Here is a 72,089-nt window from a genome sequence, read left to right as displayed (position 1 = left end):
CACTTTATTTGTTAAGTGATAACAAAACCCTTCACTAAATCCTAATCTAATCTTAATCCTTTACTTCATAATGCTCCTTTTTTGCACCCATTTTCATCTCATCTCAATTCCCTCTCATCCATGTACAAGATCTAGGTTAAGATCTTTGGTATTTAAGGAGTTTTGTAAAGATTTTTCTAGATTCTTCCATAATGGCCTCTCCATTTGAATAGTTGATCACACAATATAGGCATATTTAATCCACATCATTTACACATAGAATAACCTTTAAATGTTCTATAAAAACATCTACATGTATTAAATATTTTGTCCAATTCAACTTGAAAAATGTTTTATTTGAAATTTTGTTCCGTCTATGAATTTTATGTAAACTCTATATTTCTTGGTCTTTACTATTTTGTGATGCTTGACATTACTTTTTCTCAGTTTGTATTATGCTTGGAACACACTATGTAGCTGAAGACTTGTATTTTTGAAACTTTCTCAGTCACTGTTGAGCTTGGCTCAGTATAAAATACTTGGTGACCATAAACTTACTTAGATCCTATAGATTTTGGTACATAATTGCTTATGTACATGACTCAACTTGTATAGAGAATCTCAGTTGTAGTGATGAGCATCTAACTCTACCTTGTAAAAGACTAAGTGGTTGAAACTAATAGACAATAATGGTTATAGATATTGATACTCTCCCTCTTTCATATTAGTGAAAAGAACACTCCTTCATATTTACATCTTTGTAATACAATACGATAATGATTTCTCTCCTAAAGTCTTATGACTTATGCCAATGAATAATGAATAAGAAATGTAAAAATAAATAAAAAATTAATTTCCCATTATTCAAATATCTTTCTCGCTTGTTTCCACAAACAAATCCAATTTCTATTTTCCAAATCTATTTTCCCCTTTTTTTTTAATACTATATTCATTGTTATTGGGGTTGAATTGGTGGAAGTAATTTTTATTTCTTAATGAATTCCTTATGAAATATGGTAATCATTGAAAATGCATGATCTCATGTGGTTCTTACTTCTTCCAAAATATAATTCTATAATTGAAGTCTTGTAGCTAAATAAACTAAACTATTAGCCAACCAAAGATTATGATCTCCTATGATATGATCCTAGGGTATTCTTATTTCTCTCTGTATGACATCAAAATGGGGTATCATCATTCCTTCGATAGAGATCTATTTGGATCTCATATTTTTGTTAACTACTTGAAGCTTGATCAATGTGCCTTGAGAATTTAGTATATTATTGAAATGATCAATGCTTGATCATGTTGACTATAGAATAATGCTAATAGATCTCTTCATCTCATCTTGCATTTTATTTATTTCTACCTAAATGTTGTTTTAAAATCTTGGCTCATTAGATAGAATGTTGTACAAATATTGTACCTTCTATATTAGTTCTAGCATAACCTATTTTTTCTCTTGTAATTTCTCTTTCTTCTCAGAAATAGTTATGGAAACTTTTTCCACAACCTTAGTTTCTCATTTGACTCCATATTACCAAATTTCACTTGATCAACTATATTTACAAGATGGTTGATTATTGGTGCATCTTCATAAAAATTTTGAATATCAAAAGAATAAAAAAATTCTTTACATCATGCAGTACCTTCTTTTGATTAAGTTCTCTTCTTAGCTCTTCTTGTTTCTTCTTCTTTGCCAAAACTTCTTGCACCAAAATTATTTTCTCCAAGGTGAGATTTATCAGGCCTAACTGTGGCACCTCAATAATTTCATCTAGACTAACTTTAATATATGTGAAATATCTTTTATTGTTCTCTTCTTTCTTGGTTAAGGAGTGCTTCTACATAGAATTTCTTTAAGAGTTGGCGGAGGAGTTTCACCACTTGGTCATGCTTGTACATATGTACTTGAGACAAGAATAGTCCACTTTGTTCATATTTATTTGACTCTTTTCTTACCTTAGTATGAGGTGTTGAAACAATCTTATTATCTACATTTGTTTCCTTCTCTTCACCTTCTACCTCTATAATTGTGAGCCTTGACTACTTGACCTCTAGAGTGTTAGGGGTCTCGACATGTATTGGTGACATGTTGCCTTGTGGACTTGGCACACTTGAAGTTTCTCCACTATTGTAATAATCTTTGATGCTTTCATTTGAAAGAATTGGTATAGATTGTGGAAATCTAATAGATCTCATCATCTTTGATGTTTATAGTGTCTTTCTTTTCTCTCTTTGTAGATAATCCAAAAATTCTTTTCCAAAAAAATAGTCTTTTTGTTGTACAAATTCCTCTTTATTCTATAGTATCAAAACTATTATTTACTTAGGAACAAATTTTCTCATATACTGCTCCAAAAATGTGTCTTGTTGATCCTATGATATAGGTATGTGCAAGATCATGGTCTACATTACAAAATCTATTCAAACCTTTTTCCCACCCATCATGATACAAAACCAAAAAATTGATACCTTTATAAAGGCATGGTATATCTTTGGATACCAACCCTATGTGGTCAACTTTAAGAATGTCTCAAATTTGTGTTTTTGGCATTTTCTTGTATTTTTTTACTTTAAACATGTATCTAACAACCATTTTTCCACCCAAATATGATGAAATGAAAAGAGTTTCTTAAGAATTGTCACAACTTTCCATAAATTTAATGTCTATCACATTACAAGTTCAATAAGTAATTATTACTTATTTTCTAATGGAGTTAAGTATAAAGTGTTGATTGACACATTGATTGAAAAAAATATAACTTGCAAATGGTACAATATCTTTCAAATCCAAAAGATGTGTCATATTCTATTCTTCTTCTACTATAAGGATAAAGAAAAGAAAAATTAAATTTTATAGACTTTTGAATTAGTCAAGGTTGTAAAATATGAGAGTTTTTTTAATTCTAAAAATACTATACTAAAAATTCATAATTAATTATTTATTTAGATAAAAAAATACCCAAAAATATGTATTACATCTAGGCATGAGTCTACTTCTTATATCTAGAATCTTATTAAAAAATAATATCATTTCATTTTGATTAAGGTGGTTAGAAATATGTCTACTTATTTTTTCCTGAACATTTTGTACTATTGCATTAAAATTAATTGTTTTGATGAATCAATTTTTTATTTTTTTTTCCAGATAAGAGTTAGTAGTTTAGAAACTAAATTCAATTTCTTAGAATTATTTTCTCTCAAATTTTTGATAGAAATTTCATAAAAAGTTGAAAATTGTACATCAAGTTGACATAACCCTAATTTTCTAATTTTTCATTGCCACTTAGGGTATAGTTGGGTTGACTATGATTGATGAAGGGTGCTCCCCTTAATACCATAAACTATAATAGAAACAAAGAAAGAACAACACATGTAAAAAAAAAAATGGACTTCTTATTATCGCCGCAAATGTGGAATTACATAATTTACAAATACAATATGCTAACTCACATGGGCACCTTAATTACTATAATCTGCAAGACTAAGTTGTGAACTACAGCAAGAGTTGTCCTAGACAGTGTTTGGACCTTTCTTAAATAGGCAATTTTATGCCACCTAGGGAGGTTTTAGATATTGAAACTTAATGCCTAGGGCCGACAGACTCTAACAATACATATAGAGTTGGCAAAATACATCTTTCACAATTATTTTAGAAATTTTGGGTAGCCCAAATTTGGAAGGCCATAACTCTCAAACCATTGTTCTAATTGGCTATTATAACCACTTTTTGGAAACACTAGCTTATTTATAGGCTCAAAACCATGCAAGCACCCTTCTATCAAAATTTTGAACCTCATCTAGGCACTGTAAGGCCTCCAACAGTGAGACTAAAGATTTTTCTACAAATTTTTCCACTAAAAATTTGTAATAATTTCTCTAGTACTTAAGTTGGAGAAATGAGATTTTTATGGTAGGCATATAATTGTAAAATGAATTTTCATGTAGAAAATGAGAACATTTTGAGTTCATATGTCAAACTTACTAAAAATAACTAGTTCCCATAAATAGTAACCACCCTATCTACTAGTCCTTATTAAAGTAGAAAAGATTGTGAATAAAAATATTTTTGGGTGATGCAAGATTGCTCTTATAGCTAGTATGCTCCTACATCAATTATCCTACACATACCCATAGAATAGGCATAAATTTGACTAATGTGTTGGTTCTTATCTTTTTCTCAACTTCTTCTTCTTGTTGTCATTATATCTTCAATCTATCATATAGATATTGAGGTATCTTCTTCTCTATTTCACTAGGAGCCAGTTTATGATTTGCAAGCATGTCTACCATAGCCTCTTCAATCTTATTTCTATCAATATTATCTAGTGTATCATACTTTATAAATTTAAAGCTAGATAATGCTAGTGATCTCATATTTGTACATACTTCTTCAATTGAATTATATTTCCTTGTAGGTGGTCCTCTGAACAATCTCCTTCTTCTAGTTCTGGGGGCAATGGGATCTATAGACTTTTCTACCTTCTACTTTGTAGTCTACTTGGCACTAGAAAATGTCTTAGTCCTTGCTTTCTTTGGTGGTAGAGGAGAGAGGGGTGTCACTATCAACTTCTTTGGTGTTCCCTTATCCATCTTGCTTGGTTGAGTGATGACAACTAGGACTTTTTTGTTGTCATGACCTTCTTCCTCTTCAGTATCACCACTATATTTTTCCTCATCTTCACCAAGACATTGTGTCAACTATACTGATTCTTCACCTTTTACTAAGGTGCCCAATTTTTCTTCTAGGTCTTCAATCATTTTCTTTCTCTTCTTTTCATTAGAAACTGTCCTAATATTTATATTTATTATTTCTTTAACTTCTTCATATCTACCAACAGGTTCAACCTCAACATCTATCTCTTCTTTCAATAGTGCTTCAATGTTTTCACTTACTACATCACTATTTATTTCATAATCAAAACTTTGTAACCAAACCTTCATTGACTTTACTATCTATAATAAAGTGTTGTCCATATACACAAGAAAATATATGTCACTATAATACTTTGTGACCAGTTCTTTAGGTACCCTCATCCTCCTTTTCATCCTTTGTTTAAATTCATCAAAATAAATATCCATTACATTCTCAAAAAAAATTTCCAATTGAGTAATGTACTAATTAATCTGTCTTTTTGCCAATCTTGTTCCCATACAACATTACCAACACTAGAAAAATACTTCTAGATATCAATGAAAATAAACACAATGAGGGATCTAACTTACACATTGAATCTTAGGTTTTCTTATGGACAAAATATTCTTTATAAGTTGTATTCTTTGTAGCTTGGAAAGATCATACTTAAGATATTTTATGCTTGATCCATAGTCATACAAGGCACACTATTCAATCTAGTTGATTGGTAGAAATTGTGAGCTATGATTGCCACTATAAGTTTGATTAGTGGATTAAAAAATATTTGTGATGGATGAACCACATCCATTCTGATTAGTTCCTATGTTTTCCTCAATTTCCTCTTGACTTAGGCATCACATGGTTTTCTTCTTATGTATGTAGGAAAACTCAGGTGCATAAATAACTTCCTACACTAATCCCTTAAGGAAAGTATTGTGAAAATTCCTATTAAATCATTACAATTTCAGATTTGATATTATGTAAACAATAATATTGCAATCAACTATGGATACTAAAAAGAAATAGAGAAATAAAACACATAAACACAAAGATATTTTGATGGGGAAAAACGTTTTGGTAAAACAACCCCACCCCTCCACTACATGCAAAATGTATTAGCTTTAACATAGAAGGTTAAAACACACTTTCAATGCAAGTTCTTTTAGGAGAACAATGATATAGAAGACCAATCTATTAGTAGCATACCATACTAACAATACACTTTCTCACTCTCCTATTTGCAACCCTAAAAATACTTATATTACTCATTTTCCCTTCTAGGAAACTTGTAAAGAACAACCGTATGTGCATGAGTTGGAGACTCAAGTGTATAGTACTCAATGATTCATTTCCACATGTTTTCATGTCTTCACCCATCATCAAATCTTCTAGAGATAGCTCTTACATGTCATAGGAATCTATCATAACCATTTCAGCCATGATCTCCTTATACACAATTCAAGATGCCGAAACATACAAGTGGAGTTACACATCAACATGCCAACTAGACATGTACACTCACACTTAACTAAATTATTTTCAAAAATAACATTTTCAAAAGAAATAATAAGAATAGGAATTATCCAAGGTTGAGACACTGTATTCCTAATAGTATAGGATTGGATAGCCTATAACTCTATGAATAATTTTCTTTGTAATCTCCATGGGTCCATTCTATAGAAAGTACTTGATGCCATGAACTATACTCAAAACAACTTTAACCCATTCAATCTTGAAATTTCTTGGGAATTTTAGGGCATGAGCTAACCCTTTCCTTTCAAAAACTATGAATTTGTCCTTCAAGATTCCTCCATTGCACAACTTCTCATATGCTTCTTTGATCTTATAGTCTTGTTCTTCTCCAATTTTACACATTTAATATTTTACACATTTAATAATTTATAACATCATGGATCATAATAACTTTAGGTGGTATCAAGGATGATGCACCCATTAAATCTCCTTTCATCAAAATTTCTAGAATAGCACAAAACTTTGGTGGAGAAAAAGTGTCACTCTTCACTAACTGGATTTTACTAACCTCTTTACTCATTATAGTGGTAGATGAATATTCCATGCTCATTATTAGGGTTTGAATTTCTTTCCTTTATAAATTAATTAGTACAGGTCAGATCTCCACTTGTTCAAACTTCTAGTCCAAATCACTCTTGATATATTTTACTCATTACTCAAATTGCCAAATCACTCTATGTTCTTAAAAAGATTATGCAAGATATGAGATAATGTCTTCAAAATTCAATATATACCTTCTTTTGATTGATTTAGGGTCTCCATTAATATTCTATATATAGATAAGTGGAAGCCAATTGTCTTGGTTGATGTTGATTCTTTTTAGCTAGGTCTTTAATTTACAATTAAATCTCTTCCATATTACTTTCTCTCTATCATTCCTCTTTTGAAGTGATTGATCTATTTTTCAATTCTTAGTCAACATAAAAAAAAATTGACACTTCAAAACTTTCAAGAATTTATTATATTCATCTTTATATTTAAAATATGAACTTTTTGCACGTTTTCATGTAACAAATTGATGTATGATATATCAATTAAGTATACAATTCCATACATACCTATCTTTCTTAGTTTGAGATGACATGATCACCTTTTCCATTGGATTGGGTGACATCATCTCCATTTGCTCCACTAGTTCTATCTTCTACTTTCTTTTTCCATTTTTTACTGATTTCCTTCCTCACTTGCTCAATGTCTACTTTTCCTTTTCCTTTTCCTTTTTTATTATTTGTTGAATGTATTTAAGTCTTGCAATTCTTGCTTAGATGTCGAAACTTGTGAAATTTGGAAAATGCACTGTTAGGTGCCTAATTATTCCTCTACTTTATCCAATAGGGTTTTTTTTGTGATCTAAATTCATGTTCTCTATGCCCATACTTATAACAGTTATAAAATATCATTCAAATTTTGGTGTAGTAGTTGTATTCATCAGTCTTGACATATACTCATGTATTCGATGTCCTTTTTTCTTGTAGGAAAATTAGTAACTAGTAAACTTAGGCTTAGAATTTTGCATACCATGTTTTCATTGATAAATATTTGTAGTCTCAATTCCTAATTTGCAAGAATTAGTTGATTCATCATGTCTAGTTGGGTTTTTATGAGCTTCTACACATCTCATATTATTTCTTCAAGTCTAGTAACCATTACCATTTTTCCTTCTTCTTCCATAGTTCTATCTTCCTCATCTTTCTTCTTTTGTTCAGTCACTTTAAATAGTCTTACTTGTTGTGTTTTATGTTCTCTTTTCAATCCTCTTATTTATTCATTCAAGAGTTTGTTCTTTTAAAGTAGATCTATATATTCTTTGTCATTTAGATTTATTGATTCAAATGGTCCTTTAATCTCAATGTCTACATAGGAATTTTTTTATCTAGATGGAAATTTCATTTCTTCTTTTTAGGGAGTCCTTCAGATCTTGTCTTGATTTCTAATGTTTCTATAGTATCATTTAGCTATCAATCACCTCATTATCAATAACTTTGTGAAGCTTGAAAGCCTCCATCTCCAAGATCTAATCTTTAAGTTATTAAGCTTATCTTAGAGAACCAATGCTTTGATACTAGTTTTTGACTGATGGAGGTATAAATATGATAAATAAGATACTAAGAGGGAAGGGTAAATTAGAATCATAAGAACTTTAAATTTTTACTAATTTATTCCCATCTATCAATATGCTTGTGCATGTAAAACTTGTTGTAACATATAAATATAATCTATCACATGCATGAAAATAAATACATAACACAATATTTTTTACTTAGAAACCCTTCAAGGTGAAGGTAAAACTGGGGTGGGTATGATACCCACAAATCTTCACTACTGCAATAATAAAGTTGATCTATGATGATTATAATGTTTGATCATAATATATGATCTACCTTATGAGGGGTCTACCTTACTAAAATCTTAATATACTGGTAAGTCTCACCTTGTTAGAGGATTTAACAATTACAAAAAATTAAGGACTCTGTTAAGAGATTTACAAAGATCTATTAAGAATATTCTATTAAGAGATTTACCCTTATTCAAGCCAGTTATAATTGATTTAGTACCCGACTCTAGGTATTCTTTGTAAGATGATTTCTAGTCTTCTCCTTGCTAACTAATCCTCTCCTATGATATGAAATTACTTGTCTTTTCCTTTTACTTCACTACTATAAATAGGTCACTTGCTTTGTTAAGTAATAACATAACTCTTCACTAACTTGTGATTTATTCTGAATCCTTTGCTTCACAATGCTCCTTGTTTGCACAAATTTTCATCTCATATAATCTCCCTCTCATCCATCTACAAGATCTAGGTTAAGATATTATCTATTTAAAGATTTTATGAAGAGTTTTATAGATTATTCCATAATAGCCTCTCCATATGAATCATTGATTGTACAACATAGGTATATGTAATCTACATAAAACAAACTTTACATGTTTTGTAACAACCTTTGCATGTATTAATGTTAGAATATATAGTCCACTAATATAACTAAGAGGGGGTGTGAATCAATTATCCAATTAATATCATAATTATCAACATTATTAAAATTTAACCATATGAGCAATATAATTAGAAACCAAAACAAGATACTCATGCACAATAACACCAGATATGTTAACTAGGGAAACACTTAATTAGAGAGAAAACCTTTCTGGGGATGGTACCCACAAGATAATGTACTAATATAAATATTCCTTACTAAAGGATGGACCTTGTTAAGAGTTTATAACAACATTTAGTACATATTAGTCCTTGTTAGGAGACTTTGAATCCCTATTAATAGATTCCAACCTTGTTAGGAGTTGTGCCAACCTTGTTAGGAGTTAAAGAAGACTTATGGACCCATTGTCCAAAAATCTTTAAGGGAAAGACCAATGAACCCAGTTTCTAGTGGATCATTGTATTATTCCTTGTAGAATAATATAAATCAATAGTATTACTCCTTCCTCTTTATTTTTCCTATCAATTGGACTTCTTCTCCAGATCTTACAACCACATAAAAAATCTCACATCTAATAATCCCTTGGACCACTTACTCACATTCACAAAACACTCTACTGCTTTTCACACTTTGCATTCAATTCAATGTATACTTCACATTACAAACAAGGAAAACACCTTTCCTTTATACCATAACTTCAAAATAATTCTTTGAGTTAGCCTTGAAGATTTCCAAATTAATTAATTTACAATTGCAATAGCATTGTCGACTCATAGTCTATATAACTTCTCAAACATGTGATTATAGGGATTGTGCATTTTATGACATCATCATTAGATTGACTTAAGTCATTGGCTAACCATGCATTACCTAATTATATCTCTATTAAAAGATATATTATAAACATTAGAAACCACCTCTCAGGTACTCTATCTCTATACCTCTTTCTATAAATTAGGTATATGTTTCATACATCTATGACTCATTGTGTATTGAACTATATCATTAGGATCGAGTATAGAACATGTCCATGATTGTGCATCACTAGACACTCAAAATATTTCTCGTACAACTAAGATCATTATCTCCTACTCTATCAGTATTCACAAACTTATTGCTATGTTGATATTAATGATTAAAAAAATCATGAATGAAACATGTCAATACTCTTTAATGCTTAGGATACTCTCCCATAGGAATATCATTAGCATTCATGGTAATAATCTGCCCCTTTGGTGTTGATAGAAACATAGATGAAAAACATCTAAGTTCCAACAATACAAATAGTACTCTATCATTGTTGTTGTTTTTCTCATCTTTTCAAATCCTCTTCATCAATAAAATCTAAAAAACTTTGGAATAATTCTTTGTCCTACATCTTCTTAGCATCAACACTAGTTTTTCACCTAAAAAAAACCTCAGCTTCTCCCTCATTCGTGTATATATCTCCTCAATTCATAATTAGGAGATTTTTTTCATGCATTCTCTACCCCATTGACATCAATTACAAAGGCCTCATTATGTCAATTTATTATAGTTTATCACCAGATCGAGTGTCCAAAGACACTATTAAAAGTAAAACACCAAGAGTCCTCAATAACTTAGCTCATCATGGATACTCTTGTTGCAATATTGTTGGAAGCTTGAATGCTGATGATATTATTATGGGGGAGTATTGTAGATATGTTACTATGATGATATGTTTCATTCATGAATGAGTTTTTCATTGATGTCAACATGGTAGTTTTCTCTGATATTTGATAGAAGAACAATAGAAAGATCAAGCTAGTATAGATAGCTAACTAAGTATTATAACTATTTGAGGTTATGAGAGATATTTCTAAGTATCTATTATATGTAGTTAATGTTGGATGAAGAAATGATAAGCCTAGAAGAAGTTATGTAAGTTTTGGTGATGTCTATTCTAAGATAGAGTTTATAGAGGCATGTTTTGGTAAACTTGTTATATCTCTTAGCAGAATTATTATTCTAAGAATCAAGGTTGAGAATGTGTAGAAGACATGTTGTTGATAAAGTGGCTAAGTTTTCTAGTCATAATATTATGTTTAAAAAAAGTTATTGAAGTTTCAAGGAAAAATATTAATGTTATTACTAAGTGTAACATATTCTTAATGTGGTCCTATAATGATTAATTAAGAAGGTCTAATAGCCAAATTAGAGAATTTTTTATGAACTCGATATAAAGGAAGGAAATTTTGCTTTATTTAGCATTAATGGTATGGTATAGATTGTATTGATACAAAGTAATTTTGAGTAGCAAAGAGAGCAGAATGTGAAGTTGAGTAGAGTAGAGAGGAAGTGAAGGAAAATTCATTGCTAAGGTTTTCCTAAGTATTTCAAGGTTTGATATTTGGATTTGAGGTTCATGAATTGGTCTACAAGGTCTAACAGTGATTGGCTCCATTGATAGAACAAAGGAAAGAAGAACATAATAGTAAATTGCATGTTTGAGCAATGAGCTCTTCTTGTAGTTGAAATTGCATGTTTGGGTATTGGGATCTTCTTGCATACATTGTACCACAACTCCTAATAGGGATTCAAAGTATCCTAAGAGGGATTCTATGTACTAAATGTTTTAATAGACTCCTAAAAAGGTCCATCCTCTAACAAGAAATATTTATATTAGTAAATCATGTTGTCAACATCATTCCCACTGGGGTTTTCCCTCTGATCAAGGGTTTCCCTAGTTAACATATCTAGTGTAATTGTCTATGTGAATCTTATTATGGTTGATGATTACTTTGGTTGAATGGTTAAGTTTTTTTAAAGAAGATAAATATTTTAATTGTTGAATAACTGATTCACCCCCCTCCAACCCCCACTTCCTTAGTTATCTTGGTGGACTATTGTTTCTAACAATTGGAATTAGGTCCTTGAAGATAAAGTTTAATAACTTTGGAAGATCCATGGAAAGCATGTTTAGGAAAGATAGTCCTACATCTAACAGAGGAAATTTTGACACTTGGAAGGTGGAAATTCTTGGTGAGTTATTAGATTTGTGTAAAGAGAAAAGTATTGAGTTCTTAGATCTAGAATCCTTCTATTGTATACAGAAGAACAAAAGCCTAAGCAAAGATAGATGTATATCCAAAGAAGACATAAAGATAGAGGAAGGTATTGATCTACTTACAAAGAGAACCAAAAGGTATGAAAATTTTTGTTGGTTGGAAATGCAAAGAATTTGGTCATTTTTCATCTAGATGTCCTAAGAGACTAAGGAAAAATAGAAAGAGTTCACTTTATTATGAAGATGAAGAATTTAAAACAAGTATGGAAAGATTCTTGAATGATTGTGATAAAGATAATGAGCTTAAATTGGTTAAAGAAAAGGAAGTAGTAGAAGAGATATATTTTGTAATTATTGTTGATCCTAAGGCTAACCATTAAAGTGTCAAAGTCATCATTAATGATTTTCAAAATGGGAATCAAATTGAAGAACTAGGATCTAATCCTAGAGCAAAAGAAAGAATTGATTTGAGAACCCCTGAATAGAATGGCATTACAGAGAGAAGGAATAGGTCAGTAATAAAATTTGCAAGAGCTATATTAGCTGAAAATGATGTATCCAATATATTTTGGAGAGAATTTGTGAATAAATAGTCTACATTATGAATAGATTACAAGTCAAGAAAGACACCAAAAAACCCCCTTATGAAATGTGGTTTGGTCACTCACCTATAGCTAAGTATTTTAGAATTTTTGGGAGTAAATGTTATATCAAAAGAGATGATGATATTTGTAAGTTTGATGCTAGAAGTGATGAGGGTATGTTTCTTGGTTAGTCATTGAGAAAAAAGGCTTATAGATGTTATAATTAGAGAACTAAGACTATTATGGAAAGTGCAAATTTGAGAATTGATGATAAATTTAGGATACTAGAAAGAATAGTTGATTACAATTCAAAAGATAATGTTGTTACTAAGCCAAGGAATGATAAAATATTTCTTGAGACTAACAATGATTTTTAGAATGAAGGAGAGCCAAGGTAGGACTGTAGCTTGAAAACTTCAGTAAAGCCAAGAGTTGAGCTAGCAACTCCTACTTAAGGAAAGAATATGATAAAGAATCACCCATCTAAGTAGATCATTGGAAGGAGAGATAAAGATGTGACGACAAGAAGAAGAGTCAATGAAGAATTGTGTTTGATATTTCAAGTTGAACCTAAGAATGGAGATGAAGCATGTAAAGATGATTATTGGAAACAAGCTATGAAAGAGGAAGTGGATTAGATAGTAAAGAATGAGACATGGGAATTGGTTTTGAGACCAATAGATAAGAATGTGATAGGAACTAAATCAATATTTAGAAAGAAGATGAATGAACAATGTGAAGTTGTACGGAAAAAGGAAAGATTAGTATGTAAAGGTTACTTACAAAGAGAAGGAATAGACTATGATCGAACCTATGCTCTAGTGGCTAGAATAGTAGTAAGATTATTCTTAGCCTATGTATCACAAAAGAAATTAAAAGCATATTAAATGGATGTCAAGTCAACATTTCTAGATGGAGAACTTCAAGAAAATGTATACATTAAATAACCTAAAGGATTTCCTTTGATAGATGAAAATGACATAATATGCAAACTAAAGAAAACATTGTATGGCTTGAAACAAGCATTGAAAACTTGCTATACGAGGTTGAAAAGCATTTCACAAAGCTTGGATATAGAAAAGGAATGATAGATAGTCATCTATATTGGAAAGAAATTGATGATGGTTTGATAATTTTGATAATATTTGTTGATGATATCATATTTGGAGGAAATGATGAGGAAAGTGAGAAATTTGTAGAAGAGATGGAGAAAGAATTTGAGATGAGCATGATAAGAGAAATGTAATATTTTCTAGGATTGTAGATTGTACAAAATACAAAAAGAACTTTTATTTATTAGATTAAGTACTTGAAGGATTTACTGAAAAGGTTTGGTTTGGAAACATGCAAACCCATTGGAACACCTATAGTAATTGGACATAAGCTATCTACAAAGGATGAGACACCTACTATTGAGAAGAAGAAGTATAGATCTATGATTGGATGTTTGCAATATTTGACTCACACAAGGCTATATATAGAAACTGTAGTTGGAATTGTTGCAGGATTCTAGGATGATCCCGAAGAAGCACATTATGTAGTAGTTAAAAGGATATTTGGATATCTAAAAGGAACATCAAAGTTTAGATTATTATATGAAAAATATAATGATTTTACTCTAAGTGCTTATATTGATTCTGATTGGGAAAGCAATATGGATGACAAAAAGAGCACCAATGGTGGAGCCTTCTTTCTTGGAGGAAGATTAGTTTATTGGTTGAGCAAGAAATAGCATTGTACATCACAAAGTACAATGGAAGTAGAATATGTTACAGTAGAAAATAATTACAATCAAGTTGTTTCAATGAAGCAGATGTTGAAGGATATAAGGATAGAAATTAGTGAACCTATTGTTATACATTGTGATAGCACAAGCATGGTAAATATGTCTAAGAATCTAGTGTTGTATTCAAAGACTAAGAACATTTCTATTAAGTACCACATGTTGAGAGAGAAAGTTGTAGATAAGTAAAATAGATTTGAGTATGTGAGCACTATGAGTAGATTGCAAATATATTCACTAAGCCTCTTCTCAAAGAGACTTTTAAGTATTTGTGAGGTATGATAGGGGTTATGCCCCTTCCTACATTAGAGTAGAAGATACAAGATTGCATTAGTTCAGTTTAACAAACCACCATTTTTTTTTGGACTAAATCCTAATGCTTCCTATATGGGGGAGTATCTATGATGGATAGAGTCATCTAGGGAGCTTTTTTTATGTTGTTGTTAAACAATGTGTTTGGAAACTTGAGCTAGTAAGAATGAACTGTTGTAGAGTTTGATGTAGTGAAGTTGATTGCTGAAACCTTTGATATTGATGTTAATGGGGGAGAAGTTTAGCATGAAAAAATTTATAAGAAGAAGCATGCAAGATCAAGTACATCTTTTCTCATAGAAAAAAATAATTGGGAAGAATGATTGATGAATAGTCTTTTGTTGGTATTCTTGGAACTAGATGTTTTTCATCTATGTTTCCATCAATGCCAAAGGGGATATTATTGGAAGCATAAATGCTGATGATATTCCTATGGGGGAGTATTATAGATATGTTAATATGATGATATGTTACATTCATAAATTATTTTGTCATTGATGTTAACATAGCAATTTTCTATGGTATTTGATGGAAGAATAGCATAAAGATCAAGTTGGTATGGATGACTAGTTGAGTATTCTAACTATCCAAGGTTATGGGAGATATGTCTAAGTATCTAGTATATGAAGTTAACATCACAAGAAGAAATGATAATTCTAAAAGAAATTATGTAAGTTTTGGTGATGTTTTTTTTAAGATAGAGTTTACAGAGGCATGTTCTAGTAAACTTGTTATATCTCTTAATAGAATTGTTATTTTGAGAATCAAGGTTGAGGATGTGCATAAGAAATTTGTTGATGACATGGCTAAGTTTTCTCATCATAATTTTACATATACAAAAATTTATTCAAGTTGCAAGGTGGAAGATTAATATTATTGCTAAGTGTAATGTGTTCTTAATGTGGTCCTACAATGATTAATTAAGTAGGTCTAATAACTAACTCAAGGAATTGTTTTATGGTCTTGGCATAAAGGAAGGAAATTTTCCTTTATCTATCATGAATGAGATGATACAAATTTGTATTGATGCAAAGTAATTATAAGTAGTAGAGAGTGTGGAATGCCAAGTTGAGCAAAGAAAAGTGGAAGTGAAAGAATCTTCATTGCCAAGGTTTCTTGAGTGATCTAAGGTTTGATATTTGGATATGAGGTTTGTGACCTATTATAAAAGGTTTGATAGTGATTGGTTTGGTTGACAAAAAAAAGAAAACAAGAACATGACAATAAATTGCATGCTTGAGAAGTGAGCTCTTCTTGTAGTTGAAATTGGATGTTTGGGCTATGGGCTCTTCTTGCATACATTTTACCACAACTCCTAAAATGGTTGGAATCTCCTAAGAGGGACTCTATGTACTGAATGTTATAATAGACTCCTAATAGGGCCCATCCTTTAACAAGAAATATTTATATTAGTACATAATCTCATGGGCATCATTCCCATTGGGGCTTTCCTTTCGATCAAGGATTTCCCTAGTTAACATATTTAGTGTAATTGTCTATGTCCATCTTATTATGGTTACTGATTAATTTGGTTGAATGGTTAAGTTTGTTTGAATAAGATAAATGTGTTAATTTTTGGATAACTAATTCACCCCTTCCCCCCTAGTTATCTTGGTGAACTATTATTTCTAACAACTCCCCTATAAGGGAACCATCAACATTTAGTCCAATCTAACAATATTTCTTTGCACCACTAGACTAGTGTACTCTCTACATCATCTACTTAGAAGTAGGAAGGGGCATAACCTCACACATACCTTTTGAGTACTCAAATGTCTTATTAGGGAAGGGTTTCATAAAGATATCTATATTTTGATCTTTAGTACTCACATATTCCAATCTAATATCTTTTTCTATTGCCTTCACTCTCAAAATGTGATACTAAATAGATATATGCTTAGTATTAGAATGCAATTTAGGATTTTGAGACATACTTACAATAATTGTGTTATCATAGTATATGATAACAAGTTCCAAAAAATCAATCACAACATCCTTCAACATCTATTTCATCCACATAACCTAATTATAGTTATTTTTTGTTCCTACATACTCTACCTCAACTATACTCTTTGAAATCTAATCTTGTTTCTTTCTCAACCAAGAAACCACTCTTCCTCTAAAAAATAATGCTTCACCAGTAGTGCTCTTTCTATAATCTATACTGCCTACCCAATCCATATTAATATAAGTATATATAGTGAGATCACTTGATCTATCATACTATTTTTCATAATCAAATGTTCCCTTCAAATAAATGATTATTTTTTTTATTGCATAATGACACTCCTTAGGATTAGCTTGAAATCTAGCTACAATCCTAGCTACATTTCCTATATCTAGTTGGGTGTGATTTAGATACTACAAACCTCTAATCATGCATATGGACTTCTTCTACCAAACTATAGCTCTCTCATCCTTGGCATATAACTTGTGACTAGTTATCATAGGTATAACAATAGGATTATAAATTTTCCATCCAAATCTCTTCAAAAATTATTTGAAGTACTTAGCTTGTGAAATGAAAATATCATCACTATTTTTCACATTCTACAATCCAAGGAAAAACTTCATTTCTCCTATCATGCTCATCTCAAACTCATTTTTCATTTCTTTAGAAATTTTTTCACTTGCTTGATCATTTCCTCCAAATATTATGTCATCAAAAAATATTAATATTATCAACAAACCATTTTTAATTTATGTCAAATACAAGTTAATATATATTGTACCTTTAACAAATCTAAGTTTTTTTGATGTAAAAGTATCCTAGGTTGCCTTGTTATCCTGTTCATTTTTGTTCATTCTACATGTTGATGTTGAGTTATTGTAGCTCTAGTGGGTGCTGAGTTATTGAAGCTCTAATGGATACTGAGTTACTATAGCTCTAATGGGTGTTAAGTTACTATAGCTCTAGTGGATGTTGAGTTACTATAACTCTAATGGATGCCAAGTTACTATAGCTCTAATGGATTCCAAGTTACTCTAGCTCTAGTGTATGCCATGTTACTATAGCTCTAGTGGATGTTGAGTTATTGTAGCTCTAATGGATGTTGAGTTACCGTACCTCTAGTGGATGCTAAGTTGTTGTAGGAATCTAGTATTGACTAAGTGTTCCTCTATGTGCCAAGTTACGTAGTGTATGTTGAGTGACCCTTCATGTGCCAAGTTTTCCTATTTATGCTAATTGTTAGCATTTGGATGTGATTTCAATTAGCCAACTTGTGGGATTTATTTCAATCATGAAATTTATATTAAAATCTTTGTTTGGGATGTGTCTAGACCATTTTTAGGTTGGCATTCCTCTTATGTAATGTTCTAGAATGATCTATAAGCCATTTTTGCAAGTATATAGAGTGTTTAGGCTTAGAGTTTGGGGCAATTTTTGAGGGATTATGGAGTAGAACATGAAAGTTTAGAAATTTTTTTGCATATGTATCTAGAGCTACAAATTTGATGTTGGATCTTTGATCTTGAATATATATTTTGTATCTAGTCATAACCTAGAAGGCCTTATAGTTGGGCATCTATGCTGATTATTTGATGAATGAATAAGTGTTCTCTCTTCTTCCTCCTTTGGTTTTTATTCTCTGTGTTGTGTTTTTGTTGTGTTAACTCTTGTAGGGTGGTTTAGATAGTTGGGTGTGCCTTTGGCCTTAGTTATTTACCCCTCCCTATGTTAGGTGGTATTAAAGCTTGAGGTTCATCCTTGTGGAGATTGGATTGTGTAGAATCCTATTTTGGATTTGGTTGTAGGGTTGCAGATCTATGAATTTGGCCTATAACATGCAGAGGGTTATGATCTTACAAGAACCTAATTTGTAAAGATGGTTTGTGGTAGAGGAAATGCTAATAATCCTATATTGGATCAATTGAGACAAATTGTAGCCAAATTATATGCTATAGAGATAACCCAAAGGAGAGGAGTGCATTTTGATGATGTAAGTGATGATGAATTAGTAGTACCAAACCATAATCCAAAACTTAAAGAAGATCAATATGAGAAAAGATTGTTGAGAGCATTATCTAGGGCGCATTCAAAGTTTGTTGTAGAAGTTGTTTCTTATGATGGAAAATTGGATACCAATGCTATGTTAGATTGGATCTCTAAAATGGAGAAGTTCTTTGAGTATGAAAACACTCCTACTAATAAGAAAGTGAAGTTGTGTTGGTGTTTGAAAATGCTGGAGGGTTTTCAATTATCCCAATGAGAATATGACATATCTAGGGGCAACTAACTGCCATCTTTAACATGCCATTTTAGACACTAGGCCAACTATAAGGCATGAGCCTTCTTCACTTTAGGCTCTATAAGACCTAGGTGGGTAGGCCTCTAATTCAATCAATATCATACCAGTGCAAAACATATCCTTGAATCTATTTACTACAGATGAAAACCCCTTATATCTCCTAATAACTCATGAAATGACATAGATCCATAGTAGCTAAATGCAAATCTATGAATATCATAAGTTGAGTGTGGGTTAGACTATTATAACTCTTCAACATGATAGGGAAAAGACTTTTGATTAATAATATTGATTTCAACAGACCCCTCATATGCAGCAATAAGACCTAATGATCCTATAACTAATTAGTGCCTTAACCATTGGTAAAATCCATGAATCACAAACATACATATGAATATGTGATACATATGTGTATCTTTAGATATCTAATCTATCTATTCAATTGGTAAATAGACATCAATGTTCAATTTAAACCTCATTCTTACATGATATCCCTATCAGTAACCTCACAACCTTGTTGATTTCCCTGAAGCATTTACATAACCCATTGAGTTATAGGCAACAACGAAACCACATACAACCTTAAGGAACTACAACTACAACCTGAGCTCTATGTCAAAGATTATAAAACATTGAAGATCAATAATAAAGGAGACAAGATTCAAGATGAAACTCAACCATCTGCTATTCTTTGTATTAATTTCCTTGAAATTATACATTCATATGCATGAAATGAAAATACAAAAAAAACCTAACAAATCTGAACTATTTGTATTATCCTTCCTAATGTTTTTCATACAAGAGAGAATATGCTAAATAAAATGGTTTCATAGTAAAATACTGGAACCCTACTGGTATTACCTAGAGAAAACTGCCAACCTCTACAAAGAAAGAAAGAAAGAAAGAAAGATATAGAAGAAGATGAATTCTTGGATCTAATCTATGTTTGACATGTGTCCACTTGGAATTCCATTTCTTGCAACTAAAAACCTCTTTCCTCTTTCTCCCCTTTTGATCTAATTTGGTTTCATCATTTCTTTGTAATTGAATTGAAAATATCTTCTGTTTAATGATGAAAACCCTTTTGTTTCACCAAAATATCTGATCTGCCTCATAAAATGTTGGTGAAATCTCAGTTTAACTGACTTAAACATGACCCCAACTACACTTTCATTATATTTTGACCACATTTAGGTCATTACCATGTCAAAAAATAGTTTTGAACTTCCTCACCTGAATACAGTTATAAATTGGAAACCTGATAGAAAACCTCTTATAGCTCGAATAGACTAATTCCTATGCAAAAACTAACTACATAATCAAAAAATTAAGATTCTTTTGATTTTGGCAATATATAATATCACATATTTAGCCTACCAAAAATTCCTAGGAAGTCAGTTTGAAAATCACTCCCCTAGTAAAAGGTTCAGGTCTGCAACCTTTTTCTATTTTTTAAATTTTGAAAAATTTAAAATGTTCCAATGTTTGAACTTTAGAAAGAGGCCTTTTTGATTTAAAATGATTTGACATGCACTTTTCTAGGAAATATATTTAAAAATATGATCTCCTCAAACACTATATTTTTCCCTTGCCTTTAATTTTGGGGTCAACCTTCCATTGACTAGACACCACGTGGCACATCCTAATTGGCTTTCTTGATTTGCATCATCTACCACATGAACGCCATCAGTTTTGGGCCTGATGTCACATGTCACACACCTACTTACCTGCATGACTTAACTAGTACACATTTTGATTTTGCAAAAATGTGCAAGCCGTTAGATTATGACACATGTCATGATCCTATACTTTGTGTTTGTACCTGCATGTCCCTACCACATCACTGCCAACTGGTACCTACTTACATGTGTTAGCTTCCTACATTTTTGCAATTTTTAATAGTGTGCATCTCCATCTTGTAGGTATGCGTTGATCATCCATCTCATCATGTGTCCAAATCTCATGCAATGCTACCACATCATCATGCTTACTGGTTCATTCAAAATTCTACTTACCTCACCCTCCAACTAGCATCACCGTAGTTGGGTTCCACCACACAAGCATTGCCTTCTAAAAAACCACTGCCTATTAAGCAAATAACACCTTGTGTGTTGGTGTATTTAAACTTTGAGAGCTCCCCCAATGAATAACTACTCTAGCCATTAAAACCCCAGCTCTTTCTCATTTTCACAAGCCACTTCTTCCCCTTTTTATGTGTACGCTATGTTTTTTGCATGTCTCTTACTTCAACTAGTGGATTACCTACCTTAACATGGTGGCTTCTATTTTAGACATGGCAGGTTTGATCTACTTCCTATGACTATGGATTCCATGCTATTTGCATGCATGTGGGATGTTCTCTAAAAATGTGGGGCCTCTGCTCAATGTACCTTGGCTGCTCCTGCTTAGTGTTGGTGTGGATTTTCTTTGACAGGCATTGTTTTCATGGTGCCCCTACTTCAAATTTTTTGGCTTCCTTTTCTTACAATGCTAACTCTTCCTTGGGTAAGCATATTAGAGTTTTTCTTGGGCAGCTTTGAAAATATCCACACTGATCCTTTTATTTAAACATGATCTTCTTATATGCTTGCGACTCCAAAGTGTGAATTCTCTATTTCCTAGCTGTCATGGGTTTGATTTTACCCTTTTGCTGGCTCTTTGTTGGGCATCATTTCTTGGGGTTTGTGGCTTTGGACATTCATTTAGCTACTTCTACTAGTTGCACGAGTTCCTTTTTTTTAATGCCTAAATGTACTGCTCTTTTACATGCTTCCCCTACTCATCTTCAAACATAAGAATAAGACACAAGGAAAACCTCCTTCTAGTGTTGTCACTCTCTACCTATACATGTATGCTTCTTCATTTTGCATAAGGCTTAATGTTTCTACCTATGATTGAACTTTGATTGTGTGAGGCTAGGTGGCTCTTTTATATGTGTGAGTGCTCTCACTATGCCATAACATGTGGATTCTCTCATTTACCTATTGTGAAATACATCTTCTTCAACTGATGTTAGCTTACTCTGCATTTGGAGGTTCATTCTCAATGTGTGGGTTGTCTTTTGATAAGACTTTTATCTCCTTTTTATTCTTGGCTGTCCTCTATTGCCAGGTATCAGTTGTTTTTAATGCCGCTACCTTTTTCCTTCATGTGGCTTGTCTTAGCCTTTGACCATGCACATGCATCTTTATAAGAATCTACATGAGCTTCTTTACTTTGTTGATGGTGTAAATATCCCTCCTCATGCATTGGAAGCTTCCCCTTTAACTACCTGCAACTTCATTGATATGTCATTGACCGCCCTTTTCTATTGCTCATGGCTTGACTTCTTGGGGTCTGCTCTTGTTCATGCAATGGATTTGTTGCTATGCATAGGCATGGGTTCTTTTTGACTATGGCTACTTATTTAGCATGGGATCCTTGACATTTTGTGCTACTTGTTCTTTTGAAGTGGCCTCCTACTCCATGTCTTTGTCATAGGCTCTACCTTTTGACTGTGTGAGCTTAATCTCCAACCAACTTTTCTTCATTCCTAAACTATGTGCTACTTGTTTTTTTGAAGTGGCCTCCTACTCCATGTCTCTGTCATAGGCTCTAACTTTTGACTATGTGAGCTGAATCTCCAACCAGCTTTTCTTCATTCCTAAACCGTGGGGCTATGTCAATCTGACTACTTTGCACATGTAAAGCTTTTGTTTCCTATGTCATGGCTCTTTTAAGGTACTAAAATTTTTGATCCTTTGATGATGTATGTGCGTGCTCCTGTAGACTTATTCGTATCTTTGAGTGCTATAACTCCTTTGATCCCACTCAACTCTGATATGCAAGAGTATGATCATTAGTAGTGTCTTGTGCCTTGAGATCATTCAGAAGATTGTGATACTCACATAAACATATTTCCATCACATTTTTTCATCTTCTTTTGCATAGTTCTTCACCTTAAACCTTGTCCTTCATCTTGTATTAATACTTTCAAAATCTTCAAAGTAGCCTCAACATCATTAAGAATTTAATCATCTCAACTTATATTTTTCTTCCTTGTGAAACTCTTAAGAGACACATCTATCATCTTGTAGTGTAATAAGATTCTTTTTGGCTTGATGGTGGTAGATTCCCATGGTCTTTTCGAGGAAAAGGATTTAACTAATGTTCTCCATTGCTCATGATTCTTTAGATATAAGCATATCAAGATGTTTAACAAATGCAAACATTAGGGCCAGTAACATAACCTTGATATCCATGGCATTAAAAAATAAATAAATTCAAACAACTAGACCTTCAAATTGTCTATTTATCATCCCAAACTAATTAGAATCAAGTTTGACCACTGAACCATAATTAAAACCTCATTTTTACCCTTTACTGTAAATTTTCAAGTTTGCATTAGGAGGTCCTTTGACTAGCCTTAAAAATTGATCCAAACATCTAACTAGGCTTTGAAAACTAGCAAACTAATTCTCTATTCCACACAGTTGCATCTGGTTGAATCTCATCTCATGATGAATTTAGGGTCAAAAGATATTCACTATCAAAGTTGACCTCTCAAAAATACCTGCAAGAAAACATGTTAGAAAACAATAAATTGGGTTTGAATTTGGCTTCAAAAACTCGGCAAATGGACACTTGGGAAAATGAAAATTGGGGCATTAGTTCTTTGTCATGAGAAGAATATAAGTCTATGATCTAGGCTCATGAAAAATAATAGGGCACAAATGGAAAGAGGCCAAAGTAGGCTACTCAAAATTTGACAACTGGAAACACTAACAGAAAATATTTTTTTGCAAATGGAATTGACTTAGAAAAGTGTACTAACGGATTCATCAAGATTTGAAACTTGGCACGCTTAAAGTATTTTTGGAGGAAAAGACAATGGTACAATCCATTTTATATCACTAATTATGGATTTCAAGATATAATGTCATGAATAGGGGTTCCAACAAATCTGCAAATGTTGACACCAGTAAAAAGATAAAAATTCCATTTGGAATCGTGTTTTCCAACTGATCAAATGAATTTTTCATGAGCTAAAACTTGAAACATAACAAGTCTCTAATGTCTAAAATACAACACAAAAATAATTTCAACATTTTGGTCAACTGGTCAAAATTTATTATAGGTCAAACAAGGCTTCCTAGAATTTAGAACATAGTATATTAGTAGGACATTGATAACTAACTAACTTTGAGGGATTCAAAACCTAGTCAAACGGACTCAAAATGACTCAAAATCTAAAACATAGTCTCTCAGGTATGGACACTAGATATTACCAAAGTGGAAAGTCATGACACATTTTTTGGGTGTGAGATATTCAAATGCAAACACAACCTCCTATCATTGTTTGACAATTAGGGTAAAATGTAGAATTGAAATTTGCTCAAAATGAGATTTCACGAAATAGATCAAAATCTCAATTTATCATTATGGAACACATAGACAGGCTGAATGGAAGGTGTTAGAAGCATTAAACACCTCATGGGACTCAAGGGTAGAACCAGGTATATGTGCAACAAAAGTTTTTATAGGGCTCAATTTTCTCAATGGTACTCAAAATTGACCATGCAATTTTGAGTCCCAACAAATTATAGTTAGTAGGTTGAAAGCTCATGCTTCACTATGGTTGGATCATTTGCAAACTAATAGAAAAAGGAGAGGAAAGGGAAAGATTATATTTTGGCTAAAGATTGTGAAAAAGGAAAAGAAAAAATTCCTTCCTACTGATTACCAAGTTATCTTGTTGAGAAAGATGCAAAATTTGAGACAAAAGGACATAAATGTGAAAGAGTATACTAAGGAATTCTATAGATTGGACATTAGATCTGGATATGTGGTGTTGGAAATATTCAATATTGATAAGTTACTAAGAGAGGAGGGGTGAATTAGTAACTTTAAATTCCTCCTTCTAAATTTTCCACAAAACAATCTATGCTACTGCATGCATTAATACTGAAAATTAAAACATTCATCACATAAAAGAACACAATATTTTGGTGACCTAGAAACCTTCCAAATAGAATGTAAAACTAGGGTGGGGATGATACCCAAAAAACTTCAATACTGTAGCATAAAGTTGGCCTATTAAGGCCTACATTGACCACTTCTAGTGATTTGCCTTGTTAGGGGCACAAAGGACTACTAGGTCCACCTTGTTAGAGGATTTACAAACATACAATGAAGTATGCACTCAGTTAAGAGATTTGTACAAAGACTATCAAGTCTACCTTGTTAGAGGATTTAGAAACTGATTCACCTATTAAGATTAAGCAATGGATCTACTTACAACTGATTTCTAATAAGATCATTTATGCACTGATCACCTCATGTGATGGATATAACATTTCTACCTCTGTAATGACCATGATATATTCCTTGAACTACTATTGATAATTTTTGACATGTACTTCTCAAAAATATTTCATATTACTTCTTTGTTACTTCGTACATGTGATATCTTACAATACACCTTACATATATACCTTTCAAATTTACAAAACTACATAGTTGGACAAAACACAAGTGAAAAAATACATTACGAAATCACCCCAATAGTAAATAACTTGGGTTCACTGAACTGACTCAGTGACCTTTTCATACAAAGTGTTCACTACATTACTCGACATCATCATTCACTTGGTAGAAGTGAAGGCTCGATCCATACTAATCACTTGATGTAGTTCTGAACCCGATGACCACTGGTGACGTGATAGATGTGGTGTCACTCAGTAGATATAGTACACTAAGTTTACCTTGCTTCACTTGGTAAACACTACTTCTTCCAATGCTTAGTTTACACTAAATCTGCATAACACAAGCTTATTGCCCAATAGTCACTATGAAGCTCGGTGGACACTATTGATCTTCACATTGCCTATATTTTCTTGGTAGCCACTGTCTGCTCAGTGTAAATTGCTAAACTCTTCAAAGCTTGGTTAACATTGGAATTCTTGGTGAGAGTAAAGAATTAAGTGTTGAGCTTGGTAGCTATACTGATATGGATAAGTGTTGTCACTAACAGAAATACTAACTTAATGCCAACAATCGCCCCCTTTGGAATTAGTGAAAAAACACTTATAAGCCAAAAAATATGTACATAAATTGACTCATTGATTTTCTAAATTTTGGTTTTTCAAAATTGATCTTTGTAAAGCTATTGCATATACATTTCTACATATATCTCCTTAATGACACATAATCTATATACAAAAATACTTATGTACATAGGTATACACATATACATGCTAACTCTATTGAGTGCTATCTCCCCCTTTCACTTATACTGCTATCTCTCTTTATATAAAAAATTTCCCTTTTTACTTATACTAATATCTCTCCCCCTTTTTAATAGTAATGCCAAAGGGCTACATATACTATCTATATAGTTACACCAAAATGAGAGATAAATTATTGATGTACCTTAAGAATGAGGGAAAATGAGGTATCCCAATTCTCTTGAAAAATTTTGCAAGTGGAGAGAGCAATCTAAACTTCTATTGATAATTTGATCATGTGATCAGCCATTGAGAAGTCCTGATCTTGGACCAATGTCTTGCAATGAGCAATATGTTTCTGCATTGTATCCATTATTGGCTAGATCATGTTCTAAATATCAATCAAGGTTTCTCTTATTCTTTCTTCTTCTCATAAAAATTCTACCTACACTTTTGCTATATATTTCACCTTGGTGTGATGAGAGAAGCTGAAAGTGGGATCAGCCTAAAACTTTGATGCACTAGATTTCATGTTAGCATCAATCTTATTTATCTTCTCCTTTATTTCATTGGTAAAATTGGACACATCATAAAGTTTGGCAAAAATTGATGCTACATTATTAAAGGAATTTTCAAAATTACCCAAAAATGTGGACAACTCCACTTGTTTGATTGCTATCTATGAAGCAATATGCTCCAACACCTTGTTATCAAACTTTCTTTTAGCCTTTTCAATTAGCTTCTCTTTTCCAAAGGAGTCCTCATTATATTTCTATATAGCCTCTTCTAATTAAATCAAAATATGTTGAGTGGAATACACTTCAATACCTATAGCATTTGTAATTATATTTGTGGCATTTTCAATTATTCTATACTCATTATCCCTTTCAAACCTTAGTTGCTTCTATGTAGCTTTCTTCTCTATGAGTTGACTGGCTAACCTCATTTCTTCAATAGTAGTAGTATCATAGTCAATCTTAGGTATTATTATCTCTATGTCTAATTCAATGTCTTCTTTAATTTCTTTCCCAGTAATCAAAAGTTTTAATGGTTGCCTTTGTTTGACTTTAGTGATTACTAGTTTGACCTTTGGAATAGACACAATAGTAGAGATAGAAGGGCTAGAAGTAAAAAAATGGAATAGGGCTTAAGGATTGAATGCCAATAGAAGTACTAACTAGACCAAAAATTGAAACACTTCCCAAAAAATGCTGCCACACTCAGTGGAATAACCATAGAAGTGTTTGAACTAATTAGAATCGAAGTAGATGCAGACAATGTAGATGAAAACAAAACTGTAGAGCTTACTAGAATTGATGAAGAAAAAATTATAGAACATACTAATGCACTAACTAAAGATGTAAAAGTAGAGGGAGCTAACTCAATAGCTAAGCAAGTAATAGTCAATTTAGTAGATGAAGTGCTTGAAACTGCCATTGCAGACACTTGGAGCTAGGAGGTGGTTGGTGAAGATTGAGCAATTGATGTTGTTTTTGTGCTCACAATATCATTAGTATAAGCTAACTCCATAGATGTGAAATTATGTGGTGGAGTGTGAGGAAGAGATGCAATTTCTTCTACTACAATTCAGACTAGATCATCTTCATCCTTTTCTTCCTCTTCTACTTCTTCCTCCTTTCCTTCTTCATCCATTTCTTCTACTTCCTCCTCCTCTTCTTCCTTCTCTTCTTCTTCCTTCTCTTCCATTAGAGCATGTAGTTCACCTTTAGTAACTATGAATGAAGGAGTTTTTTCATCATCATCATCACTACCATCATCTTTAATTATAACAATTTCATCTAATGGCTTGTTGAGATGATATACATCTCTCTAGACATCTGAGGCATGCTTAACCACTAATTCTATGTTATTCATTAATATAAAACATGAGTTAAGCTTTAGAATCATTCTATCTTTGTGCTCTTTTATTGACTTATTTACTTCTGCATTAGTTAGATTAGGTACTAACTATCTCAATTGTTGTTCAAAGATGTCTTTTATAGTTTGCACCGTGTTCTCCCATTTGACTTTTATTTTGGCACAAATATCTACATGGATTTGAGGTTGAATTTGAGTAGGGGAGTATTTCCAAATACCCATCTTCTCCATGACTAAGTCCTCAATCTCTTTATGCTTAGCTAGAGTCTGAGTCTCATATTTTAGAGCTTTGAAGTTGCATATTCCTACTCCAAGTCTTAGCTATTTCATCCTTTCCTCAAATGTAGGTGGAGAGTGAATGAATATAGGTTCAATTTTACCTTTCCTACGTCTCTTGGAGAACACTACAATTGGTTTCTTCTATGGTTTAGTGATAATCACTCTACCTTTCTTCTTCACTAGTTCCTCTTTCTCTAATTCTTCTTCTTCATCATAATCCTCCTCTTCATCCTCACCCTTGCCCTCAATGAGCATTAGAGGACCTTCAACTATCTTCAATTTTTGTAATCCTCTTCTTGCCTCTACTAAGAGCTTAAGGAATCTTGATACTGAGCTCTATCCTCTTATTAGCTTCCTCATAAGTGCCAAATGTAGGAAGATTTGGATTGGCTAGCTCATTTACTAAAGCCTTAATAATTTCTCTAGCTTCATCGATGTTAATTTCATAAGGCAATGGTTTTACCCATGCCACTCTTGGTATGACTGCTTGAATGTACACTCTATCATAGTCCACCATGAAGCATATGTTATCCTTGTAGTCTTTCACAAGCTTGGGTGGGATTTAGAATTTGTTGTTCATTTTTTCCTTGAATGCCTCAAAATAATTATCCAACATCCTTTCAAAGCTTTCATCCATTTCTTCAATAAATTCATTTATCTGATAAAGAATAGGGATGTCTTTCCTTGATATGACTATGCCCTTAGATAGAAAGAATTTTTGAACATTAAAGAATAAATAGGTAAGCAATGAAGTGAACTTGAAGGAATCATTCTTGGAAGTCTTCACACTTTCATTATTTTTGTTCAATTTCTTCAGTAATACATCTAAGAAATCAAATTCAAGGTTTTTCTTTATAACGTTGTATGCTAGGTCAACTACCTCATAAGGAACATTTTTTAACTAAATCGAGCTATAGATCTTATGTGCAATGATATTGATACCAAACCTAAGCTCTATGTTAGTGACATTATTTAGTTTCAAACCTTTACCATCTAACTCAACTAGGGTTTTCTTTTGTAGTTCCTCCCAACCTAGGGTTTTGGTTGACTTGGCTTTGCTTAGTATTGGTAGACCTGTAACCTTGTGTATCATCTTCTTTGTAATTAGAATGATTTGCTCCAACCATAATTGATCATTGTGAAACCAACTCAATATGTATCTTATCCATTTTACTTAGAAATTTTGAGTCATGTGAGGGATATGAGTTAATCCTTTAACTTCCAAATGTTTATGCTCAGGTTTCAAAACTCCATCAACACACATTGCAACTATGGAAGTATCCATTTCTAATTTCCCTAATTCTTGAACAAAAGATTTAAAGTGAGTTTGAATGTCATTAATTATGAGCACCTTAGGTGGGATTTGTGACTGAGCTCCATAAGGATCAAGTGATTCAGCAATGGTTGAAACAATCTTGAAATTAGGTGCTTTCCATTTGACACCCTTAACCATCATTTCAAAACCCTTCTTTAGTTTAGTGCTGCTTCTATTGGTAGATGCCATCGCTGCTTGGTAGATGATAAAATTCATGAAGATCTTGTTGCTAAATCACTTGAAGACACTATAATGCTCTTTGAAATCACTTTACTCTTTGAATGCTATGGATGTGATGAAAAATGAAGTTGAAATTGGCCTTTTTGTTGAGAAAATTTCATAAATTATTTGTGCCATTATGACAAAGTGCATGATAGACTATTATCCACTAACCTAACTCAACAAGAGTATCAACTTGGTGAATAGACCAAATTACCTTTACTCTCGACCTCGCTTGGTAAGGTCTACAACCAACTTTCCTTGGTGAAGTTTGATGCAACTCGGTGAAAGATGACCTTTCTATGATCCTAGTGTATCTAGAATACTGATTAGATCATTTGCATTCCTCATATTTCTCGTAACTGCTTATAATTTTCTTGCTAAGTACAACTCTAATACATTCTTAGGAATTTAGTTTGAGGGGATGGAGTGACCCACTTCTTGAGTGACTTCCCTACCATGATTTGAGCTTGTATCCTAAATAGATTTAGGAATCAATTCTTGTCTCATTTGTTTCCTTATATTGTCAACCCTTACTTTTTTTTCATCTTCAACTTTTCCTATATTCATGTGGTTTTTAGCTATATGACCAAGTTCAGTGCATGTGTAACACCTTATAGTAGTATCTTTCTTTCTTAGGTGATGCCTTGCACAATTTATGCCAGTGTGTCCATATTCTCCACAATAATGACATCTACACTAGGTATTGTAGACCCATCCAAATATTTCCTTTAAAAATAGTTCAGCTAGATTGAACTATTTGGATCTACATTGAGATGCCTTGTGACCATACTTTTTGCATTTGTGACATTTACCTTCAAATTTTGATTTCTCCTTGCATTCATTGGCTTTGTGACCATGCTAATTATAGTTTTAGCACTTCCCATTGAATTTTTCTTTTCCATTACTCCAGCATTTGTTTGATATATGACCAATTTTCCAGCAATGATTACATGAGGGTTTTTATTCCTTTTTGCACCTTACTTGGAAGATTCACCTTATTCTTCATTATATCCCAATCCTACTTCACCTTTTTGCCTATGAAGATTCTAATCATTTTGTTGATTCAATTGATTCATGTCTTTTTGTGATTTCAACATTCTCTCATTGATTTATTTTTCAGTATTTTGGTAATTCTTCAATTTTTCAATGATTTTCTTTTCACATCTTAGTTCTCTCATTATTCTTTCATTGATTTCCCTTTCATAATTTAGATCACTTCTTATTATTTTATTCTATTCTTTGAGAATTCTAATTTCTTCATTTTCTCTAGTGATTTGATAAATTAGGTCTTCGTGTTGATTGGATTGATTCTGTTCTTCATTGTTTCTTGCCTCCAAGTCTTCATTTTCCTTATTTCTTTGTTCCAAAATTTCACATAGCTTGATTGATTGGATTTCTTGTTCTGTTTTGAGTTTCCTTATTTCTTCTTACAGAGAGCCATTTTTTGCTAGGAGTTCCTTGATTGCCTCATTAGCTTCATTTGAGTTTCTTGATGAGAAAAAGTCTTCAATCTTTTCTTCAACATACTAATGCTCATCCATTTTTCTTGTAAGTTCCTTCCTTCTTTTCAAGGATTGGGAAAGATGCTCCTTTTCTTCTTTGAGTTGAGCTATAGCCATCTCTAGATCTAACTTTTCATTTTCAATTGCCTTGTCAAGTCTGAATATCTCCATTTGTCCTTAGACCTTTTCTCAAGCTATCGGGCTTCTATCCTAAGAACCACAAAGCTCTGATACCAATTGTTGGAAATATTCAATATATGATAAGTTACTAAGAGGGGAGGGGCGAACCAATAACTTTAAATTCTTCCTTCTAAATTTACCACTAAATAATATATCCTAGTACATGTATTGATATTGAAAGTTAAAACATTCATCACAGAAAAGAACAAAATATTTTGGTGACCCAGAAACCTTCCAAATAGAAAGTAAAACTAGGGTGGGGATGATACCCACAAAACTTCAATACTATAGCATAAATTTGGCTTGTTAAGGCTTACATTGACCACTTCTAGTCATCTTCCCTATTAGGAGCATAAAGGACTACAAGGTCCACCTTGTTAGAGGATTTACAAACATACAATGAAGTATGCACTTGGTTAAGAGATTTGTACAAAGACTGTTAAGTGTACCTTGTTATAGGATTTAGAAACTAATTCACCTATTAAGATGAAGTAGTAGATCTACTTATAATGGATTGCTAATAAGATCCTTTATGCACTAATCACCTTATGTGATGGATATAACCTTTCTGCATCTATAATGACCTTGCTGTATTCCTTGAACTTCTGTTGATAATCTTTTGCATGTACTTCTCAAAAATATTTCATATTACTTTGTTATTACTTCATACATGGGATATCTTACAATGCTCCTTACATATATAACTTTCAAATTTGCAAAACTACAAGGTCGACCAAAACACAAGTGAACAAATATATTACAAAGTCAAAATATATTACAAAGTCAACCTGATAGTAAATAACTCATGTTCACAGAACTAACTCGGTGACCTTCTGATACATGGCATTCACTACATCACTCAACATCATCATGCACTCAGTAGAAGTGAAGGCTTGGTCCATACTAATCACTTGATGTAGTTTTGAACTTGGTGACCACTGGTGACTCAATAGATGTAGTGTCACTTGGTAGATACTATACACTGAGTTTACCTTGCTTCACTTGATAAACACTACTTCATCTAATGCTTGGTTTACATTGAATCTGCATGACACAAGCTTACTACTCAATAGTCACTGTGAAGCCTGGTAGACACTGTTGATGTTCACATTGAAATATTTTTTCTTAGTAGCCATTGTCTTCTCAGTGTAAACTATTGAACTCATCAAAGCTTGGTTAACACTAGAATGCTCAGTGAGAGTAGAGAATAAAGTGTTGAGCTCAGTAGCTATACGGATATGGATAAGTATTGTCACTAATGGGAATACTAACTTAATGCCAACACGTGGATGATGATGTTGAGAAAATTGCAAGGTACATAACTGGATCAAGATCTAGAATTAAAGATGAAATAAAATTTGTGAAGTTGGAAAGTGTGGAAGAAGCATATCAATATGCCTTGAAAGCTAAATAAATCTTAACAAAGAAGCATGAACAAAGAAAAATAGGTAAAGATGGTAGATTCCAAAGAGGCAGAGGTAGATCTTATGGAGAAGGAGGCAGATCTAATAATTTTGTGCAAGATAAAGGAAAATATAAATGGAAGAATGATGAAAAAGACAAGATTGAGTAGAAAGGTGCTAGTTCTTACCAAGGAGGTACTGGATCTTACTAAGGAAGATGTAATTATTATCCTAGAGGTGGTTTCCATGGTAATTGTTTTAGATGTGGTAAATAAGGACCAAGATCTTTTGAATGTAGATCTTCTAAAAGTGGGAAAAATAATAGAAACATTGTGATTCAAGGAGACATTGAGAGTTCACCAAGTGGACCAAGGCTGGAGAAAATTTGATGGTGAGAAGAACCTTATGTAATAAGGGAAGTGATGAGTAACCTATCCTTAGAAGAAGTCTTTTCAAGACCATATGTAAGATGGCTAGAAAATGTTGCAAGGTGATCATTGATAGTGAAAGTTCAACAAATTTGGCATCAAAAGAGTTGGTTACAAAGTTGCAATTGTCGAGGCTGAAGCATCCTAAACCCTATCATGTTTCATGGATCAAAGATGAGCATAAGATATTGGGAAGTGAGCAATGCCTTGTGGAGTTCAAGATTGGACATTACTTTGATGAAGTTTTTTGTGATATTATGCCTATAGATTGTTGTCATATTTTATTGGGTAGACCTTGGCAATATGATAGATATCCTATGCAAGATGGAATATTGAATCAATATACTTTTTGGGTGAATGGGAAGAAACAAATATTACTACATTTAATTGAAATTCCATATAATATTAATTGTACTATTGTAAAAATTTCCATGGTTAATGGGAAATAATTTGAAAAGGAAATGAAAAAGAGTCAAATTTGTTTTGCTATAATTCTAAAGAAAATGAGTTATGTCAATAGTAACCAAGCCATAAAATAGTGTTAACCGAGTGCTAGTTAGTGGTGACCAAGTGAAAGCTAGTAGTATTGACTGAGTACCAAAAGAAATTGTAGAATTGCTTAATGAGTATAAAGATATTTTTGCAAAGGATATACCTAATGGTTTACCTCTATTGAGAAGTATAATTCATTGTATGGATAAGATTCTTGGAGCTATTTTTCCAAACAAAGCACATTATAGATTGACAACTATAGAGAATGAAGAACTTAATAAATAAATGCATGAATTGTTGCAAAAAGGATTGATCAGAGAAAGCTTGATTCCATGTGTTGTAACTACTATATTATCACCTAAAAAGAATGGAGAATGGATAATGTTTACTTATTCTATAGTTAATAGTTAAAATCACAGTGAAATATAGGTTTCCTATGCTAAGGATGGATGATATAATTGATTGTTTGAGTGGAGCAAAGTACTTTACCAAGATTGATTTGAAGAGTGGCTATCATTAGTGTTGGAGTCTTAAAACTACTAGCCATAGAGTGCTTCAATACCAAATTGATAGTACTTATACAATCTAAGGATTAGTCATTTCCTATTTTAAATTACATATGGAAACCATTTGGACCCAACATCAACAAAACAAAGAATGGTTTCCTTCACTTTAGGCTCTACAAAACCATGGTGGGTATACCTAGGGATAATTCAATTTGACTAATGTTGTGCAAGAACTACATTAGTTTCGTTATTATTCTCATCTTGAATTCTCAAACACATATCTATTTGTGACATATTGAAAAGAATACATCCCATATAGTAGATCTGGTCATGAATTCTTCCATAAATTTGCAAGTGGTTTTAGCAATAATGGCTAACTAATGCTAAAATATCCCATGCAAATAAGTATTGACCAACTTTGTAGATTTTCAAGAAATAAAAGTAAAATTGATTATAATTTTGCATTTGATACCCATTTAAGATCTATTTCTCTTCTAGCTAAATCAATTTGACCAGTGCCTAATCTATTAGGGTTTAGAGTCTACTACAAATCTATAGATCTGATTTGTTGCCTTACAACAAATATCATTAGCAATTCTTACTAGAATTTATCATTCAAAACATCCTTCCTATTATTATAGAAGCCTTATCAAATTCATCAAAGATTTTACCTTATCCATTGAACTAATAGCAGTGATGAATAGATATACAACCTAAATGGATTGCATTCAATTACACAAGCTTTTACTCATACAACATCAAGATAATTAAGTAACCAAAAGGAGACAAAATTTAGAAAGAACTGATATAAGGACAGCTCATAATTTGTATTCATTTTCTTTGAAAATTGTATACACTTGCAATAACCTCAGAATGACTTTTGGAAGAAACAAAAAGATCATTCTATATTAATGTATTTTTAGAAACTTGCAGAGAAAATGCATCTTAAAACTTGCTCAAATTATTGCACCGAAAAAAAACTAAGTATATGACTAAAAACATTAGAAATTAGGCCATCACATTGCCTTGAAAACTCATTTATATAGGCATGAGTTTCAACAAGAAAAGGGCAAATGTGATTGATAGGTGTCCTTCAAAAAGATTCTTGCATACACTTATCACAAGAAAAGAAAATTGTGAATAATAGAAGGATTGATACATTAAACATTCTTTTGTGGGTCCCTTTTTGTTACTCCACTTGGAAATACAAAGGCACTATGATTGGATTCTTTTATCATTTTGATTCCTCAGAGTAAGTGGTCATCAAGCTTGAAAGTGGCGAGTCATCTCCAGTTACTTGAGGATTATCCTTGTCTTTATCATTAACTACATGGGTGACTTTTACTATTACAACTTCTTCTTCCTCATCATCTTTTGCCTTATCATCTCCTATGATCTTCTCTATAGACATATATTTATCTTTCCATTCATTATAGGCAGTGTCATCTTGCCAATCAAAACTTAGGACCTCCCTTTGTACAATTATTAAAGAATTTGCAATTGCCTCTATATCCACAAGATATTTTCTGATGGTATTATAAAACAACTATACCTTTACCAGCTCTTCATTTGTCATTACCCATAATACATGGCCTATTTCATTTATAACTTTGTTCATTCTTTCACAACAAATCTCATCTAGCTCCTTCTTCTATTCTTCCTTTTCCTTCACTTTCTCAATTGTCTTTAAAGCACAAGGGAATAAATCAATTTTTTCTACAAAATACTTGGAAAAAAAAATAGTTAATTTTGTTTGAAAAGAATCTTGGTTATCTTCAAAACCTTTTAATTTATTTAACAAATCAAAAATCTTTCTATTTGATGGCAGGGTAGCTGGATGATAGATATACACATAGTAGTGATATCTTCATTTCTTTCTATCCACTTTTGCACAAGGGGTCTAAATACAACTTCATCTCTCTTTAGTTCATCCTTGATAGCTGCAATCCCTACTAGTAAGTCAAAAAATGATGGCCAATCAATTCTGTCTACTGAATACATGATACCCTGCCTCAATGTTTCTTCATATTGATTATTAAGTTCTACATGCAATGCATATAACTTATTCTTCTCCTCTTCAAAATCCTTTGTAGTATAGAATTGAGGCCTTTCTAAGGTATCTGGTATCTCAATAATTGGTGTTTATTTAGAAGGTTCAATAGGTGGTTGTGGGGGGTATGCAATCTTGGGTCTATTGGACTCTCCTATTTTTCTTTTTCCAATAATCTTCTCCATTTGAGTCACTTTATTTTCCAATGAATGTATTTGCATACCCCTCTCCTCGTATTCTTTCAAGACTTCTTCAAATCTAGCATTGAGTTGTGCAAGCTTATATTCTTCTTGGCCAGACACCACACTACCAAATTTTAACATTTATGAGGCCATCCCCATTATCTTCTTGCTGCCAACCTCACCAACCTTAAATATGATTAAGGCACCAATATGCTATGTAGTAGAAATTTCCTACATTCTGGTTTTATCACTTTTCTCAATAGACCAAATAGCTAGGGTTTGGTGGTCATCACCAAACTTGACTCCCCTATGAGCTTATAACACCTCTTTTTTAGTCTTAAATTGGACATGCTTTTGTTTCCTGACTGAATCAAAAACCATGGCATTCACTATGTCCCATTCTGGCAAAATGAGGACTCCTAATTGTCTAACTATTTGCCTTCTAACCTCAAAGGTAAATTGAGCAAAATCATTCAAAAATTTAGATTTTACCTCCTCCTTTATAATAGAGTCTGATTTGTTAGGTTGCTCTACCTTTATCTTTTCACAAGTCTTTTCAAAATTTCCTATGTTTAACCTCCATAAAAATTGTGCAAAGGCTCTAGACTTTATAAAATTTTCATCATTAATAAACCTCTTAGAGGCTTAGGAAACTATAGGATCTATTTCCTTACCATGATATTCAGGAATAGTTAGGTCCAAGGAAGGTGTAGGAGGTTCTTGTGGTTCTCCAATCTTTAAATTAGTGGAAGTAACAATTACATCTCCCTCCCCACCAATTTGTCTAAATTGTTCCCTTAAAGATGCTTCATAATCTATCTGGATTGGGGACTAGCTTGGGGAATACTATTCTACTTGAGAAGAAGAAGACCCTTACTCTAACTTTTATCTTTTTGGAGCACTGGCTGTAGATGGACTTTCTGGCATTGGTATTTTTTGTATAGGAGCCTATTGCACACTTTGAACCATCACATAACCTACCTTTTTTTGCAAAGTATACTAACTAGGAGCCACTCCATTTATGTTATTTATCCTCCTTTGCACTTTTGCAGCCCTTTCTAGATAAGTCTTGACATATATGTCCTTCTTCTCATTCATAGTTTGGATTATCTCAGAAAAATTATTCATTAATGCTTGCATCTTGGGTCCCCAATATTTTTTTATCTTTTAATGGGTCATAGCTAGAGTCAAAGGCATTAATGATTTCTAAAGTCTTACTAAATACCATCCACTTCTCCTTTGTCAATTCCTACTCTTGTAAAGAAAAAATATTCCTAATAACATCCTCAAGATAGTATACTTGGTGCACCATGTGGGTAGCCTTTGTCCTCTCTCTTAAGAGGTCATAGAATCCTTCAGGGTTAATGAATCTAGCATGAGATTCTACCATATTGTATCTATCTAGGAACAAGTTGAGATGTTTCCACATTTTCCTCACAAAAATAAAATCATGCACTATAGTAACAACTAGAAAAAAGGTACCCTTCTTAGCAAAATCCCTCTCATCAATTGTGCATATCTACCATAATAACTCTTCTATCCCTATTTTTAAAGGCACATGAAAAGGTAACACATGAGGCTTGCCCAAGAAGCCATATACTCTTTTTACTATTGAGACATTATAAGGGATTATATCCCCCCTATTATGACTAACCAATAGTCCTTTTGCATGGTCCTTAGGTTTGACCAATTCTAACAATGCTTGTGGAATTCTAGGATTGTCCCCTCTCAAAAGCAATCTAAGCTTTGATGCAAAGTATCTGTCAAACCTCACATAACTAGCATTTATAGCCTTTGAAGTCATATCCACACTCCACAACTGCACTAGATTCCTCTCTCTATCCCTGGTTATTTCCAACTCCATACCCTTGGAGAAAAAGGTAAATCCCTTGTACAAGTGTACATACATAAGCAACAAATACCAACATAATGGTTTTTTCAATTTTCCTCATGCTATCCCCACCAAACCATTGTGAATTTCCTTGGCAAGAAAAGTAGCAAAATCTAGAATAGTGCTCATCCCAAATTGAAGAGTTTGAGCCATAATAAGGAATATTGATCTTGATATTTGATCACCTTCATCCATTCCAAAAATCTTGCAAAGAGAAAAATATAATGCTTGAGCCCTAAGGTAAAAATGTCTTCTCAGTAATGGCTCTTGGGTGCCAGTAGTAATCACACATAAAGTACCAATTTTAGCAGCATGTTCTTGTAGCGGCCCTATCCTTAAGTAAATCCTTTGTGCATCATACCTTGCTTGGAGGTCACCCATATCAATGACTTCATGCATGGCATGGTTAGGGGTGAGGTTGAAAACCTCACTAATTAGTTTAGGGTAGACCCTAAAATGATTCACTCCAGCATGGTTCTTTACCCATCCTGTAATTGGATCATATTTCGTGGCTAAATCCCTCAATAAATCACTATCAAAGAAAACTATGGGGACTGTTAATCCCAATATCAAACTCCCAGACATTGCTCATAAGGGTATCAAGTTTTCATTTTTAAAACCATTTCTTGAACAACTCTAAACCTCCCATGGACACCTAGGCATCTCTTACCCAATTTTCTTTATCATAGAAACCTTATACTATAGATACCTTAAGGTGTTTTGGAATGAGTTTCTTCCCCTTGGTTATTTTGTGTACTGATAAAGGGAATTGTTCAAGAAAATCATCATGTACAAAATGTTTCAGATAATCCATTTTTTTAGTGAATTCTTTTCAGGGAGGAATTTTGAATAAACCCTAGAAATTTTATAACAGTATATACTTGATTTCAAGGAGTCACAGAGTACTTACCCTCTAAAATTTTCACTTATGCACTATATGATTTCTGCTGCAACTCACTGGATGACTGGATAAAATTTATGTGCCTTGGCTCTAAAAATTTTATATGCTCTAACATTATTTTTGTGCTTTGATGATTCATTAATAATGAAATTTTGAGTTTTATTCATGGATTGAAATCACATGAATGAGAACCATATTTACTCACAGTAACCGTTACCTCCAAATTGCACCTAGATTTAAATCTTATCCATAGATTTTCACCAGATCAGATGACTTTAATTCAAAAATCAATGAGCTTTATGGCTTTAAAAATTTGGCCACATGTTGCACTACCACTTACCCACATTCCTTAAATTTCTTGCACCTTAAAATTGTGGGTAAGTGCTATCTTTTGATCAAGACAAGATCAATTATCACACAATTTTACAATTAAACAAAGTCCAGTCAGCCATGCTAACCAATTGGGAGCTTTTATATGAGTTTGTTCCTCCTAACAACTTGCATGCACATAGGTCCCATATCATCTTCTGAGCGAGCAGGTGCTTGACATCATTCTTTCCACATGTCAAGCTAGGGCATCCTCACTTTCCTTATTGGATGAGCATCTTCAAACTATAGGCTTGTGCCATTTTTTTATATTGGAAATATTAATGGTGACACTTCTCAAATCCTAAAAACCTTTTGAGATGGGGATAGTGACATTACCATGGACACATGCCTGCATGGCACATACCCACTTTTCTTTAAAAACCTTCAAGTTCCTAATGCGAGCATGCACCCATCATTGATCAAGGAAAGATCAATGGTGTGAAAAAAATTTGCACTTCATGATTGTAGCATCCACTTGGACCAATGAAATGACTCTTCTTAACCCTCATGCTCTGACCAACCTGACTACTACATTAATTGCTAGAAATTTTGCGCCCATAGCATAAGTACTTCTAGCTAAGCACATGTGGCATACAATAAGGCATGACTCAACATTCTTCTCTAGTCTTGGCCCCACTATGACATGTGGCACAAAGGTGCATATCCACATTCTTTATTGAATGAGTAGTTTCATAATGCAGTCTTGCACTAGCCCTTGAACTTTGAAATATCTATGGTTGATAAAGCTTTGATCCTATGCGGTAGACAAACTTCTTCATTGGCATAACTTGTAGTACATATCAACAATCACTTTACAGCTTGGCACACCACAACACACACTAGAGATTCTTGACCCCACCTTGCTACGTGTCAAAATACCACTTGCCTGCTTTGTTTATCTCTCGTGCATCTTGAAAATGCGAGCATGCACTAGCCTTTGATCTCACATAGATACATGGTCATAGAATCATGTGTCTTAAAATACCACATCAGCCAAACTGACAAATAAAATAATGCACTTTAGTCCAACTCATCTGATAACTACCATAGAAAACACCTCAACATCATTTTGGGGAAAGGTGGGGCCATGATGTTGGATCCTGCTATGCATCCAATTTGTGCTTCCCCATATTATTTAATTCTTGAGCATCTTCTTATTATAGGAAAGTGCTAGCCCTTGATTTGAATGAGATCAATGGTCAATGAATTTTGGTGATAAAGAGATACTTTTATTAACAAATCAACCAATTACATCATAGGAATTCGAAAATGTGCATGAAAAGTATTAACTAGTCTGCAAAATGTTCTGGGAATTTATGACAAATTACAACCTTTGTAGCACACTGAGAATTTAAAAAGGCAAGGGCTACATGTCATCAAATTTTATGCTTGCATTATTTAAAATCCTTGCATCTCAATATTGTAGGAATGCAATACTCTTTGATCTAAACAAGATCAATGATCACAAAAAAATTATATCACAAGGGGTATTTCTCAATTAAATAATCGAGCAATTTGTAGGGAAAGCACGACCAATAAATGTTTGAACAAGATTTTTAATGAAATGATGCTTGCATAAGCCCATCCTTAGGGTAAAATTAATGTCTTAAAATAATTTTTTGAAATATTATTTTTGAGGGTTTTCAAAAGTAAGGTAAAATAAAATAAGGCATTAGGGTTTTCACACTTAGGGTTTTTCAACTAATTGCTCTGATGAAAAACCTTGAGAATTTGATAGAATTACAACAACATAGAGACTAGGACATGAACTAGGGAAATCTAAGCATTTGAAAAATAGAAGGAATGAGCCCTAATATGCATGATAATATGCCTTAAAAGATTTTTCACTAGAACTTCAAAAATTTCTCTATACTATGAAAAATCAGACCAACAATTAGATTATAATCAGAGAAGGTGATGAATGGAAGATTGCTTTCAAGACAAAAGATGGTTTGTATGAATGGTTGGTTGTGCCTTTTGGTTTGACTAATTCACCTAGTACTTTCATGAGTTCAATGAATGAAGTTCTAAAAAGATATTTGGGTAACTTTTTGATTTTTTATTTGGATGACATTATAATATTCAGTAAGACTAAGAAAGAGCATCTTGAGCATATTAGACAAGTATTGTACAGGTTTAAAGAGAAAAAGTTCCTAATTAAATCTGAAAAAGTGTTCTTTTATGGAAGAAGAGATTGCGTACTTGGGATTTTTTTATTTCAGCTGACGGACTAAAGATGGATTCTACGAAGGTTAAAGCAATTTTTGAATGGCCTACACCTAAGAATGTGGGTGAGGTAAGACCATTTCATGGTTTGGCTAGTTTCTATAGAAAGTTCATAAGAAATTTCAATTTTTTTTGTAATGGTATGACTAAGACAATGTGAGGAGATAAAAAGGAATTTAAATGGAAACATGGAGCTGATAAGAGTTTTGAGACTTTGAAACAAAAGGTTTCTTAGTTACATGTATTGGGTTTTCCTAATTTCAATAAGGTATTTCAATTTGTATGTGATGCAAGTGGTAGTGCAATAGGAGCTATATTAACTCAAGAAGGTAAACCTATTGCTTTCTTTACTAAGAAGTTGAATAATGCTACAAGAAAATATTATGTGTATGATCAATAGTTTTATGCAATTGTTCAAGCCTTGAAGAAGTGGAGAGATTATTTGATTCCTAAAGAGTCTATATTATATATTGATCATAAAGCTTTACAATACTTGGGAACTCAATATAAATTGAATTAGAGACATATGAAGTGGGTTGAGTAGTTGCAAAGTTTCACATTTTTTATTAAGTACAAGAGTGGAGTTACTAATAGAGTTGCTAATGCATTGAGTAGAATATGTTCTCTGTTGACTAAAATGAAGGTTGAAGTTCTTGGTTTGATGAAATGAAAGAGTTGTGTGATGTTGATCCTAATTTTTCTAAGGTGTGGAGAGAGTGTAGAGCACCAAATGTGACAAATCAAATAAGTAATTATGATGAGTATTTCATTCAAGAAGGTATGTTGTTCAAAGGTATTCAGTTGTGTATTCCTAGAAGTTCTATGAGGTCAAATCTAATAAAGGAAAAGAATAGTGGTGGATTGGTTGGACATTTTGGAATTAATAACATATTAAATTTGCTAAAAGAGAAGTATTATTTGGCCACAAATGTATATGTTAAGTTGTAAAAGAAGTGAGTCAAAATACTAGTTTGTATACAACTATTACTATTCTTGAGAAACCTTGGAGTGATATCAGTATGGATTTTGTTCTTGGATTACCTAAGATAGTGAAGGGTTATTATTCTATATTTTTTGTGGTGGATAGATTTTCTAAGATGGCTCATTTCATACCATGTAAGAAGACATCAGATGCTAAATTTTTTTTTAAAGATATTGTGAGATTGCATGGATTAACAAGAAGTATTATTCCTGACAGAGATAGTAAGTTTGTTGCTTATTTTTGGAAGACTTTGTGGAAGAATATGGGTACTAAGTTAAAGTTTAGTTCTACATTCCATCCACGGATAGATGGATACACAAAGGTTGTGAATAGAAGCTTGGGTAATTTACTAAGATTTTTAGTTGGAGATAAGCCAAGTAATTGGGAAGTAGTATTGGTACAAGTTGAGTTTGCATATAACAATTTTGTGGATAGGAATACAAGGAAAACACCTTTTGATATTATTACAAGAATGTAGCCTAGAGGTATATAAGATTTTGAGAGACGTTGCTGGTGAATAAAATAGAAGCACTATAAGAGAAGAATTTGCTGATTTTATGGAGTCTTTTCATAAGTAAGTAAAGTTGAGGTTGGAACAAAGTAATCAAAATTATAAGGAGAATGCTGATAAGTCTAGAAGATTTCCTGTTGAAACATACAACAAGATGAAGATGAAGAAATTTGGACCTTGCAAGATCTTGAAGAAGTTTGACAGTGGTAATGCTTATGAAGTTGAGTTACCTGATGACATGGATATATCTCCTATATTCAATATTATGGATTTGTATAGATATCATGAGTCAGATGATGAAGTTATTGTATCAGAAGATCATTCTAAGAAGTAGATTGAAGAAGTTGAACAAATATTGGATTAGAGAGTTGGAAAGAGTACAAGAGGAAAAGATTACTATGAATATTTGGTAATGTGGAGGAACATGCCTATTGAAGATGTTTCATGGATTTCTCAATCCAAGTTGGATTCAACTGAGATTGTGACATCTCAATGATTTCAGAGAATCATTTCTTTTAACCTCGATTGTCTAATGCAAGAGCATCCTAGGTTGGCTTGTTATTCTATTCATTTTTTCTCATTCTACATGTTGATGCCTAATTACTATAGGTCCAATGGGTGTTGAGTTATTGTAGCTCTAATGGATGTCGAGTTACTATAACTCTAGTGGGTACTGAGTTACTATAGATATAGTAGATACCAAGTTACTATAGCTCTAATGGATTTTGAGTTACTATAGCTCTAACAAATACCAAGTTACTATAGCTCTAGTGGGTTTTGAGTTACTATAGCTAGTGGATGTCGAGTTACTGTAGCTCTAATGGATGCTGAGATATTGTAGCTCTAGTGGATGCTAAGTTGTTGTAATAATCTAGTGTTAACCAAGTGTTCTTTCATGTGTCAAGTTACCTAGTGTATGTCGATTGACCTTTCATGTGTTGAGTTTTCTTGTTTATGTTGAGTGTCACCATTTGGATGTGAATTTTATGAGCTAACTTGCAAGATTTATTTTGATCATGACATTTATGTTAAGATATTTTCTTGGGATGCATCCATTCCATTATTGGGTTAGTCTTCCTCTTATGTAATGTTCTAGAATGATCTGTAAGCCATTTTGGTGAGTATATATATAGAGTGTTTAGGCTTAGAGTTTGAGGCAATTTTTGAGAAATTTTGGAGCAGAACATGAAAGTTTGGAAACTTTATTGTATATGTATCTAGAGCTATAAATTTGATGTTGGATCTTTGATCTTGAATATATATTTTGTATTTGGTCGTAACCCAAAAGGCCTTACAATTGGGCATGTATACTTATTATTTGATGAATCAATAAGTGTTCCCTCTTCTTCCTCCTTTGGTTATTGTTCTTTGTGTTGTGTTTCCATTATGGTAACTCTTGCAGCATGGTTTATATAGATGAGTGTGCCTTTGGCCTTAGTTATTTACCCCTCCCTATGTCATTTTTCAAATACTTGTCCAACCTTACAGACCAAGTTCTAGGTACTTGCTTCAAAACATATAGAAATTTCTTTAGTCTGGATATCATATCTTTATTTTTTTTTAGAGGTAAACCTTCAAGCTTCTCAATGTATACCTCTTCTTCAAGTTCTCTATTTAGAAAAGATGATTTAACATCCATCTAATATATTTTAAACTTCTTATTCACCACATAAGCCAAGAACATTGACACTGCTTTCATTCTGGCTATAAGGACAATTGTCTCCTCATAGTATATTCCTTCTTATTGTGAATAACTTTTACATACAATTATAGTCTTATTTATCATAACTTCACTTTGTTCATTCATCTTATTTCTAAACACCCATTTAGTTTCTATAGCATTCTTGTCTTTAAGTCTAAGAGCTAACTCCCATGTTTCATTCTTCACAATTTGATCTAGTTCTTCCTTCATTTTTTAAATCCATTTATCATCTTTACATGCTTAATTTTCACTCTTAGGTTTAACTTGAGAAATTAGACATAATTCCACGTTAACTCTATTTTTTTTCATCACACATTAGTCTTTGCTTCCAATTATCTACTCTAGAGGGCGATTCTTTGTCATGTTCATATTATTGGTAGGATTTTCCATCTCAACTCTTACCTTATCTATTGATTTAGACATTCATTCTCCTATTTACTCAACATTTTGTACATCATTTTTAAGAAAATTTTAGTATTCTTTCTAACAATTCCAATATTATATTCTTCTTCATTAGAATTTTAATCTAACATCTTTTCCTTAGTTCCAAACTTTTCATCAATATTTGCATTTGTGCATTAAACTATTGTCCTGGTTCTATGGTTAAAATATGTGTATGCTTTTATTTTGAATGAATAACCAAGAAATATACCTTCATGATGCAGGAGCATCCAGAGGTATAAGGGCAATCCTTTGTCACCCAAAAAAAATGTACTTAGACTTAGTTTTTGTTTCATGTCTTTACATTTTTGGATACCCATTTGGGTCAAATAAAGGTTCCAACTCTCACAGTTCAACTATCAGTGTGCTAGAAAATCCTAAAAAAATAGGAGCATGCAATTTGGCCATCATTTTGGTGACCTAGAAGGTGTGAATTGGCCAGATGAATTTAATTGTGATTTAGAGCATTCCAAAAAAAGAATCAAGTCAAAAGGCCCCATGGTTTGAAAGTTATTGCAATTTTTCAGGTTTTGGAGACCTCCTAAGAATGCTTCAAAGTTAGATTAGGGGCATTAAATGACTTCAAAAAGGGCCAAAAAAGGGAGACAAGTGAAGCTTTGTCCATAGGGCTATAGAGCACTTTGAGAGCTTTCTGAAAATGTAAACGGTTCATCAACCAGAGCTACGGTTCAAAAGTTATGCCTCCTAGTCCTTAACCCTTCGGGGTCTATTTAAGGAGATTTTTGGCATGGTAAAAGGCAGTTCGGAGTGGAGTTTGAGAGGAGGTACTGAAAGGAGAAATTGTCTTCAAATTTATGCTATTGTAATCCCTTAGGGCATGTTTTGAAGTTTATTTTCTCTGTACTATTTGTACTAGCTTATTTTCTTAGTTAATACAATTTCCCTTTTCTATTGTGTCCATTCTGTTTTTGGGTTGTGTCCCCATCACTTCATCACTTCTTAGATTAAACATACCAATATCATAATATCTCTTAATCTAGCAGTTACTTCCAAATATTTTAAAATATTTAATTGATGGTGAATGACCAAGCCATTATTCATAAGGAGTCTTGCTCATACTTTTTTTGATATGTGGTCTATTCATAATGTACACTATTGTATTGACAAATTCTCTCCAAAATGTTTTGGATGCATCTTTCTCAAACAATATTGCTCTTGTTGCCTATGAAATTGTAAAATCTCATTCTTCTTAGGAGTCTTGGATGAAGATAATTGTCTCTTAATTTCATTTTCTTCACAAAACATGTTAAACTCTCTAGAGGTAAACTCTCCTTCTCTATCAAATCTCAAATACTTTATCTTAACACTAGATTTATTCTCAACTCTATTCTTAAATATCTTAAACTTCTCAAATGCTTCATATTTTTTTAAAGAAATGCTACCCACATCATTCTAGTGAAATCATCAAAAAAATCATAAAATAACTTTCACCATAGAATCCTCTTGTTTTGGTAGGACCACTCAAATTTGTGTGAAAAATTTCCATCTTTTCTATCATAGTGAACTTCTTGCTAGGAAATGATACCTCCTTTTGCTTAGCCAAAATACATTCTTTGCAATTAACTTTAGTAAGATTTATTATCTTAGGAAAGTCTTTAAGTGTAAACATGCTACTAACCTTAACAATATTATCAAAGTTTACAAGACAAAATCTCCTATGCCATGAAAAATTGTTATTTTCTTTTGCAACCAAACATGTCATTTAAGTGAGATTCAACTAAAATACATTACCTCTGGACCTTGTTCCAATTCCAATCATCTTACTATCTTTATCCTTGATAGTGCAAGTCTTTTACGTGAATTGCAATTGATACCCTTTGTCCACTAACTATCCAAAACTCAAAAAATTATGCTTTAATCCATCAACAAAATAAATATCATCAATGTTAGTCTTTCCATCTAAATTGATGGATCTTATTCTTGTAATGTGATAGGCTACATTGTTACCAACTCTTAGAATAGCTCCATCATAATTCTTGTATTTAACAAAAAATTTCATATCACCAGTCATGTGATGTGAACATCCACTATCTATTATCCAATTAGATTTCTTTTCAATGTGAGAAACTAGAGCCTTTTATTCTCTAATTTTTTTTATCAAGATCATCTTCCTTAATAGCTACAAATCCTAGCGCATCATCACTTTCTCTCTAAATTTTTGCATCAAATTCATTTTCTTCATTAGCATACAAACAATTCCTAGGTCTACTAGGATTAAAAATTCCCTCATACTTTTTTCCTCTTTTAGGAAATTTAGATGCATAATGACCAAACTCATTACAAGTCCAATATTTAAAGATATTCTTACCATCTCTTTCTCTTCCCATAATAAGGGCTATACCTTCTCCAATATTTTTATTTTCATCAGATCTATTTGTACTATTGCTATTGAAATATTCATGTGTTCTTGTGGTTTTGGACATGCTTTCCTAAACATTTAAGGCACTAAAATCTATCTTCATTCTTGTCAAATCTCTAGATCATCTTAGACTTACTTCTGCTACTTCCAATCTTCAAAGAAATTTTTCCCTAGAAAATTCCTTAGTATAGGGGATTAGTAGTCCAATCATTTGAGCTACATGCTTGAATGGTGGTGTTAAAGTTTTTAGAATCTTCCACACCACTTTGTCTTCTTCCTTGATTCCACCATAAGATTTAATTCTTGAAAAAATCTATGATATCCTACCAATATATCTTCTTATAGATTCATCTTCAATCATTTTAACATCTTGAAATGTACAAATCCAATTCTACAATCTTACTCTTTTTTTCTATGTATCATCTTCAAAAATATATTCTAATGTTATCTAAATATTATGAGATGTTTCAAGTGACTTTACTTGACTATATTCATTCTTTGGAAGAGATGATAGTAAAGCATCTCTAGCTCTCATGTTACACATGAATATCTCTCTTTGCTTCACTGCTTTCTTCAAATTTCTCTTCTTTTACAATTTCCTTTTCATTTTTTTTCAAGAGCCAATAGCATGGAACCATACATAGTATAGGATTCTTCATATTCTCCTTCCAACTATCATAGTTGGCCCCATCAAATGTAGGAATATCCTTTCTTAAAATATCTATCATTGATCTTCTAAAGTTGTTAAGCATTTCCTTCAAGGAGCTGATGCTCTGATACTAATTGTTAGAATAAATAATCAATATAGAAAAGTTGTTGGGGGGGGGGGGGGGGTGTGGTGGGGGGGTTGAATTAGTTATCCAACTAATATCACCATTACCAACCTTATTAAACTTTAACCATATGATAAATATAATAAGAAACCATAATAAGATACTCATGCACAATAACATTAGATGTTTTAACTAGGGAAACCCTTGATCAGAGGGAAAACCTTGGTGGGGATGATAATAGGTTCTAAAAAATATATCCCAATATCCTTTAGCATTTTCTTCATCCACATGTTTTGATTACAATTTTGTTTTACTACTATATACTCTACTTCTGTTGTACTTTGTAACATAAAATCTTATTTCTTTCTTAGCCAAGAAACCAATCTTCCTCCAAGGAAAAATTCTCCACCACTAATGATCTTTCTATCATCCATATTTCATGCCCAATGTACATTAGTATAAGCACACAAAGAAAAATAACTTGATCTATCATACCATAGTCCAAAATCAAGTGTACTCTTTAGATATTAAAATATCCTCTTTACTGCTACAAAATGTGTTTCCTTAGGATCAACTTGAAATTTTGCTACTATTCCAATTACATTTGCTATATCTAGTCTAGTGTGATTATAATATTGAAAACCTTCAATCATAGATCTATACTTCTTGTTCTCAACTATAGGTGTTTCATTTTTTCTAGATAATGTATGACTAGTTATCAATGGTGTACCAACAAGATTACAATTGTATAAGCCAAATTTTTTCATTAAGTCTTTCAAGTTCTTTTCTTGTGAAAATACCATCACTATTTTTTACACTTTATAAACCTAAGAAAAAATTCTTCTCACCAATCATACTCATTTCATCAAAAAACTTATCACTTGCTTCATCATTATGTCCAAATATTATGTCATCAACAAAAAATTACAATGATCAGTAATCCATTCTCAATTTCTTTAAAATATAAATTCATATTTTTTGTGTTGGTATTAGAATGGTTTTGACATTTGAGTGTCAACACACTTAACCAATTTCACTATACATGTCAAGTACACTATGTATGTCGAGCTATAGTATGTGTCGAGCCATAATTTCAACAGGTGCTGAGTGACTTTAGGTACCAAGTAAGAAATAGATGACGAGTGATATATAGGTGTTGATTCATATTTGATGCCAAGAAAGTTAAAGTGCTTCATATGTTGACTGAGTTAGAATCATACATGTGCTGAGAAAGATAGATTGTAATAGGTGCCAAGCAAACTAGGATAGTATATGTGTTGAGCACAAGTAGTCTAGTATGAGCCAAGTAACACATAATCAACATATGAATTTGTGCCCTCACAAAATTAGATGTAAACCTTCTTGGAGCTAACATAGAATGATTTCAAAGGATGATAAGGATAAGGATGAATCTTTTACATTTCCTATGTAATCAACATGCAATGAATTAGAAAAATGGAGAAGGCATGTAACCAATGAGAAAAATGCAAGAAATGAGTATGAGTTTAATATTCAATATGGATTGTAGATCTATACCTAACCCTAAGTCTTCAAAATCTTTAAAAGGAGGAAAAAAAATCTATTGTGTGTGTAGATGAGAATAGTGTATGGGGAAACTATAATGAAATTCAATGTGAAGTGTGAAAGACTTAGAGGAACAGACCAGCAATTACATATCTAGTTGATTAGAACAAAGAAAGGGATACAAACATATATCAAATCAAGAAATGATCACATCAAAGTGAGAAGATCAAGTGCCTAAAATTAGCAATTGAAGATTGTGAACAATTAGGTCAAAGGTTTCTAATACTCTCTAGCCATTGTATTAGATAGTGAAAATCCTATGTTGATAGGTTAGCTTAATAGCTACTCTGTAGATCCTTTGAAGAGGTGACTAAATCCTTTAATAGGGTGACACTTCATGTAAAGTGTTTGTAAATCCTCTAACCAGGTCACTATTGACACAATGTAAAACCTTTAATAGGGTAGACCTTTCACAGGGTAGACCATCAGAAGTGGTCAAACAATTATTGTTGTAGTGATTTTGTGGGTATCATCCCTACCCCAGTTTTACCTTCTTATTCCTAGAGGGTTTGTGGGTTACCAAAATTTTGGTTTCATGTATTTACTTGCATGTGTTTACTTTATGATTATTTGATGTATTTTCATGCATGCAATTTAATTTCAATTATTTTATTTAAAGGATTAGAAAAGATTAAAAGTGTGATACTTCTGATTCACCCTCCCTCAAAAGTACTCTTCTCATTTCAAATATTCCAAAAATTGGTATTAGAGTGCTAGGTTCTCACAATGAATAGCTTGACAGCTTAGAGAAAAGATCTAAAGATGGAAGTCTTCAAACTTGGAAAGATCATAGACAATCAAGTGATTGATGTGCACCTCTGTTGTAGAGAGAATCATTCTACGATTCAATTCTGCATATATTTCATTATCCCATTCAGCTTCTTACACAACTATTGTTATTAGAGATTTACAATCTCTTCACTATTCTAATAACCGATAAACAATACTTCATAACTACTCACTGAATCATCAACCAGATCATTGCCGATGATGTTCTTCATGTAGATACTCTATAATCTGTGGTTACCCTCATTGCTTTGCGGTTGTCACATTGAACACCTTCTCCCTATCTCCATCTCCATTTATTGAGAGTGAAGATTATTGGTACTCAGCTTAACCATTCCAAATGGTTGTACCTATATATGTATATCCCATCCAGCCTCCCTCAAATGCAACTATTGTCATAGGGCTCTCAGCTTCCATGGATAGACATTTCAGCTTGCCAAATATCAATTTCAGAATGTTAGGGACTTCATTATCTTCTGAGCCATTCCTGTTGTACCCACAGTGTTCTCTATTTGATCTAACCATCTCGATCACTGGCATGAAGTTACTGCCTATATACCATTCTCGATTCTTCAAAACCGAATTAAGAATCTCAGAAACTATTAAATTCCATCAACCGATACATCCAACAACATAAATCAAAATAGAATTCTTTGAACTTCCTAATATGATCTGATTACAATGCTCCAATGAAACCCGATACAAACTCACATTTAATAAAACAGGAATCCTTTAAATCATATTGCTACGCATAGCCAATTCTTGAATGCTGTACAAACAAGTAATATTCATAATTAAGACTGATATAATCCAATACATGTATCAGTGTGACTTCCTATTCACTATAACATTCCTTCACAAGAATCAAACCAAAATTAGGGATCGGTACAAAACAACAATTCATTTCATAGCTCGATTCCTTATACTATTGAATCATTTATAAAAGATAACCAAAATCCGAGTCTCATTCACTGTCATATTATTTGAAAAAAATATCAAAGTCGATACTTCATTCTATTATTTCCTTATTCATTACATTTTGCTATCCCCTACATCGAGACTCAATCTGCTACCAGTATCTTCATTTATTGGTTCTTCAATAAAGAACTCCCACAACTGAATTCAACTAATTTAGGAAACTAACTTTCCACTATGCAAACTTTCTCTAACTCCCTTATCGGTTATTCAAGACCAATTTTAATAAACTTTAAACATATTAACTATTATAGTTAATATATTTTATTATTATTCTATGACATTTAGACTATTTGGACTCCATTAAATCAATAAAACATGAAATGGCTTACTAAGCCATATTACATTAACAATTTATATTCCCTTATTTATCAAACTTTTATGATGCACCTGCATCAACCTCACTCTACACAAACAAGAAGAAGCCAAAGAAGAATTGAGAAAGTCCTTGAAAAGAAGGAAGGATATAGCCATAGCTTAAAATGACATACACTACAAGGAGATTGATACCACACAAGTGTTTTCCAATGGAGATTCCAAGGAATTTGATGTAGCAATAGCTGAATTGATGGAGAAGATAGAGCACAAGCTAAAGAAATCATAATACTCAAGCTTGAACAAGAATCAAAAGCCATAATTCTTTGTGAAGTGAGTTAAAAAAGAAGAGTGCCATTGAAGACAAGGCCATGATAGAAGATGACAAGAGAAATCTTACCAATAGATTGGAGGTGAAGACAATTGAGTTTGAAAGAATCTCAAACATGTTGCTGGGCACCTTAAGTCAAATGATGAATGCTCATTATGAACTAAATATGAAGGACATTGAGATTTCCACCTTGAGAATGAAAAATGAGAAATTGCAGAATGAATTGAAAAGAGAGAAGGAGATATTAAAAAGCTTCAACAGACCTAATGAGGCTATCAAGTACTTTGAGCAACTACTAAAATCACCAAGGGCTAGTAATGATACTTCAGGACTTGGTTACACCAGCACTGAGCAAGGAGAATCATCCATGACTTTAGAAGAAAGGAGAAACAAAGGTAAGAATACTAAACCTACTTGTCATTTCTATGGTAAAAAGGGACATACTTTTGATGTATGTAGGAGCAAGAATAGTCATCAGCATGATAAGCCTACAAATGCAAACATTTTCCACATGTACAAAAAATAAGGACATCAAGCACATGAATGTAGAACCAATACCATGAGGTCACCAAGATTTGAAAGTTACTGCTACAAGTGCTAAAAGTATGGACATAGAGCATTTGAATGTAGATCAAAGCCTATGTGGACACATAATCAGCTTTCAAAAAGAAACAATCATGGTCATCACTACAAGTGGGATTAAAACACCAGGTATAGTTGTCACTATTTTCAAGAGTATGGAAATATTCTTTAAAATTTCGCAAGGACACATTTTAGAGGAAATTACAGTAGATGGATAAGTCAAACTACATGTTTTAGTTGCTTGAAAACTAGTCATATCAGCAAGAATTTCCCAACAAAGTCAAAAGCACCCAAGATAGAAGTCAACAAAGGAAAGAGAAGGTTGATGTTGAAAAAATAAGAAGGTAAAAGGTCAAGTGGTCACATTTAATTCAACTAAGCAAGAATAGGTGTATGGGACTGATATACAAAGCTATATCATATGTCAATTTCAAGACAAACAAGTACTGCGAGGAAGAAATCTACATGAGCAAAGATGCAAAGTCAAAATTTGAAGTTTTTGCAAATACTACTGAACTATCCTTAGGTGTTGATTAAAGCTCCAATGGATGTCAATTTTATTATAGCGATTGAGTTGATAGTTGAAGCTAAGTGAAGTAGAAGTCTAGTGGAGGCTGAGTAAACAAAATACAATAGAAACCAAGTCATTTTGAATCCATCAAGTGTCGAGTTTATAGATGTATGCACTAAGCATTTAATGCTAGGTTTTGACAAGTATAAGGCTGAATTTTTTTCATTTTCACACCATTCAAATGTAGAGAAAAGATAAAACAATTGTAGGAGCAATCATATAGCTATTCAACATACATTTCAACAATCTAAGGTATTTATCAAGTGTCGAGCTATGCAGAGTTAAAGTTTTTAATACATTTAAACCCTAGTTTGGTATAATGGCTTGTAGTTCAAGAAGCCCCAAAGGAAAGGAAGGTCACAAGGTTTAGTTAGTTAGTAATGAGGTCAAACAACCTGAGTTTAGACCAATCCCTAAAGTTTCCTACTAAAATGATCCAACTGGCACATGGTCTATCATTCCACCTAAAGTTGTCATGGTACAAGATGTGAGAAAGTGTTATAACTGCAAGATAGGTACACTAGGTGATCTAGAGATATTCCAAGCCTATGATAAACTATATGAGAACAAAATTCTGAAGAATGAATTCCAGATTGTTAAGAAGAAGGGTTTGACCAATGCCCTAGTTTACCCTATAGCTTTCAAAATTGAATGGATATGGATTGTCCTCAGTAGATTTCACAATGGATGTTTGTGGTTGGAAAGATGACCAATTAATATTATGAAAAGGATAGTGCGTAGGGTTACAAGTTTCCCTACCCTAGATCAGCCTAAGACCTTCTGCAATGATTCCAAATAAATCATTGAAAGGAATTCAAGAGCTAAATGGAATAAGAGGGGCATGACTATTGACACTATAATCGATCCTCTTCTAGATTTTGCTATGAGAATAATATCCCACAAATTCTATCAATCTAATAGATTAAATAGTGTGCCTTGTATACCTCTTAATGTAGCCTACAAATTGGTAAAGAAAGACCACACATATGGTCTATCAGAACTAATGTTGTAGCAAATAAATGAAAACCTAAGAGCAATAAGGAGATCAAAAGGTGCTCAATGCAAATTTGGTTCAGTTCTTATGTGTATATTCTTTTATGTCATGGAAGAATTTTCTTGTATTGGAAAGGTGAATTGGAATCCTAACAAAACTACAATTACACAAATCAACAAGTTCATTGATCAAATGGGTGACAACTTTGAGGCCGAAATGATAAGTTATTTTGAGGATTTTAAGAAATCTATGAAGCAAAGGGTGAGAATACTAGTTTCCCTAGTGGAAAAACACATCAATGATATATTCTTTTTAGTTGACATTGATTATACCTACATCTAGGCAGCAATACCAAGAGTAAGATGGTTAAGGTCACTAGGATATGAGCTTAATATAGATGAAGCCTTAGTAGTAACCACAACATTGCTTGTAGAATAAATAGATAAGGCGGCTCCTCACTTTGGCACATATAATGTTGTCAAATCAAAAGTTTAAATTGAATTGAAGATAGCCTCTATTATCAAGAGGAAAGAAAAACTAGTGAAGAAGATAAAGAAGAAATTTGGAGCGAACATTGAAGAAGAAGAAGGTGGTGAAGAAGAAAAAGTAGAAGAAGAAGAAGAGGGAGAAAGTGAAGAAGAGGAAGAGCAAGGGCAAGGTCCAATAGAGTTGACCCAAGGCGTAGGAGAAGACAAGGAGGAAGATGCCAAGGAAGAAGAACCCAAGGAATCACCTACACTAGCTGAGAAAAAGAAAAGAAAGGCTAAAACATAGCCTCCAGCTTAGCCCAAGCCTAAGAAGGTCACTAATCCTGCACAAGCCAAGCTAGCTCTAGCAACAAGGGCTACTACAAGGGCATCCACAAAAAATTCCAAAGAGGCAAAAAAAGAGAAGAAGAAGGCCACTGAACAAGCTAATGAAGTGTCAAAAAAGAGAACAAAAAATGTGGCATAGCCATACATACATGATGAAGAGAGAATAGAGTCAGAGGACCACAAAAAATTTAAAGTGGTAAGCTATACTCCCAAGTCTACAATTGATAAACTTTGTGAAAAGATTAGGAATTTAGATTTAAATGATTTAAAGACTCTTGATTTTAATAAGCTTAGTAGACAAGAGAAAAATAAAGTAGAGGAATCTATGTATGCCATGATGGCAAAATTTAAAAACACACCTCTAAAACTTGACAATACTATGTCCAAGGAACTATATGAGATAGTCGAAAATAAATGGCATTATTGTCTAAAAATGGAGAACGAGATTAGAGAATCTACCTTAGCTCAAGTAAAGCCTAACATTACAAAAGGTCAAATAAAAAAGGCTAATAAGAAACATGGTGGAAAATTTACACCTAAATATAAAGCCTTTAGCATCCTACAAAATAAGATTGAGAATGTAGTGAATAAATCCACATAATTATGGAAAACAATTTACAAAATAACTGATGACAAGGATGAGGAAATAAATAAGGTAGAGACTAGTGCTAAGGAAAAGATAGAGGAAAAGAAAATACAAGAGAAGCAAGAGGAAGAGAAGGAAGCAACAATAAGAGCAGAGGAAGAAAAGAAGAAAGAGGAGGAAGATAAGAAAGTTGAGGAGGACAAAGAAAAAGGTGAGCAAGAAGGAACACAAAAGGAAGAAACTATGGAAATAGCTGAACAATAGCAAGAAGAGGAATAGAGTGTTCAGGACACACAAATGCCACCTCCTAGCCCTCCTCATGTAACCATCACAACTATAGATACAATAATTATATAGGATGTTCCTAACAATTTAGCTCAGAACAACAATCCCCTAACTATAGAGGATCTCTCCAAGATCCTTCACCAATCCACTCTTCAGGCATAGTTATGTACAAGCCCTATATTGGTGAGTGTAGATGAGCTACAAAAGGTAGTAAAAGAACCAAAACAAGACAAGGTGAAACCACAAGAAATAACTTTCACCTATATAGCTACTAGAACAAAAAATTTGATGCTTCCACCACCTACAGTAGCAGGTGCTCAAGTATAAAAGTAGGGAAGTCAGATGAGAAAGAAGATACATCAAAAGAAAAGGAGCATGCTGCAATACAGACATTGGTAGAACTAGAAAATATAGGAATTGCTACAAAGATCCTTCAAAAGCTAAGAACTGAAGCCATTCCTTTGCAAATCTCAACTCCAGGCTCAAGCTTAGTCAGAGTGGCCAGGGTACTTCACTATGTAGACACTAAATTAGATGAAGACATAGTAATAGCTACCTATGACTCCAAGACCATCACAGTGGCTTAGATCATAGAAATGCAAGATGCATTAGATAGAAGGAAGAGGTAGGAAATGCTTAGAAAAGAGTATAAAGACAAGAAATCATTGAATGACATTAAGGAAATCTTCATAGATGCCTTCAACTTGCAGTCACTAGATGAATCAAAACCCATAATGGAGGAACTATTAGATATAGTTGACCAGGTGACCAATGAAGACTAGGATACTAATGTTAAACTCATGGAATGGTCAGAAAGAAAATTTCAAGGGAAGTTAAATGAAAAGATATTAGGTGATATAGCACTAGCATAGGTAGAGTTAAATGAAAAGATATTAGGTGATATCTCAAATGTCTAAATAACCATCCTTTCTACTATTCTGACTCTGGATATCAATTGTCCAAGATCTTGTCCTCTAAGACTCTGTACTATACCTATCCATTCTAGATAAAGTAGAGCATAACCCCAATAGGTTATAACTTCTTCAAACACCAGGAACTAGCATGCAATTTATTAGAAGTAGCATGCAACCATAGATTCAGCTGATTAGAAGCAACATGCAACCACCAAATTCACCAAGAACTAACACGCAAATGATTAGAAGTAGCATGCAACCATAGATTTTGACATGTAACTAATTAAAAGCAACATGCAAACACCAAGTTCACCAAGAACTAACATGCAAATGATTAGAAGTAGCATGCAACTATAAATTTTGACATGCAAGATTTGGGTAGTTGTCAAAACTGACATGCAAACTTCTACAAACCCTCAGGCTGGAAAGATCATAGCTCTGATACCCTTGAAATGTCCCTTTTTTGATTTTTTTTTGATATTTCAAGCCTCTAATCAGATTTTCAAAATCAAGCAACCAATATTACAAAGATCTACCAATTTCTCAATAGACCCCAAATCGAGTATGTCCAAAATAGTGCCAAAAACTTCACAACTTCACATATCATTAATAAATATGAAAATATAAATTTTTACAGAAATTTCAGCAGCATAATGGCCTACAAAATGAAATTTTTAGATCTATATATCATTTACACAATAGCTCCCAAATGTAGGACAAAAACCATGCTCATCGGGCTCCCTAAATTAGCACAAAAATGCCCAGAAACACCACAAATACAGCAACAACCCAAACTGATATGAAATACTCAACCTGAAACACCAAACTCTTACAAAAACACACCTGAAAACCTACAAATCTGCACTGTTTAACACAATGCAAAAATCTGCATGCACATGCACATGGAATGGCTTCAAAATCCCATCCTTAGCCTTCTTGGAAACCTACAAACTCCCATTCTTGGGTCTCCTTCTCCACAGGTTTGGCAACCTCTGAAGAACAACAAAGAAATGAGCAAAATCAAGTTCTAGAATTAGCCCAAAATGCCTCCAAACTCCTTAAAAGAGGGCATAACCCTAACTCACGTCCAAGAGGGGTTAATAAAACATATTTTAATAATAATTTTCATTTATTAGTCCATTATCTTCCAGAGATTATCCCCTTTTTTTGAAACTTCACCTTTTTGGGCCTGCCTACCTTATAAAAGATTATTATTTTTAATTATTTGAAAAGGGGACATGATAAGTCCTCCCCTTCCAAATATTTCTTTTCCTCAAGAAATGGCTGAATAATAAACCAATCAATCCACCTAGATCCCAAATGTAGTCATGAACTATACTATTGTCAATTAACATAGGCTCCTGCAATATCCTCTGCAATATAACCAAGAGGAATCCATAATCAAACTGACAATTACTGCTCAACCAAACTCCAAAGTCACAACTTCCATAGTCAAAAACCATGAGACATAAAATCTTAGAACATCAAAACCCAAGTAAACTGGAAAAATCAAACTACCAACATAGTAAATACCATCAATGCATTCCACTGGCCTATATGGAATGTACAATCTAACTCTACAACAATGGTGAATGCTCCTGAATAAAACTATACCAAGTATGGAGAATCCACATACTGTACAACTCTGTAGATCACTGAACACTATCTCATAACCATAACTCCCATGCACCCCTAATGGTGAAAAGCCATCACAAGATAAACAACAAGAATTGGAACCCAAACCAAATTTTCCTGCCATCAACTCCTCAACAGAAGGATTAAATGCTAACTGATGTACATACCTTGCAATATAATGTTGATATAAAAAACCAACCTTAGTCAATAGCTCACCATGAACAAGTGATACAACCCACTATGACTAATCACCAGCTAAGTCAGGAGATGTCATAGCCAAAGGAGTAGAATCAATAACAACACCCACTGAAGCATCACTCTGAAACTCCTGATCTAAGTCACATATTATCAAGCTATCAACTACAGAACCTATCTCCATGTCATGCCCATGACAACTCTCATCCTGAGGTGTCAAACTATCCCATAACTGATGATAAGCACTAGGAACCAAAGTACATCTCTGTATCATCATCTCATCAACATGGTCATCAAAGGTAAATTGATGAGCATATCTCACAATTTAATGCTGATAGAATGCGCCAATCTCAGTCAGTGGCTCAGACTGCAATCCAAATGTAACTAACTGCAATCAATCAGTAACCAAGTTGGAACTTACTACTACCTCTAAAGACATCACCAAGGGAGTAGTATTACTAGCAAGAACCATGCCAACTGTCAGCTCACCAACATCACATATGGTCTTTGATACATCATCTCTAGTCTTCGTGCCATTAGTACTAGAGGTCACCACCATGTCAGGCATACCACAACAATCTACTGTAGCACCCAACTCAACTGAACCTAACTCTAGTGGGGATGAACTTGATATGCCAATGTTAGTATCAAGGATGGATGCATCCCCATCTCCACTATCTTTGACAATCTTGACCATGGACATCCTCAAATCATCAGACACCACAGCTTGTGATTGTACAGAATCTAGTAAAGACTGTAGTTGCTCTAACTCCATGGTCACCTTAGCCAAATGAAACTATGACTCCTTGAAAGCCAACTGTGTACTCTCAAGAATCTCAGAAGTCACCTCAAGTTGCTCAGTAAGCTCACTCACCTCATCTTCCTTGGCCAATAATGCATCATATGCTATACTACCCCACTCCATAAGATAATCTCTGTCAGCTACCAATTGCATATAATCCTATCTCAAAATTTGGATAGCCTCCCATAAAGAGTGAAACTCTATCAAGGAAAGATAACTGCCTCCCTACTCATCACTAATAGGAGAACTCCATCCATAAACTGCTAACAATTGACGAGCAACATCGAAATGTTGGCAAGCGATAGCAATGTCTCACTCCCTAACTCTCAATTGATTAGACACATGATGGCACCAGCTTGACTGTCTCCTACAAACCTCCTCTGATGCACTGTCTAAAGGAGTATCCTCAAAGTTACTAGTTTCTAGAGTATTACCATCCATATCTTGTGAATCAACTCTAAAGCTCATATTAACACACAGAGTATCAAAAACTATAGCACTACTGTCCAGATCCTTTGTACCCAAGGAAACTAAGTCTTCAAAAATGCCCACTACATCCTCCTAGATGTCATCAATGCCAATATGATCCTGGGACTCATCTGTACACACTGCCAAATATGAAAGATCATCAACACATTCCAACAAGTATGGTTGACTAGATATATGAACAAATCCCAACACTAGTGTATAAAAACTAATACCAACATCAGATGAGCTGCTAGCACAAGAAATGACAACACCGTGCAATCTGCTAATCAAATCCATGATAGCACCCAAACAAACACTGCTACCAAAAAGTGTTAATGATCTCCAATCAACTGAATCCCAAATGCCAATATAAAAATCTCAAGTCCATATCTATAAACTAGAATCAGCTAGTAACTCAAGAAAAATCTTCACTTGAGTAATATGACCAATACAAACTAGCTCCACATACCTGTAATGTTGAGAAAATGAAATCATAATACTGTCTTTGTTCACTTTCAGCTGGCTAGACAAATCTTGTGAGTACTACCAGCCTCAACCTCATGTGATGAAGCATCTAACTATGACTGGTACTCTTTCTTAGCAAAGTCATGAATGCTCAATGTCTTCTCATCTCTACCAAGTATCTCACCATCATGCACAACAACATCCTCATCATCATCATTTAAACCCACTATGCTATAGTCACTACCTGTTGTAACTATACCATCCTGAATACCTGTGATATCACCCTTTAATGACCTATATACAATTGTCTCAATTTGAGTATCAAGTTGACCATTACTATCAATCTGTGTAATATCCTTTCTCACTACCTCCTGTGGAGTAGAATCTGAGACCTCAGCCTAGCTATAAGCTAGTTTCTCAAACTCCTCTTGCAAGTTCTTGGTAATTGTGTCACCTGCCCTATGAGAAAATTTTCCAAATAGAAATCCAGTCAACTTATCCACCTTAGCTGGGTCACACAACATGTCATTCATTATATGATGATGCTCAACCAACTGTTCAAACATGTCATGGCTTATTTTCCTAAGTTTATCTCGAATGTCTAAATAACCATCCTTTCTACTATTCTAACTCTAGATATCAATTGTCCAAGATCGTGTCCTCTAAGACTCTATACTATACTTTTTCATTCTAGATAAAGTAGAGTGTAACCTTAATAGGTTATAACTTCTTCAAACACCAAGAACTAACATGCAATTGATTAGAAGTAGCATGCAACCATAGATTTTGACATGCAGCTGATTAGAAGCAACATGCAACCACCAAATTCACCAAGAACTAACATGCAAATGATTAGAAGTAGCATGCAACCATAGATTTTGACATGCAACTGATTACAAGCAACATGCAACCACTAAATTCACCAAGAACTAACATGCAAATAATTAGAAGTAGCATGCAACCATAAATTTTGACATGCAAGATTTGGGTAGTTGTCAAAACTGACATGCAAACTTCTACAAACCCTCAGGCTGGAAAGATCATAGCTCTGATACCACTGAAATGTCCATTTTCTAATTTTTTTGATATTTCAAGGCTCTAATCAGATTTTCAAAATCAAGCAACCAATATTACAAAGATCTACCAATTTCTCAATAGACCCCAAATCGGGTATGTCCAAAATAGTGCTAAAAACTTCACAACTTCACATATCATTAATAAATCTGAAAATGGACATTTTTACAGAAATTTTAGCAGAATGACAGCCTACAAAATGAAATTTCCAAATCTATATAGAATTTACACAAAATCTCCCAAATGTTGGACAAAAACCATGCTCATCGGGCTCTCGAAATTATCACAAAAATGCCCGAAAACACCACAAAAACACTAATAATCTATCTCAAAAGTTTAACCATGTCCCAATACATATATTCAGCTTTATTTTAACATCCTAAAGTATGAAATATAGTATCAAACCAAACTGAGATGAAATACTCAACCTGAAACACAAAACTCTTACAAAAACACACCTGAAAACCCACAAATCTGCACTGTTTAGCACAAAGGCAAATTTTGCATGAGCATGTACATGGAATGGCTTCAAACTCCCATCCTTAGCCTTCCTAAAAACCTGCAAACTCCCATTCTTGGGTTTCTTTCTCCACAAGTTTGGCAGCCTCTGAAGAACAACAAAGAAATGAGCAAAATCAAGTTCTGGAATCATATTGAAAAGTCTAAGCAATAATAAGAACAATGGAGCCTAGGATGTGATCTTTCTCATCCATGCCAAAGATCTTGCAAAGAGAAATATACAAGGCTTGTGCTCTAGGTTTGAAATACCTTTTTAGTAGAGGCTCAGGGATGTTTTGTGTAAGCAAGGGAAATGATCCAAGCTTTACAAAATGCTCCTATAATGGTCCTCCCTTTAGATATATCTTTTTTCCATCATACCTACCTTGGAGGCCTTTCATACCTATTTGTTCATTAATCACATGGTTAGGGTTTAGCTTAAAAACATCTTTGATTAATTTTGGTGATACCCTAAAAAGAATATCACCCACATGGTTCTTTACAATCTTGGTAATTAGATCATACTTCATTGCCATGTTTACCAATAGTTCATTATCAAAGAAAACTCTTGGAATAATCAATTTACCTATATAGAAATCTCAAACATTTTTTACTACAGTAACTTAATTCCCTTTTGCAAACCATTTTTGAAAGAGCCATAATCCTCCAATAGACACTTCTACATCCCTCAACTAGTTTTCCTTGTCATAGAAACCCTCATTAGCTAGTAACCTAGGGCTTTTTGGAATAAGCTCTCTTCCCCTAGCTAATTTATTCATAGATTGTGGCATTTATTTTGGGAAATCATCATGTACCACCCTCTTTAGGTAATCAAATTTTCTCAAAAAATCCTTTTGTGGAGGCATTTTTGAGTTTTACCTTAATGTAATTACAATTTCTTAATTTCCAAAAGTTTAGATGACATACCCACTTTATTTTTTCTTTTTCCTCTATGTAAATAACTTAGTAATGTGTTGAAACCCTTGAAAAATCTTGCCCTTAGCTCTGAAAATATTTGCACCATGAGAATTCCAAAATCTTATGGCTCAATAATGGAGAATTGGGAATTTTATTACAACATTAAGCTCACACAAATTGACATTGATAAAAATTATTGCTCTAATAGTCACATTTTGTATCACACCATGAAGTTTAAAATTCCACCATTGATCATCAAGAATCAAATGACTTAATTTGAAATTAGAATGGTTGAATTAACCCTTTTTGGAAATTGACATGCATCAATAGGGCTGTAAGGACCCTCCTCATGCGTACTTATTAATTATGAATCCTTTGTTAAAATTGTTATGGAAGATTGTATCAGAAATGAAGTAATGTGTTATGATGTGAATGTCTTAAAAGAAACTAAGATTAGCTGATTCATTCATGTTTTAGATATTTAGTGATTCAAGAACTACTACATTATCCCAACTGTTAAAACATTAAAATTTCACTAACAATGGTATGAGGCATTTTCACCTCATGATAAAGGTGTTGATTTTTTTTGGTATTCTGATGATTAAGTTTTATGCTTTAGATAGTTCAGTATTCTTTAATTAGTGATGTTATGATGATTAGGTGTATGCATGCCTAGCGATGATTATTATAGTACTTTAATCTGAATTAACAAATGAGTTATGTGGTATTGTTTATGTGATTCAGATGATTAAATGTGGGTAGAAATGAATTAAATAGTTGATTTTATGAAAGGTTCATGTTTTGAATTATGTAACTATATAGATAAGTTTTAAATATATGTAGCTACTAATGTGTGCAATGAGTGTGCAGGATATTTTAGCTAGGAGATCTAACAAAAAAATGAAACTGAACCCTATGTACCATTTGTGGAAACCCGAGGTTAAAACTGATGAAAGATGCAAACCTCATTATTTGTATTTTATTTGTGTCATGGATTGAATGAATGTATCATTCTATGATCAGTAAATGTTCATGTTTTGTAACAAGTGTTTTTGTGCTGTCGCTTGACACTCGTGAATTGTTTATGCATTCTAGCATGCTAGTTAGGGTGAGCTAAGTAACCTATGGACCTAAGTTAGACTAATTTAGTGCCCTTTTCATGAATTTATTTTTAATCAAGTTTAGTTACCCCTAATCTAGATTAGTGTTTTAGCTGCTTTTTGGAGTTGTTTGATAGTCCTAAAAATTCTTAGCATTTTTTTGGTCCCAAATCAATCCCTAAGGCCTTAAAACATGAAATCTAAGTACCCTTATTTTAATTATTTAAATTAAACCTTTTGAGGATTAGTAAATATGAACTCATCTGTATTATGTGACTAGACTAGTGAGCATGTCTATGCATTTAGAAGTTTGCACTGTCATAAAAATGTTAAGTGATTTTCTGTGATTTTGGGTTTTTGGGTTTTCAATCTTTTTGGATTTAATTTCTGGCAGCTTTTTGTTAGGTGAATTTCCATTATGGATAATAACCTATTTTTATTTGGGTCGATTCAGAGTTTAGCTACTCTAGTTGACTATTTTTCAAAGTTGACTATTCACTCAAAAATGAATAAGTATTGGAAAAGTGAATTCATTATTCACTTCTCACTTTTTAGAAATAGAAATTTGAGAGCTATTTTAGCAATCCTTTTTTGAAGGATTCTTGTTCTATTCATTCTAGGGGCTATGAGCATGGGTTTTTCATGAGGTTAGTCTTGTTGGATCTGGCTTAGGGAGTTTATACTTTGCTGTCACTTTCAACAGATTTGGCAAGTTATTTATTTTATTTTGCGGGTTTCAATTTTGGCCCCTTTTTCTATGAGGTAGGGCTTTCCCATTTTATTATTTTCGCTCCATTTTTGCTTCTATTTCTTATAGTAGTATGTTAATAGGTTGAGAACTAGTGTTCCCCTCTATTTCTACATGCTGGTTTTGCCCAGTTCCTCAAGTATGAATGTTTTTCCTATTTTTGAAATGGGGGTTTGAGATTTTGAGCTATTATGCTAGTCATTTTTGCATATGGTGTCCAATTTACTTTATTTTTTGATTTTTAGGGTTTTTGAATGGCCAAATGGGTTTTAATTTTAAAATGTTTAAAATTTTTGGGTTTTTTACCTTGTTTTGCATACTACCCTATTTTCTCAAGTTTTCTTGACACAATGTGGGTCATGGACCTAGATGATTCGTTTGAATATTTGTAAGACAACTTTTGCACTTAATATTGCATTGGGATGTGTGACTTTCTACTTTTTTGTCTCATCCAATCCTTTTGGCATGATCTCTATGATGGTGGCCACACACAAGTACATCTGTCAGGCGACCTACGAGGCCCAATCTTTTGTGGTACTTCCAAAAGTTGTGATCATTTGGGATGGGTTGGGAATTTACATGCCTATGGGAACTCATCATTGGATGAGCATGGGTAGAGTAGGGTAGCATATGAAGGGGGCTTCTACTTCATAGCCTAGTGATCATTATGCCTAGAGGGTTGCCAAAGGAAGCTTTAATTAAGTGATAATTAAATAAAATATTGGGTGGTAATAAGCTTAAGATAATAAAAGATGTGGGGTGCTAGAGCCTTTTTGTTGAGGGATGTTGAATTTGCACAAGTCTAAGCTTAGGCTTTTCAATGCCAAGTGACTCTCCATGATGTCAGCCCCTACTTAGTAGCCCATTAAGATGTCTGACTAGGACCTATAGTTTACGCACTATCTTTGTCTTGGATTTTGTCATCATATTGTTTGGCATGTGTGTTGGCCATGGATTTTTTTTTGCATGTGTTTGTGGTTGGATCATTGTCTCCATCGGCACAATGGGTGTGGACCTATGGGTGCCACGTGGCTAGGAGGTGTAGCTACCTTCACCACTGCTAGGGACTGATGTACAGAGATGGTCTACTATTATATTGCAACCATTGTTGGATGTGTTCACTTGGTACTTCAGGTTCTAGAGTATGCTTCTTGTGATTTATGCTTTCATTGGGATGTTTTTTATCATGTTTAGATGATGTTAGTTTAACACATTCCTTATTATGATGATTAACATGTGGTAGGTTATGTTATCTACTTTGTAGGATTATCTTTTGCTTTACTACTAGCATGTTAGATTTACTTATGTTTTTTATTTTTAGCATGTTTTAGTAGTGACATCCCTATTATGATAGTACCAACGATTTGATCGGTGGCTTGGGATATTACACGCGGGGGATGGCTAGGGCCCACGATGGTCTTATGATGTAATTGACGGTTGGGAGGAACCACATACTTAGTTTGGTTTTTTTGTTCATTGTGATATTAATTCAGTTATTGTGATGTTTCTTTCATACAGTGTGATATTTACTTCAGTATTTTTCCCTTCACTACTTGTTAGATGGTTAGATGTAGATTACATCTTCCAGTAGTGTGTTTGAGTGTTCATACCTCAAATTGTTGATCCAATACTCCCTAGTGTGGAGGTTCTAAACTTAGTTTTAGTCTATTATTTGTCTTTAAGTGTTTCTTTAGTCTCTTGGGAAACCATTTATTAGCATGGTGTGACACAAAAATTTATCACACCTCCTTTTGAGAACTATTATACAATACCCTAAAAGTATCATACACCTTCAGGAGAAGTATCGCCTAGTCCCTGAAAGTGACACCCTCCTTCTTTAGGAATGTTGTGTGATACTTTCTAGTGCTATATTAAAGTATCACCTAGGTTTTGTAAAAACCTATTTGGGTGGGTAATGGGCACTTTTTAGTTAGATCTAAACTTTTTGGGAGTTGATTTGAATACCCTCTTCGATGTTTTTCAACTTTATGGTGTCACATTTTGAATTTAGGATGTGTTCAATTTGAATTTAGTTATGCATCTTTCATTTTTGGTCTTTTTGGTCAGTAGTGGTATTTAGAGATTTGTTGGTTGCTAGGATGGTGGTTCAATCTTTTGTTGTGATCTTTTTGATCCATGTATGTTGCTGACATGTGCATTTACACTTGTGAATAAATAAATATTCTAGCTTGTATTTCATCCTTGTTCCAAGGATCTCTAGGTGGGGCATTACATTTCACATATTTTCACTATGGTGATGTGCCCACCATAGATCTTTCAAAGATCAACAATGTCATGATTATAATACAAAAGGATAACCCCACTCCTTATCTTGACCAATGAAAAGGCATAAAATCCTTAACATGATCTGACAAACATTTGACAATTCTAAAGCCTTTCTAACATTTCCAAGCTTTTGCAGCACTTTTAAAGGGAAACATCACATACTGCCACATGATAATTAGGTGCTTTCTTTCATTTCATAAAGGTTGAGAAAAATCATATTATGGGCAACTGGTATTCATTGATCTTCCATAGAACAACGATTATCAAATACAACCCTATAGTGGTTAAAATACTTTGGGAAAGTAATAAGGAATTAAAAAAGATAGAACCACAGTTAAAACAAGGGTTTATGGGAAGATAATTAAATTTTGGGAAAGTAATTTTTAAGAGAAAAAATGGGAAAGGGTAAAGATAAAACCTTAGAGTAATAATATTCCCATATGGTTTTATAAAATAATAATTTATGAAATTCTTTCAAAATTAGGGCACATAGCAAGGGTTTTATAAAATTTTAAAAACTTCATTTAGGGTTTTAACACATCTCACAATTAACACATAGGATCACTAGTTCTCTCACTGTGGAGTGTAACCAAACTATAGGGTGAAAAACTAGATTAACACCTACAAATATATGAAAGTGGTTAGTCTAAACTATATGAAGAGAATTATAGAATTTGTATGGCATGAAGGAACTATCACCTTAGCTGGGAGCCTGAGGCATATGATGTTTCATGTATGGGGAACTCTTCAAGGACAAAGATGTTGGAAGATTGGGAAGATTATTAGAAGATTGGTTGAAAGCACGAATGTTGATGATATTCCTATGGGGAAGTACTATAGATATGTTACTTTGATGATATGTTATATTCATGACTAAGTTTTTCATTGATGTAAACATAGTAGTTTTCTATGGTACTTGACAAGAGAATAGTGGAAAGATCAAATTGGTACTATTGATCTCATATTGGTTTTGACAAGTGAATGTCAAGACAATTAAGTTATTTACTTAGTTCATGCCAAACTAGTAGTACATATTGAGCACAACATATATATATTAGACCATGTTGAGTCATAGTGACTGTTGAGCCACTAATATGCTGAGTCACTCAAGTGCTGAGTAGACAGTATATGCTGAGTGACACCAGAGCTGAGTAAACATTGGATGTCAAGAAATATAGGTTTAGGGTCATTATAGAGAGATTGGTGTATGTCGAGCATTAGAGACTTCAGATGTTGAGTAAGACAATCTTGAAATATTTTGTTTTAAAGGCACAAAAAACTATGTCAATCATTTCTTAGCTGATTGAAGATTGAATTATTATATTTTGGAGATAAGGACAAATCTCTAGTTATATTCTTTATGTAATTACATGTTCCCAATCAGAAAATGGGAAGGATTAAGTAGAAAAATGGATGAATCTTAGCTGTAGATTCATACCTAACTCTATGTCACCAAAGTCTTCTTAAGGAAGACAAACCCTAAACCCTCTAGCAAGTGTGAAAGAAATTGAAGGAGAGAAGAGAGAAGTTTGCATGTGCAAATAGAGCATTCATAGTGGCTTAGAAGTTATGAAGTAAAATAACATTATAGAATCAGTTAGAGAAGAATAGAGGAAAGGAAGGATATAGCAAAGAGACATCTAATCAAGAAGAATGAAGAAGACATTAGTTTGGAGGTGATCTATTATGAAGGAAACAAGTTCTAACCATAGAATCAAAGTTGAGATATTCTAACAAGTGATTTCATTCAAAATCTCTTAATAGAGTAGTCCTAGTAGGCTATATGAAATCCTCTAACAAGGTGTTTAATTAGTTGTAAGTTGAAGTCCTTATGCAAGACACACTTCTAATAGGGTTTTGAAATCCTCTAACAAGGTGAGACCTAATAGTCTTTGTAAGTATTTAGTAGTGCAAACCTTTCATAAGGTAGATCATGTTTCATGATCAAAACATTGTAACCTTCATTGGATACACTTTATTACAATAGTAGTCAAGATTTTTCGGTGTCATCCCCACCATAGTTTTACCTTCTCATTAGAGGGTTTCAAGCTAATCATATCTGGTGTCAGATGTGTATGATTTCTTATGTGTTTACATGATTTAGATGTATATGCTTTACATGTTATTTTAGTTTACTTATTGAATGTATGAGATGGATGTATGGTGAAAGTTTTATGGGTCCAAGTTTAAACTATTGATTCACTCCCCTCTCTCAAAAGTTTACCTTTCTTATTGTAATTCCAATAGGTATGGATGACTAGCTGAGTATTCTAACTATCTAAGGTTATGGGAGATACTTATGAGTATCTAACATATGCAGTTAATGTTAGAATAAAGGATAAGTCTAGAAGGAGTTATGTAAGTTTTGGTGATGTCTATTCTGAGATAGAGTTTATAGAGGCATGTTCTAGTAGACTTGATATATCTCTTAGTAAATTTGTTATCTTGAGGATTGAGGTTGAGGATATCAAGAAGACGTGTTGGCAATGACATGGCTAAGCTCACTCATCATAATATTGCGTGTACAAAAAGTTATTCAAGTTACAAGGTAGAAGATTAATGTTATAGCTAAGTGTAACATGCTCTTAATGTGGCCCTATAATGATTGATAATGAAGGTCTAACAACTAACTTAGGGAATTTATTTGAGGACTTGATATAAAGGAAGGACATTTTTCTTTATCATGGTATGTGCAAATATGATTTAATGATTGATAATAAGTAGTAGAGAGTACAAAATGTGAAGTTGAGAAGAGTAGTAAGGAAGTGAAGGAAATTTCATTGTCAAGGTTTTGCTGAGTGATCTAAGGTTTGGTATTTGGATCTAAGGTTCATCACATGGTCTACAAGGTCTGACATTGATTGGTCTAGTTGATAGGACAAAGGAAAGAGGAAGATAACAATAAATTACTTTGGGCAATAAGCTCTTCTTGTAGTTGAAATTACATGCTTGGGCAATGAGCTCTTCTTGCATACATTGTACTACAACTCCTAATAGGGTTAGAATCTTCTAATAGGGATTCAAAGTCTCCTAATAGGAACTCATTATACTAAATGATGTAATAGACTCCTAAAAGGGTCCATCCTCTAACAAGGAGTATTTATATTAGTACATCATCTTTTGGGCATCATTCCCACTGGGGTTTTCCCTTTGATCAAGGGTTTCCCTAGTCAATATATTTGGTGTAATTGTCTATGTGCATTTTAGTATGGTTGTTGTTTACTTTGGTTGAATGGTTAAGTTTGTTTTCAACCCCCCCCCCCCCCAGTTATCTGGTTGGACTATTGTTTCTAAAAATTGGTATCAAAGCATTAGGTCCTTGAAAAAAAAGCTTAACAACTTTGGGAGATCCATAGTGAACATGTTTAAGAAAGATAGTCCAAAGTTCAATGAAACAAAATATGATAGCTAGAAGGAAAATATGAAAACACATTTTTTATGTATGGGTCTAGGATATTGGATCTTGACTAAATTAGTGAAAATAATCATTGCTGAAATGGATTAAGAAATTTGTGACATGATAACTAGAGAAGCACTATTGACTGCACTTCCTAAAATCACTTGGTACTTCACAATTGATTTGCAAAGCTATGGAAAATAGTTTTGAAGGTGATGCATATTCTAAGAAGTTGAGACTATAAAGTTGGATTTGTGTATTTCAAGATGCCAAAATGATGGAAGATGAATTTGTAAGAACATATATAGGAAGAATATTAGAAATTACTTTAGGTATTAAAGCTCAAGGAGGAACCAAAGAAGATCATGAGGTCATATGGAAGATATTGAAGACTCTAACACCATCATTTAAGTCAGCAGTTCAAATGATACAGTTGTTGATATCTTGTACCAAAGATTTCATAGAGGAGATATTACTTGGAAGACTAGAAGTAGTTGAGAATGAAATTAGATAGTATGAAGATTTAAACAAAATAGAATGAAGACAACTTTCAATGCCTTGATTATTAGACCTAATTTATCAAGAAGCATGAATGCTAGAGGAGATTTTGCTAATAGTAGCAGATCTAAGGAGAATAGAAAAATTAAAGGAGTAGGGTAAACTTTAAGAAATATGCCTCCAAAAAAAGATATAAAATATTGGAAAATCTTTCATTATTTTGAAAAAAATAAATTATTTCTATTGGCAAATCTCTCAATTTTTTATTCTAAATATAACTAATATTGGTGATTATTTTCAAATCATAACTTTTTGTATAAAATATTGATGAATCTCAATAATAATAGGAAGTTCATTAATCACCATGGACTATTAGAGATAAAAATTGACCATTTTTTTCCT

The sequence above is a fragment of the Cupressus sempervirens genome, chromosome 3, assembly GCF_028749045.1.
Source record: "Cupressus sempervirens isolate cs-2001-9-10 chromosome 3, ASM2874904v1, whole genome shotgun sequence".
Classification (NCBI taxonomy): domain Eukaryota; kingdom Viridiplantae; phylum Streptophyta; class Pinopsida; order Cupressales; family Cupressaceae; genus Cupressus; species Cupressus sempervirens.
The sequence above is the reverse complement of the archived record's forward strand: the minus strand, read 5'-3'. Positions refer to the sequence as shown.